Source organism: Lolium perenne, chromosome 2 (assembly GCF_019359855.2).
Source record: "Lolium perenne isolate Kyuss_39 chromosome 2, Kyuss_2.0, whole genome shotgun sequence".
Classification (NCBI taxonomy): Eukaryota; Viridiplantae; Streptophyta; class Magnoliopsida; order Poales; family Poaceae; genus Lolium; species Lolium perenne.
The window spans coordinates 262,989,766-263,061,854 of NC_067245.2; the positions used below are offsets into that span (position 1 = coordinate 262,989,766).

Below are 72,089 nucleotides of genomic sequence, written 5' to 3' on the forward strand. Positions count from 1 at the left end.
GGTCTAAGGAGAAAGCTCGCATTGGATTTCTCGCTATTGATTATTCTCAACTTAGACATCCATACCGGGACAACATAGACAACAGGTAATGGACTCCTCTTTTATGCATAAGCATGTAGCAACAATTAATTTTCTCATTTGAGATTGAGGATATATGTCTAAAACTGAAACTTCCACCATGGATCATGGCTTTAGTTAGCGGCCCAATGTTCTTCACTAACAATATGCACGCTCTAACCATAAGGTGGTAGATCGCCCTTACTTCAGACAAGACGAACATGCATAGCAACTCACATGATATTCAACAAAGAGTAGTTGATGGCGTCCCCAGGAACATGGTTATCGCACAACGAGCAACTTAATAAGAGATAAAGTGCATAAGTACATATTCAATACCACAATAGTTTTTAAGCTATTTGTCCCATGAGCTATATATTGTAAAGGTGAAGAATGGAAATTTAAAGGTAGCACTCAAGCAATTTACTTTGGAATGGCGGAGAAATACCATGTAGTAGGTAGGTATGGTGGACACAAATGGCATAGTGGTTGGCTCAAGTATTTTGGATGCATGAGAAGTAATCCCTCTTGATACAAGGTTTAGGCTAGCAAGGTTATTTGAAACAAACACAAGGATGAAGCGGTGCAGCAAAACTCACATAAAAGACATATTGAAAACATTATAAGACTCTACACCGTCTTCCTTGTTGTTCAAACTCAATACTAGAAATAATCTAGACCTTAGAGAGACCAAATATGCAAACCAAATTTTAGCATGCTCTATGTATTTCTTCATTAATAGGTGCAAAGCATATGATGCAAGAGCTTAAACATGAGCACAACAATTGCCAAGTATCACATTATCCAAGACATTATAGCAATTACTACATGTATCATTTTCCAATTCCAACCATATAACAATTTAACGAAGAAGAAACTTCGCCATGAATATTATGAGTAGAGCCTAAGGACATACTTGTCCATATGCAACAGCGGAGCGTGTCTCTCTCCCACACAAAGAATGCTAGGATCCATTTTATTCAAACAAAACAAAAACAAAAACAAACCGACGCTCCAAGCAAAGCACATAAGATGTGATGGAATAAAAATATAGTTTCAGGGGAGGAACCTGATAATGTTGTCGATGAAGAAGGGGATGCCTTGGGCATCCCCAAGCTTAGACGCTTGAGTCTTCTTGATATATGCAGGGGTGAACCTCCGGGGCATCCCCAAGCTTAGAGCTTTCACTCTCCTTGATCATGTTGTATCATCTCCCTCTCTTGATCCTTGAAAACTTCCTCCACACCAAACTTAGAACAACTCATTAGAGGGTTAGTGCACAATCAAAATATACATGTTCAGAGGTGACATAATCATTATTAACACTTCTGGATATTGCACAAAGCTACTGAAAGTCAATGGAATCAAAATATCCATCGAACATATCAAAACAGGCAATGCGAAATAAAAGGCAGAATCTGTCAAAAACAGAACAGTTCGTAATGACGAATTTTATTGAGGCACCAGACTTGCTCAAATGAAAATGCTCAAATTGAATAAAATTTGCGTACATATCTGAGGATCACTCACGTAAATTGGCATAATTTCCTGAGTTACCTACAGATAATTTTGCTCAGATTCGTGACAGCAAAGAAATCTGTTTCTGCGCAGTAATCCAAATCTAGTATGAACCTTACTATCAACGACTTTACTTGGCACAACAAAACACTAAACTAAGATAAGGAGAGGTTGCTACAGTAGTAAACAACTTCCAAGACACAAAATAAAAACAAAGTACTGTAGTAAAAACATGGGTTGTCTCCCATAAGCGCTTTTCTTTAACGCCTTTCAGCTAGGCGCAGAAAGTGTGTATCAAGTATTATCAAGAGACGAAGTATCAACATCACAAGCTCCCCCATCCGTAGTGGTACTAAGGGCTTTGTCAATTTTAGGTCTATAATAATATTTCTTTGGTTTAGGCACTTTAGAGACATACATAAACTTTTGCTCCTTACCCACATAAGCTTTCTCCTTATATTTAAGAGAAGAAAATGTTGAACCCAAGGTTCCCATAGCTTTTTCAAGTTCGCCAATCCTATTGGTTTGATCATCATAGACAACACAAGTTCCTAGGACACTAATTCTTTCATCAATTCCTCCTAAGGATTTATCAAGTTCATCAGTTTTATCAAGTAACATTTCCAATTTAGTTTCAACACTTGGAAAAATTTTCTCTATGGTTTCCAATTTTTTTATAACATCTTCAAGAGAGATTTCAGTTTTAACTTCATCAACAGGGGGTATTCCAAATAGACTCTCAATAATACAGCTAGCTTCTAATGCAGGAGTACTTAGGAAATTACCTTTCGCGAGACAATCAAGAACATACCTATTCCAGCTAGAGACACCAACATAAAAATTCCTGAGTAGGATAGTGGTGGAGTGTTTCTTAGTGCACCTATTATGGGCATCACTAATTCTATACCAAGCATCTCTTAAACATTCTTCCCCTCGTTGCTTAAACGTACGAACTTCAACTTCAGGATTACTCATTTTAGCAGTAGTAAATAAAACAAACTAGATAAAGTAAATGCAAGTAACTAATTTTTTTGTGTTTTTGATATAGAAAACAAGATAGCAAATAAAGTAAAACTAGCAACTAATTTTTTTATATTTTGATTTAGTGTATCAAACAAAGTAGTAAATAAAACTAAGCAAGACAAAAACAAAGTAAAGAGATTGGGATGTGGAGACTCCCCTTGCAGCGTGTCTTGATCTCCCCGGCAATAGTGCCAGAAAACAGTCTTGATACGCGTACATCACGCGAACGTTGGGAACCCCAAGAGGAAGGTGTGATGCGTACAGCGGCAAGTTTTCCCTCAGTATGAAACCAAGGTTTAATCGAACCAGTAGGAGCCAAGAAGCACGTTGAAGGTTGATGGCGGCGAGATGTAGTGCGGCGCAACACCAGGGATTCCGGCGCCAACGTGGAACCTGCACAACACAAACCAAGTACTTTGCCCCAATGAAACACCGAGGTTGTCAATCTCACCGGCTTGCTGTAACAAAGGATTAGATGTATAGTGTGGAAGATGATTGTTTGCAGAGAACAGTAGAACAGTATTGCAGAAGATTGTATTTCAGTATAGAGAATTGGACCGGGGTCCACAGTTCACTAGAGGTGTCTCTCCCATAAGATAAACAGCATGTTGGGTGAACAAATTACAGTTGGGCAATTGACAAATAAAGAGGGCATGACCATGCACATACATATTATGATGAGTATAGTGAGATTTAATTGGGCATTACGACAAAGTACATAGACTGCTATCCAGCATGCATCTATGCCTAAAAAGTCCACCTTCAGGTTATCATCCGAACCCCCTCCAGTATTAAGTTGCTAACAACAGACAATTGCATTAAGTATTGCGCGTAATATAATCAGTAACTACATCCTCGAACATAGCACCAATGTTTTATCCCTAGTGGCAACAGCACATCCATAATCTTAGAGATTTCTGTCACTTCCCCAGATTCACGGAGACATGAACCTACTATCGAGCATAAATACTCCCTCTTGGAGTTAAGAGTAAAAACTTGGCCAGAGCCTCTACTAATAACGGAGAGCATGCAAGATCATAAACAACACATAGATATAAATTGATAATCAACATAACATGGTATTCTCTATTCATCGGATCCCAACAAACACAACATATAGAATTACAGATAGATGATCTTGATCATGTTCGGAAGCTTACAAGACCCGACAATTAAGCACAATGAGGAGAAGACAACCATCTAGCTACTGCTATGGACCCATAGTCCAGGGGTAGACTACTCACACATCACTCCGGAGGCGACCATGGCGGCGTAGAGTCCTCCGGGAGATGATTCCCCTCTCCGGCAGGGTGCCGGAGGTGATCTCCTGAATCCCCCGAGATGGGATTGGCGGCGGCGGCGTCTCTGGAAGGTTTTCCGTATCGTGGCTCCCGGTACTGGGGGTTTCGCGACGAAGGCTTTAAGTAGGCGGAAGGGTAGGTCAGGGGGCGACGCGAGGGGCCCAGGAGACAGGGCGGCGCGGCCAAGGGTGGGGCCGCGCCGCCTGCCCTCCTGGCCACCTCGTGGCCCCACTTCGTTGACTCTTCGGTCTTCTGGAAGCTTCGTGGCAAAATAGGACCCTGGGCGTTGATTTCGTCCAATTCCGAGAATATTTCCTTACTAGGATTTCTGAAACCAAAAACAGCAGAAAACAGCAACTGGCACTTCGGCATCTTGTTAATAGGTTAGTTCCGGAAAATGCACAAATATGACATAAAGTGTGCATAAAACATGTAGATATCATCAATAATGTGGCATGGAACATAAGAAATTATCGATACGTCGGAGACGTATCACTGGTGTTGATGGGCTGCTGGTGGGCTGCTCGGCCAGGTGAGGTCTAGGTGAGGTTTTTCTCCTCTTTTCTTTTTCTGTTTTTATTTCTGGTTGATTCAAATTCTGTTTGAATTTAATCATGTTTTGCAAAACTTTATTGTTTGAATTCTTAGGTAATTCACCCAAGATACTTTAAAGATTATTGTTTTGTATTATAAAATTTAATAAGATTACTAAAGCATTGATTTATTAAGTACTATTGGGATTTGAATTAAATATCCATATGGGCATGGATTTGAATATCATCTTGGAAAGATTCAAATTATTTGCCAAATGATAGTTTTCCTACTTAATGATATGTAAAGTTTTATTTGGTTTTATCTTGCAAGAAACAATTTCAAGGTAATACTTATTTATGGATTTCTATTAAAGAAGTGATTTAATGGCATGATTCCATGTGTTTAAATATATCTAAAGACTTGATCTCTTATTTTGAGAATTTGATTTCTTGCATATGATTTTATGTGAGCATCAATGTATTAGGGTTTTATAATTTCTATTACAACCCCTTTCAAGGTTAACACTATTATTATATTTTAATAACACCTTGAAATACCTAGAGTAGATATTACTCTCATCATGGTTTGGTCTTGGTTATAAGGAAAAGTTCTTGATCACCACACATGGGTTTAATTATATGATTTAGAACTAAGTGTTTCTTGTGTTCAATAATGGAAGCATAAGATTTAACTAGTAAGCAATTTTAGGGTTCTAATTATATTCACCTAATGGCACATGGTTTGAAACTCAAATGTGGACTAGGTTTATAGTTGTGATCATCCAATTGATGCGCAACTAATATTGAGATATAAGCCTCGGTTATGGATATGAATGGATACCATAATGAACTAGCTAGGGTTTAGTTCTCCCTCACTATTGTTAGAGTGCTTGTATCCAAATACTACTAGGTTTGTCATAAGTACTTGGCTAGGCAAGGATTTAGTACAATGACATTACTTCTCTACTCATGGTATGAGAAATGGTCTTGGGGTTGATAGGATTCTCCCTATGATTTTATGTGTTGGGTTATATCTGCTTATCATATAAAGTTGCATCTAATACTTATATATCTGCAAAGCATGATCATGCATTAGACATGATCAACTTATTGTTTATAGCTCCTCACTTAAGGTTCTTAGGGTTTATGGTCATTACCCAATGGTGATGATCATGCATGGTATGGACTTTCCAAAGTATCACTAGAAGTATTTGGCTAGGGTTATACAATTACCTCTCTCACTCCACAAGGGCTTGGTCTATAATCTAGGGTTCTATTTAAGGAATGATGATGTGATTATCTAAATATGTGGTCTGCCTAAGAATTCTACCTTGCTATCTTCGGTAGCTTGTTCTTCAGGAATTCTGATAAACCTGCATCTTGTGGCATGCCTCCACCTCCTAGCTTCTTCATCTTCATCCTAACTATTTTATGGAGTGGCTCAATGTCTTGGTTTCCTTTCATCATGGTACTAGATGATGAAATGGATGAAGTGTGAGGCTCCCTTTTATAGGCTTGAGCAAGCTCTAGTATCATGACACATATGTGGGTGACTCTTGTTTTGATTTGATGAGTAAGGTGCTTTGTTGTCATGATCTCATCCATAGCAATCCTCTAAGCATGAGGTGTCATAGCTTAGGATGCAAGCTATGTAGATATTTTCATCCTATGTGGCATTGGTATTATCCTCTCATGTGATTTATTTTTGGATAGCCAAGTGGCTTTTGTTACTAAATATCTTGTGAATGATTTTATGCTTGTGGGTGAGTCACTATATCATATGTGATTGTATTATATTGTAATTGGGATCAAAATGTCAAAGAGAAGGATTATACCCCAATTTTGAATGGTGATTGTTGATTTCACCGAGGCATGATCTTATGAGTTTCAAAGTACTCATATTTTATTTTATTCAAATAGTTTGAACTATAATTCGTAATGTAAACGAATTTAGTTTTGTGATATTAGTATATTACACATATTTAATAAGTTATGATTAAAATCAGAATGTGTGGCTTTTATGCACTTAGGTCCATGTGTTTCACCATATTTGGTAATAAGTTTTAAAGTGAATTCAATTATACCTCAAGGTAGTTGCTCAAATTTTAAGTTTAATAATTTAGAGTTTGTTTCTTATCTCTTGGATGGGTATAGACCTCTCCCATCTCTAGGGTTTAATGATAAGCTTGTGTTGGTGTTAAATTCAAAAGTTTTAGTTCAAGAAATACCATGAGGTTCATGGTAGGAATATTTATTTGTTAAAGACATGGAAAAGATAAGTCAAGGATGGTTTCTCATTTGTTTCTTGTTCTTTGATTTGTAGATGCATATGAATCAAGGTGTTGGTGCAAGAAATAGCCTATTATGATCTTTGATAAGATCAAGTAGTTGATCCTTGATTAATATGTTATTGTGTTGGTTTTAGTTCCATTTGATCTAATCGCTTAGATCAAGTCATCTCTACCAAAAACAAAGTTTTAGAAAAAATCACATTGAGGTTTATAGCACTGGACTTGATGATCTACTTCAATTCCATCAAGGTCAAGTGAAACTTCAGTTAGTGTGACTGTTTTACTTTAAAGCGCGAAAATTTCCCAGATTTTCTATGCATGAATGCAATGTACACATCTGTTTCCTCTCTTTTTGTAACCTCAAATACTGAGATATTACAGTTAAGAAGTTCTGTTCAATAATAAATAGCGGATATGTGCATCCATATTGATTCCTACGCGTGCGTACACGAACAGTACTAAGTAAATATTCTTTCTACGCATACAATTTTCTGTGATACATAACAAAGCGAGAAATTTCGTTATCCTTGTAAAGAAAACACCTTGATCACAATAGCAAGTTATTCTAGGAGTAAAATCCATTGTTTGTACTTGAACTTGTTGACCAAAATCACTTTAGTCATCATACACACAAAATACAAGTTTACGGTCACTCAATACGAGTTGGTGTGTCCTCCAAGCGTCGTATTTGCTCACGTGGCACTGCAATGACCCATCTCTCAGCCTCAAACTGAAAATAGGCTCTATGTTTCGAATAAAAGAAATTCAGGGGTTAAATTGAAAACAAGTGAAGGGATAAGGTCGAGAGTTCCCCGTCCTGGTGCATTCGACGGACATCGTCAGCACCGCATAGTTGCTCGCCGTCGATGAACTCATGCGGGAGCCTCCCCCTTGGTTCGCCGGCGAAACTTCCCCTTATTGGGCCCAGCTCCTTCACCCAACCTAGCTGTCTCGCCTTCCCTCTCAGCGTGCTGCCCCTGCTTTTCCGGCGGCGTCAGCCTAGTCCTCATGGGGCGGCGGCGCAGAACAAGAGCTGCGGCGGAGGTTGGCCGGAGGTCTAGAGCCTTCGGGGTCACCCAGTGCTCCAGAGTCCTCCCCGACCAGCCGCGACCTCAACCCCTCCGACGAAGGATACCCCCGACGAAGACGAGGCGGGCGGTGGGGGCGACCTCCTTCGGCAGAAGCGGCTCTAGAACATCCTCTCTGGCGCCGGCGAGGCATGGAATCGTCCAGCGGCCTCGTGGCAGAGCCGCTGCAGTGCCTGGGCATGGACACGCACGCGGTACATGCTGGCGCGGCTGCGCCAGGCGAGGAGGATGGCACGGTTCCACCGGGAGCGCCTGCGCGCGGCGACTCGGACGTGAGTCGGGCACGGACCGCGGGATGCCGCTTCTCAGCTGCTCGACAAGCTCGACCACGCTGCTCCTCGTGCAACCCGTCGGCCGTGTTCGCGACGCCCATAGCCACGTCTGCGTGTGAAGACGGTGGAGAAGGAGGGTCTGGCGGCGAGGTGCTGGCCGATAAACGGCTCCAGCCCATGCCGCCGCGTCCCCGCTCCGCTGCTACAGGCCTACATCCCGCCACCTCCCAACGGTTGGCAGCACGGACAAGATGGCAAAAGCGTCCATGCTCTTCTCGTTGTTGTGGCCGGAGAGGGCGTGGTGCACACCGGCGATGAGGCCGAGGGCAACATCGGCCAACCATCCATACTCCTTGTCGTTTGCGGCTTCGGCGGGGACGCCGGCGCGGCACCTGACCTCCCACGTCCACGCATCCTCGTGCCGCACCTGGCTCCGTCGTGACCTTCTCAACAGCCTGTCCGTACATGCCACGTGCTCGCGAAGAGAGGACGCAACAGTTTAGAGGCAGTTCGTCGTGCCGCTACCGCGAATCCCTAGGCGTCGGGACTACCTCGTTCAAGCGTGGCACGCCAGGAGGCGGCGGAGCCTTGTGGTGGCCGCCTTGTGCAGGCGGCGTGCCCCGGCCAAGCCAACGTGACGACGGTGGCTTTCTGATGGGATGGGGTGGGGAGGGAGACAACTCCTATTTTATTTTTAACAGTTAGTGCTTTGACCGGTGGCTCCACTTGTCATCGACAATGGCTAGCTGATCTTGTGTGTACAATAAAGTTGCTAGTAAGTTTGGGGTCAATTTGTTCAAACAAAATTTGATACTAGGACCTTCAGTCGCCACGTAGGCTAATACGATGCACGTGTGCCACCAGTGACCGTCTATGAGCTCCCAGATCGTATTCAGTGACCGTAAATTTGTATTTCCTGTGTACGATGACCAAAGTGATTTTGGTCAACAAATTTAAGTACTAATGATGGATTTTACTCTTATTCTAGTGACCCATTTGTTCTCCTTCTCCATTTCCGTATTCCGGTATCCGGTGATCGTATCACGACAATGAAAACTTTAATATAGAAAGGCCTTAGCGTATCACTCCCTCGTCAGGTGAGCAAATCCAAATCTTGAACTATCGAGTTCCTAGACATAGATTTTTGAAGTAACTATAGATCAGCGTTATGAGCCACCACCACGTTGTCAATGCAGGGGTGCGCTTTCGTGCTGCTGCCACGCAAGAGCGGCGCCACGGGTATTCTTGCGTATGCAGCTGAATACCCAAATTTTTAATAAAATCTTAAATTTTTCTCATAAATCAGGGAAATTTTGGCAAATACATGAGGATTTTGGCAAAATGAATACACAGGTTGAAAATAAATACCCATCACTTCATCTCTGACGCCGCCACTGCTGCCACGGGACCACGTCGTTGTGCTCCTCGCCAAGTTATGCGTCCCGGTTGGCAAATCCGACCCCTGCCGCCATCCACCATGGGAGGGCCACCACCATCTCCCAGGGCTGCCAACCCGGCTCCCATCCTTCACCGCCATGACCACGTCGTCCGGGGAAATGCATCCATGTGATCAAACGGATCCACGTAGTGAAGCCACTGCGCGAGAAGACCTCCCCGCCGCCATCGTCGACTGAAAGGCTTTGACCGCCAGCATCCTCCAGCGGCAGGGGGGAGACGAGAGAGGAGGATCTGGGTGCTGCAGCGGCTAGGGTTTTCGCACGAGCCGCCCGCTGGAGAGCGAAGTGGGCGCTAAAGGGGGGATGGGTTGATGCTTGATAGTGACATACGTTTCCATTATATCCGATTGCAAAAAAGAAGATACTCCAGATTGAAATATGTCCAAAACATCTTATAATTCGGAATGTATGTAGTATATTGGTCGGATCAACCATTACAATTCAAGTGCACAAAATTTATGACAAATATTATGAACGACTAATTAACAAGTCGTGGTGATCTTGGGACAAGAAGTAGCTTTTGCTTTCTACGAACTGTCATCCCGAACACATCAGTCATATCGATGTCCTCATGCCTCATTCCAAAAGGGGGCTCCCAGTTGAAGCAGTAGACAAGGTTGGCGAGCATGATCTCCACCGTGGACATCCCGAAGTTTATCCCGGGACACATCCGTCGCCCACCTCCGAACGGCAGGAGCTGAAAATCCCTCCCCTTGAAGTCCGGGGCCGCGGCATCCTCGAACCGCTCAGGCATGAACCTGTCCGCCTCCTTCCACGATCCGGCATCTCTACCGATGGCCCAGACGTTGATGATGACGCGGGTTTCGGCGGGGATCGTGAGGCCGTCGAGGACGCACTTCTCCACGGTGAGGTGCGGGAGCAAGAGGGGCAACGGCGGATGCAGCCGGACAGTCTCCTTTAAGACAGCTTTTAGGTAGGGCATGCGGCCCAAATCGTCCTCCGTGACCATCTGCTGGTCCTTGGGCGTGTTGTTCCTAACCTCGGCTTGGAGCTTGGCCATGAGGTGTGGCTTCCGCATGAGCTCGGCCATGGCGAACTCCAGGACGACGTATGACGTGTCTGTGCCAGCTACGAACATGTCCTGCCCGGATTCGATTTAAAAGCGTCAGTACTCTTCGATATAGGGAGCAAAATTATGAGATGGGTAATGGGTTGGAGCCGTTGTGGTTTATTAAGAAAAAAAAACGCGAAAGCCTGTTTCGAGTAAGTACAGTACTTACTATCAAAATGGCCTTGATATGCTGCCTAGTGAGGCTGTACTCGTGCTGACGGCTGAGGAGCACATCGACGAAGTCTGCGTCCGGATCTTCGTGTTGCTGCTGTAGCGACGCTTTGCTGGCATGGTCGTCTATGATCTTGTCGAGCAGCCCGTCCCATCTCTTCCTCAGCTGATGCATCCTGGAAAACAGCAGTCGCGAGAGCATATCCACCTTGGCCAGGCTCGGGAAGTAGTCCTGCGGGTTGAACCCCCCGAAGGCGGCCACGTTGCCGTCGATCACCTCCCGGAACAGCTCGTTCCGGCCTTCCTCCCGGAAGAACTTGCCCGACACGGCGCGGCACGCGATGTCGTTGGTGTAGGTGCTGAGCAGCTTCGTCATGTCCACGGCGGCGCCGGCGGCCGCCGCGTCCTGGATCTTTGCTATGACCAGGCGCACCTCCTCCTCGCGGCCGTGGCGGAGCGAGAGCACCTTCTTGGCGCTGAGGAGGTGCGTGGTGAGGAGCCTCCTCATCTGCCGCCAGAACTCGCCGTAGGGTGCGAAGGCGATGTCGGCGCCGTCCAGGAGGGTGTCGGCGAACGCGTTGTGCGGACGGTTCGCGAAGACATGGTCGTGCGTGCGCAGGACCGCCTCGGCGGCGTGTGGGGTGGACACGACGAGGTTGAGCACCTGGCCCAGGCGGAGGAGCATGAGGCCGCTCTCGCCGTGCTTGGCGGCGAGGGCGGCGAGGGAGACGTGAGGGTCGGAGCCGATGAGGTGCATGTGGCCGATGAGAGGGAGCTTGCTGGGAGGCGAAGGAGGGGGGCGCTCGCCATGGACGGATGCTGCTTGCTCCCCGCGTGCGAAGTAGTGTCGTCGTTGCAGTAAGAGGAGGAGAGGGAGGAGCAAGAGATAGAGCAATAAAGCTTGTGGAGATAGGAGTAGTGGTACTAGGTGAGCCGCCATGACGATCTGCTTGGTAACAAAGAAAGCTTTGCAGTATTCTGCATTTATAGCTGATCGAAAATTAGCGAGTGGGACCAATCAGTCAGTCAGAAAATAAAGATGCTTATACGAAAGAACTCTGGTGGATCTGACCTTATAGCAGCCAGACAATTGTGAATTGTATAGATGGAGACGTCTACCACGCAACAATATGTAAGTGATGACGAAGGTTCCCGTCTGAACTACTACTACGTAGTACTACTAGTATTAGTCAGCGTGCGGCGGTACTGGGTTAAAGTAGTATATCCCCTCCACCAGCCGTGTGCGACAGGGAGTGTGCAAAGAATAAACTACTGATAGCTTTGGACATATTTTTAGCAGCCATCTTTTTTACGAGATATTCAGAAGAACCGGATGAGGTACAACTACTCCTTGTCAGGTTTATCAAGAAAATCCGCTACAGATAGGTGCCATGGGAAGAATATAAGAAACAATCTGATGCCATGACAACCGTATCATATTGTAGGAAAATTATCTAACGCCATACGTTGGCTATGACGGAGAACGACGTCTACGTCCTCGGCCTCCTCAGCTTCTCACATCCAATTAGAGGGCGCCTTTCCGAGGTTTGAGTCGGCCAAGATCTAGCGTGCATACCCCGAGCCCAAGGCTAAGAGCAACTCCAGCCATTGGTGCTCCTCACGGCTAAATTTAGCGCTAAATAGTGGTGGATTGGATGAAAATTTGGCGTGGAAAGCGTCGAAGTTTCAGCCGTCTCCTCAAGTAGAAGCCCGGTAATCGGCGTTTTTACAAATAAACGTTTTACAGTTCAGCGAATTTGACAAATTTTGCCAACATTTGGCTTATTTTTACAAATAAACGTTACAGTTCCAAGCAAATAATTTGACAAATTTTCACGATCGACACCAAATGCACGATCGAGGTCCTTTCGGCAACTTTCTTGTTCCTTGACAAACTTCACCTCCTTCGGGAGGACGGGGCTTGAGATAGTCTTAACAAATGTTGCCCACTTTGGATAGATACCGTCTGCAAGATAGTATCCCTTATTGTACTACCGGTCATTAATCACAAAGTTAACCGGGGGAGCATGACCCTCAACAAGCTTGGAGAAGATCGGCGAGCACTGCAAGACGTTGATGTCGTTGTTGGATCCCGGCATACCAAAGAAGGAGTGCAAAATCTAGAGATCATGGGTAGCCACTGTCTCAAGTATCACAGTGCAGCCTTTTTTGTGACCCTTGTACATTCTCTGCCAGGAAAACAGACAGTTCTTCCATTTCCAATGCATGCAGTCAATGCTTCCAAGCATCCCTAGAAATTCTCGAGCTTCATTGAAAGCGAGGATCTTAACAGTGTCTTCCACAGTGGGTGATCTCAAGTAGATGTCTCCGAACACTGCTATCACCGCCCTGCAGAACCGGTAGAAACAATCAAGGACGGTGGACTTCGCCATCGGAAGATAGTCATCGGCATAATCACCAGGCCGGAGTTCCATATGCCAGCATCCGCATAGCCACAGTGCACTTTTGGAGGGCGAAAATCCTACCATGCCGGGGCAATCCAACTTGCATTTGAAATAGGAGTCGTACTCTCAAAGGGTATACACAATTCTCAGGAAGAGCTTCCGGCTTATCCTGAAACGACGCCTAAAAACAGTCTCACCGTGCAATGGATTGTCGGCGAAGTAGTCGACGTAGAGCATGCAGTAGCCCTCCATTCGCTGCCTCGGCTTGCACTTCCGGCGACCTGGTACCGACCCACCACGGCGACCAATGGCCTTCTCGGTGTACAAGCCGGACAGGCAAGCTAGGATCAATATGTGCTCCTCGTCTTGGGCGGCGGCTGCCATCTCTTCTTCGAAAAGCTCGGCGAACATCTGATCCTCCTCGTCGTCGGAGTCCATGTCCGGCCAGGCAATTGGACGAACACCATCCGGGCATGTCGACGAGGCGCGACACGAGGGAGTTGCCCGACGGTGGAATATAGGCAGACGGCACGATGGACGGCGGAATATAAGCTGTTGGGTGGATGACGGTGGAGTTCAATCAACCGGTCGGCGGATTGGCGAAGGATGGTGCCGGCGGCGACAGAGCAACGAGAGAGGAGGGGGATTTGCAACAAGAAAGTGGTGGGGTTCGTGTGTTCTCTTGCCGATAGAGCGGGCCCGTCCCAGCTTTTCGCTCATCCGGAGTCCCCGAGCGCACCCCGGGGGGGGCGGGGATGGCCTGGGCTCTCCGGATGGATTAAGGGCCTATTCCGGAGGAAATGAGGAACCGGGGGCGCAACTGGACCGAATAACGCCCTCCGGACGAAAAAAAACGCATACCATAGACCTAGTCGGGGAGACGGCTGGAGATGCTCTAAGCTCTTTGATGGGCTTCTGCTGCACAAAGCTCATCCACACCGCCGACCTACTTGCCATCAAAGGATAGGCGCATGACCCAACTTGTGAGCTTTGCCTCTCAGATCCAAAAATGGCCTTGCATCTTTGCAAAGATTGCCCAATCACCATGGCAGTATGGAACACTACTGACGCTTGGTCTGGTCTGCGGATCACATTGGATCCATCTCCCAGTCTCTCCGTTTAGTGTACTTCTATATATATCTCATGAGGGTTTTATCACAATAAACACGAAATAAAATATTAGGGTTCTTCAACTTTCTATATGGTATCAGAACAGTTTGTCTAACGACGCAGATCCTAGTTTCTCCCACCACTTCCGCTCCACACCGCCATCGGGAAGATTAATCTCGTCAGGGGCGCGGCACCCGATCACAATCAAATATTAGATCGGTTATTAGACCTTCAAAATCTTATTTCCAATTCCTAGTTAGGTTCAAGAGAAAATTGGCTACATGACACTGTTATCTTATTTTACGTTGTTTGCTAAAACACACCATTTATTTGTGTATTTACCAGGTACCATTATAATTTTACAATACATTTGCCAAAACACACCACCTATCCAAAAACGGAAAGTTTTGCATAGTGTTCCAAAAACAGAAAGTCTATCTCATTATATGAGAACTCCATAGTGTTCCATTTCATTTCACATCGATGGACATCCATAGCAAAAATAACATGATATCAAATGGAAGCTTTCTCCAGATTAACATGGTTGAACTAAGAAACAACTTATAAAATTTAACCACATAAATTTCCATAGTGGTATCACTCCACACCTTACTTCCTCATGAGCTTTAAACTACACAAAAGAAATATTTTGAAGTATTTGGAGACATGGCACACATATTATACTTGGAGTAGCAAGTGCCACATAAGTCGGTATGGTGGGTGTTTGGTTTGAGGTATTTGGAAACAAGTCTTATCTTGTTTTGAGAATTTTTTTTGGCTAGCAAAAAGATCTAGAAGAATGCCATAGTGTCCATAGTGCCAATAATTTATTATCAACAAGGCTCCTTAGTATTAAACATTCATGTATATAAGCAAAAGGTAGCCGGAAATTCAATTCGGCTCCCGGGTGCGTATGCTCCCTCTACCAAAAAATCATATTTCTAAATGTCGAAAAATTTGGATAAAAAATTCTACATGTACATCTCCATAATATACTTGTGTTCATCAAGTTTCGCGAAAAACCAATATTTTGTGTGCTCTATATAAAAAAGAGAAAGTTTATCTTGTGAAAAACATTATTTTTAGCACCAAATTTTGTCCTTTTTACACACGTCACATGATAAGTCGATTTTTTATGAAACGACTTTGTGAGCACGTAGCACGTGAATATGTACAGGCAAACTTTTAGTTTCAATTTTTTTTTTAAATGTATGTAAGATGCATTTCAAAATATAGGGAGCATATGCACCCATGTTCCAAAACACCGCTCCCGTGGTAGCACTATATAAGGCACTAGCAAAATATTATTCATCAAATTATTTAAAACTAGCAACACTAAGCATAACTTTGAATTTAAGCTTGTTTGCTTTCATTCCCTTTTCTCTTTATGGCATACAACTTATTTTAATGAAAGCTCTCATTCATGGGATAGTTTGTTTCAGTAGCTCTTTCCTAAGCATGAAAGAATATCTATCATGGTGGTCTTATTTATTTCCAAACAAAACAAGGCATTGCGCAAACAAAGACGCTTCAATTTTATGCGATCATTCTATGCTGCTCAAAAAGAAAGTTTAGAGGTTTGCAAACCGAGTGTTTAAGTTTCTCTTGAAAATTTGCTACAGGACACCATTATTTTATGTTGTTTGCTAAAACACACCGTTTATTTGTGTCTTTGTCAGATACCATTATAATTTTATGGCACATTTGCCAAAACGCACCACCTATCCAAAAACGAAAAGGTTTGCGCTTTTTCTTTAAAACCAGTATGATCATCCCAAACGGAAGTGCACTTTTTCCTTTTTCAACACGTGGTGTGTTCTGGTAAATGTGCCACAAAAATGTAATGTTACCTGGCAAAAACATAATTGGACAATGTGTTTGAGCAAATGACAGAAAATAACGATGTCATGTAGCAAATTTTACCTATCTTCTATTGTGCGTGACTCTCAATGAGAAAATATCAACATCTTTAGTTTTTTAATTTTTTCATAATCCACTTTTATTAATTATCAGCAATATAATCATATGAAACAAGGTTAAAGTGACACCTTTAGCATCGACGACTAAAATATTGTGCATTTTCTACTAAAAATAGTAAATAGGAACATTTTCTGACACGACACGCACACACACCCTCATTGTTGTTTCATCCAACCATTGAAGGGAATATAAAGGACTTTCAGTCGTTAGCTACGACTATATAACCATACCATAAAAGTTTTTGAAGATATGAAGGTATTTCTCAAACACATAAAGTTGGTGCTCTCGTATTTGCGAGTGCATTTTCTTTCTCCTCTCGAAGCCTCGTCTTTGGTCCTCTTCGCGTGGTCTCCGGGCCTGACCGGAGCTCCTCTTGCCGGCGCAGCCGTGTGGAGCGAGCAAAGGAATGGTGCCGGCCCTAGTCTTAGGTCTAGTTTCTGTCTAGAGTCTACCTATATGGAGTATGAGGGTAGGTTGGTGGATCCAGGAGGCCAGATCTGCCACACCATGGAACTCCAAGGCTTCGCCGCGTCTCTCCGGTGGCAGGTTGAGGTGCAAGTGGGGATGAGGAGGTCGTGCATCCCTTGAAATAAGGTCTGCAGGTGGAGTTTGGAGTCGGGTTTGTTGGGCCATACCCTGCTCTGTTCGGTGTTTCTTGGCTTAGTAGCGGCGCTCCCATGGAGGGAGCCGAAGGCGGCGATGGTGAAGGCTCTGCGCAACTCCTTCAATAAGGTCCAGGTTCGTCCGGTCGGTGTCTCAGCTCTCTCTACAAGCAGGGTTCATCCTCTTCCTCTGGGCTACCATGGTGGTGGAGTGAGGTGGCGGCCGGCCATTGCTTGTGGTCAAGCAGAGGAACTACGGGGAATATGTGGTGCTATTTCTTCCAGGAGATCATTCTCGGTGGCCCTGGTTTGGCTGCCGACTGAAGTTGTCGTAGGGCGGCTACTCGAGATGCTAATGTGATGGCGTCAAGCTTTCAACCTCCTTTGGAGGCCCCTTCTTGGATTCACGGCGGCGCTTTTCTTCCAGCGGAGACCTAGTGGTTTCGTCCCGGTCCTAGCTTGGAAGGCCACAGTGCTAGTCCTCAGTTCGTCGGCAGTTGTGGAGGACCTGATTGTGTTTGTTCTTCTTTATTCAAGGTCCATAATGCTTATGTTGAGGTCCAGTTTGTAATAGCCTTAGCTGTTGTGGACCTTTTTGTAATTTTTACTGCACCGCTGTTATCAATGAGAAGCACCTAGGCCCTTCGGGGTTGTTCCTAGTTTTTTTCAAAAAAAAAAGAATTTGTGAGTGCCATTGTGCTAGTTAGCCCATAAGTCTTTTTAGGAATTGTTTACTTTTTAAGGACTTGAATTTCTTCATAGATTTTTACCGGAAATATTAAGGCCATTCTAGCTGTGGACTGTGAAAAGTACCCGGTACCTTTTGTCGTCCGTGTCGATTTCCTGAATGCCATATTCACTGTCAGATTGGAAGACTTGTATTGGGATTGTCCATTAGGTTAGATGCTAAGATCAACTCATAATTATCTTATTTATAAAATACAAAAAAAACTGAAATTTTGATACAACCTAGATATGAGTTTTATTCCAAGAAATTTCAGCTCAAAGTTCGATTAGCATTTACAGTAAAAAATGAATAAATTCTATAATAAATAGTGTCAATTTTTGCTACAAAGTGTAGGTCAAATTTGAGGAATCGGCTTTTTGATGTTACATACAAATTGTATTGTAAACCTTTTTTTTGTGCAGATTTGGTGCACACGAGCACCAGTAGTTCTGGTTTTTGAAATATTTAAAAACTGTATTTCCATCTTTAAAAAAATCACAAAAATTATTCTATGGATACATGCACATGTCCTAAATACTGGTGCGAAATTTGGGTGGAAATTGTGCTGCACTTTGAGCTACAAAGGAAAGAACAAATTTATAACTGTGTAAAGGGATAAATTTTGTCAGATTTGTTTTATATAGTTCATGATACAACATATTTTCTCCGAAATTTGTGCCATACATTCAGAAGATTTCTATGGATGCGCATATTTAAGCTCAGATTTCTAGAATCTTAAAAATATGTTTTTTAAACTCATGTGCCAAAGGCACTTTTGAATTTTTTTTCTGATAACATTTGAACATATGTCTTGTATTTTAAATATCTAATATATTACCTAAACTAGATGTTACCCAACTTACCCCTTGAAGACTTCCTAGCATTGGTCTTTCGACCGAAAAAAATGCGTACAAGTTGCTACAAATAGTATGGAAATTAAATTTGGCAGTTTATAGGTGTTGATGCACCCATTATGTAAAAACATATTTAAACATATTTAAAAAAAATTATAAAAATTATAAAAAATATTTTGATGTAGATCTACATAAAGTTTGGATATTTTGAAATTAGTATAAAATATCATTCATAACAAGTGTATATAGATCTATAAGGTAAAACATGTTGCAAATGTAGCTTTACTTTCAAAAATACTTTTTCTTACAGTGCGTAACTTCTACAAAGCGTAAAAGCATCTTTAACCGATGCCTAAAACGGTTTTAGAGGAGAAAATATGCGCAACTAGCAGCTAACGGTCGGAGCTCACTCTAGCCAAATCCCTAAACCGATTGACGGCCTACGTATGCGCTACCAAGGAGAAAAAATATCCCCCACCCCTCCTATATTTGAGCAGCCGCCGACCGAGGAGAAAACCAATCCCCATCGCCGCACCGTCGCATCGCCCGCTGCACCACCTCCGATCACTGCCAAATCACTCGTCGACACCGCATCCGCACCGAAGAGATGCTTGTATTTTCCGCAATCAGGATGCGCCCCCACCGCAATGCCAGCCGCAACCGGGATGCGCCTCATCATCGCATCGCCCGCTGCACCACCTCCGATCGCTGCCAAATCACTCGTCGGCACCGCATCCGCACCGAAGAGATGCTTGTATTTTCCGCAATCGGGATGCGCCCCCACCGCAGCCGCAATCGGGATGCGCCGCATCGTCGATCTAGCGCCCCCGCCGACCTTCTGCCGCCACCGTGGTAAAGACAACTTCTCCGCCTTCCACAACTAGCTAGACGGCCGCGAGAGGCACGAGGCGGCGACGACGATGACTTCTCCGCCTTCGACAACCAGATGGCCGCCAGAGGCCGGCGGCAACCTCGGTTTTAGTTTACTTTTAGTTCAAGTTTAAGCTTTAGTTTAAGTTTGTAGTATGTTCAGGTTAAATTTTGTTCATGTTTTAGTTAAATCCTATGAACTATGTGTAAATTGTATGAAATGCGTTTAAAATCGTTTAAAATCCTATGAAATTTGTCCAAATGCTGTGCTAGTTTTAGGGGTTTCAATGTGGCGACCACCGGGAGAAAAATTATTCTCCTCTATTTTTATCTGACATTTGCTCCTCTTTAGTTTTTTTTTTTTTTTTTTTTTTTTGCAACGGTTACAGATGCTCCAATGTGTTATCCTGTTTCACTTTCACCTGTGGGCGTGAATGAAAATTGCCACGCGCATAGAATACAAGGCATGCAACTACATATGCAACCATCGATTGCAACCGCAGATACTGCTACTGCTAAAACATAGGTACTGCTGCAAAGACATCTAGTGGAGTACTAGGATTTTCGCCGAACTCTGCAATTTATTCATCCTCATCATAAGACACAGCCACACAACACACACCATCCAACATGCAGATCCTCTCACAACCTCGACCAAGAAACATAGTACTAGTACCTCATAGCTAGAAAACTAAACACACACTGTATCGGAAAGCACAACGACAGGGTGGTAACGAACGTCGCCGACTAGCTAGAGCTACCGCGGCCACGGCGATTAAACGTGCTTACGGAGGAGCGCCTGCACACGAAGGCGATGCGTGGACGCACGGGTCCAAGCTCGCGCCACATCCTCGACCTCTTAACCCTGCTGCACCTGCTCAACGCGGTGCTGGGCGGCTTCCTTGATGTCGCGGGCCTTTGAGGCGAGCCTTGCCTTGGCGTCGTCCAGCTGGTCGGCGCCGGGCGGGTGCTTGCCGGTGAGGTACTTGTACATCCACGAGAACACCGACAGAGCCGCGATGCCGAGCCCGCCGGAGGTCACGAACCCGGCCGCCATCAGCGCCAGAGCGATGATCGCCGGCACGATCACCGGGCTGAAGATGACCAGCACGGGCGTTGCCACGGTGAGCGCGATGACGGTGCCGGCCATGATCAGCGCAGACAGCACCAGCATCGACCCGCCGGCCGTGGCCGCCGTCGCGGCCTTCAGGGCGCACATCATGGCCGGCTGCTTCTGTTGGTAGTGCTGCTGCTGCTGGCCATGGTCTCCACCGTAGCCGCGGTCGCCGAAGCCGCCGCCGCCGAGGACGCCCCTGTTGTCTCTGTGGTGGTCTGCCATTGTGCTTACTACGGCTGAGGAGGCACTACCGAAGAACGCAAGCAGCTGCGAGTGAAGAGAGCGCCGGGGAGGAGAGTGGGGTATTATAGAGCAGACAGAGATAGCGGTGGATGGGATTACGTGGATGCCTAGAGCCGCGTGGGACGCATGCGGGCACCCGTGTCGGGTGCGCGGCGACACCTGCCCTCCTCGGCGATACGTACGAGGTTGTGGCCGTTCGATCCGCCGCTGGTTAGGCGGTTCCAGGGCTGGATCTGCATTCTCTACATTGTCGTGGTACATCGGGCCGTAGTTTGATCGCCAGCCATGATGCAAGCGTCGGTTGATTGAAATGTGCCCAAAGTCCATCGTCAGCTCAGCTTAATGGGCCGGGGCCCTCGTCCAGAGATACAAGGTAACAAGCAAAAAAAAATGGAAAATGCTTTATATCGTTCCGTGCCTCCGGCTTGAGTACGCGCCACGCGTCCATCTCGCGGCTGAGAGAGAACGAATCTGGACGGGCCCACCACCTACACCTTATCGACTCACCTGAATCGCTCCCGTCCACTCGTCTCTCCCTCTTCTTCCTCCTTCCTTCCGCCTCTCTCTCCCAAGCCCCGTGCCCAGCACCTCCTCTCCCTCGACGTTCCCCTGCTCCTGATCTCCCCTAAACGGAGGTGCCCCTCCTCCCCCTCTCATGCACCTCCCAATCCCACGCGTAGGCCACTTTTTTTGTTGCTCAGATCTGTGTGGTGTTGCTGCAGAAGGGGGCCTCGTTGACTACATGGTCGCCGGCGGTGCGGCGAGCTAGAGCCGAAGCTGGAGCACTCAGGCTTCCAACGGAGGGAGGCGATGCTGCAAATGCTCAAGGGAGGTGCTTCCAAGGGAGGGCGGCGGTGCTTCCATGGGAGGGCGGCGGTGCTACGACCGCTGGCTACCGGTGCTTCGTGCGGTAGTCGCCGGTGCTACGCCCGGTGGTCGCCGGTTATTCGAGAGGTGGTCGTCGGTGCTGCTAATGAAGAGTGGTGGTGCTACCAAGGAAGGGCGGTGCAGCTGCAATTGAGCGCTGCCGATGCTACAAAGCCGATGCTACAAAGCGTCGCCGCCAATGCTACAAAGCGCCTCCGGTGAAGCTGCAAACGATGGCCGCCACTGCTCCAATAGTCCAGCGTCGGAGCTGCGAACTACCGCTGCAGGTGCTTCAAGGGGAGCAAAGGTACTGAGATGGGCGACTTCACCGACGACGGCGCGGGTGGCAGTGCTGCTCGTCTTCAACAACGAGCGATGCAATTTTTTCCCCTGTGGAGGTTGCTTAGGGTGCATGCAGGAGGAGGGGGCTGATGCGGCGCCGACGGGAATGGCTGCAAGCCGGACTAGCATGGACCGACGATGGTCGTGCTGCAAGCGAGAGCTGCCGCCATGGCCTCGAGGCGTAGCGCCGAGAGGCACCTGCTGCGACAGAGATGGAGTTTGCGGTTTTCGGAGGTGCGGGGGGGGGGGGGGGGGGGGAAAATTTTCCGTGTTGCTCTGTTCGTGTCCGTGGGTGGTCTTGGGGACACGTGTCAGGCGCTGGAGTCGGAGGTTCGGGAGGAAAATTCCTCCGAAGGATCCTCAGCAGTATCCAAAAAAAATTGTGATCGAGCAGGTAACAAGCAAATTGAAAAGGTATTCTACAAAAACAAATTTAAAAGGTATCGTAAAAAGTACTTCGTCCCTTTCAAAGAAGTGTTAGATATTTGTCTAGATTTATATGTATCTAGAGTTCTACCGTGTAGATATATATGAATCATGTGACACTTATCTTAGAACACACAAAGTAGGATTCATGGCGAATACATCAAAATTGTAGAAACCGAAAATAATATTCCCCCTTCTTTTGATAGGGAGCAAGTTCGTCCAGCGAAAAACTTAGCCACTAACACCATTACGTTCCTTGTCATTCTCCTCAGTTCACACTTCTTTCAGAAACCAATCTATCCTTAGGTTGCGGAAACCTCGAATCGATGTGTAAACTAGACATCTTCCATATTAGATTTATGTGTATTTGGCTACATCATTGCGATAATTGAGGCGCACACGGAATAAAGGTCTTCGAGGTGACATTTCTATATTGGCCATTATGGACGATGTTGGAGAATCAAATGTAAACAAGTCGATCCCTCATCTACTTATTGAACGATAGATCGTCCCTAGCATAACTCTCTAGTATCGGTTTGCACTATGAGAAACCTATTGTTCTGTGAAACTTGCGAACCCCAAACCGTGAATATGATGGGGACAACAAGGAATCATATTTTAATTTGCGGATCATGTGTGTTCATAAAAGTGTTAATGCTTTGATCTGGATGTTTTGAAAAGGCTATCCTAATTACCTAAGTTTCTCCAGTGGCCCCGCTAAAATGGGAGGGTAGGACAAACATTTTGTGCAAATTCTCATGTTACCATGCACAACTATAATAGGAAAACACGCCTACATGAACCTGAGTTAGACTCAAGTAATGTTGTCATTATGTCATTGTTATGTGCATGATTCCATGCATGCGCATCCCTATATCATCTCATGCTTATGCTTTTAATCGTTGGAAGTTTTACTTGTAAAATGTCGGTGAAAACTGGAAATATGTTGATGCTTTCTTTTAGTTTCTTTATTGTTTTGTTACAACTACTACATTTCACATATTTTTTCTTGAGAATATAATACACATGTGTGGTCGATAGTGTCGTCTTGATTCTGAAAGCCTTATTGGTAATTTTATGCTCCCATTGTATCGAACTACTTTTTTGGTTAATACTTCTCAACGAAGATTTCAGGGACCCCTACACTTGTGGTATCAACTACTTTATTTTCCATCACAAAGATAGAAAGAAAGAGTGGTATCAAGTAAATTATGAAAAATTCTCGGTCTTTTGCGGCGTTTGTTGTTTGCTAGGTCATTGGCATCTGGAGTGTGGTGCTAGAGAACATGATGAGGAAAAACTTCACTGGGGTGACTTTGTCTTGGCTCATGCTGGTCATGGACAAGGAAGAGGGCATGGTATGGGTCGATGGGAAGAGGTGGATGCCATGGTTTTCCAGTGGCTTCTTGTTTGACTAACAACAAAGAGATGGGGAGTTTGATGAAGATACAACTCATTATAGAAATCTGAATAGAAAGCAGTTGATGTTTGAGCATACTATTCCTTCAAATGCGGTGGAAGTAGTGAATCCGCCATCTATTGTGGCTTGGATGGTCAACTTGTTTGATCCTCGGAAAAGTGATATGAACCTTGAACATAATGAAGGAACGTCGGGGCAGACACATGCCCCCGAAGCATTCAAGGAAGGCGAGACAAAAAGAAAACCTTTGATATTGGCAACCTCTTGTACAGATGTTGACCAGATGGAATGAAAATCTTAAGTTTAGTCGGGGTCTCTAGAACCAACAGTGCTTCCGAAAGTTCACAAGCGCAATGATCCCGGTGTCCTATTTCTGATGGAGACACACTTAGACGATTGGCCAACTGAATGCCTTTGTAGGAGAGTGACGATGGACCATAAACAATTATTTGCGCTGATGGCCACAAGGGTGGCCTGCTTTTCTTGTGGAAAAAATAGTTGGCGTTGTCACTTAAACATAAAAGGGAAAATTACCGATTCACTGGTTTGTGTTGAACCTAATTGGGCTGATAAACACATCTTTTGGGAACGCCCTTCTTGATCATGAGTGATATGAATGATGAGATCGTGTAAACTTTTGAAAAAGAGGGTGGCAACCCTTGTACAGTTGCTTTGATGCGGGATTTCAGAGGTGTGTGATGTCTACGCACGCTTCTATTCATGTAGACAGTGTTGGGCCTCCAAGAGCAGAGGTTTGTAGAACAGCAGCAAGTTTCCCTTAAGTGAATCACCCAAGGTTTATCGAACTCAGGGAGGAAGAGGTCAAAGATATCCCTCTCAAGCAACCCTGCAATCACGATACAAGAAGTCTCTTGTGTCCCCAACACACCTAATACACTTGTCAGATGTATAGGTGCACTAGTTCGGCGAAGAGATAGTGAAATACAAGTAGTATGGATGTATATGAGTGGTAATAGCAATCTGAATAAAATATGGCAGCAAGTAAACATGCAAGAGAACAGTAAATAAACGGAGATTTGATGTTTGGAAACAAGGCCTAGGGATCATACTTTCACTAGTGGACACTCTCAACATTGATCACATAATAAAACCACTCTACACTCTCTTGTTGGATGACAAACACCATTAATTATGTAGGGCTACAAGAGCACCTCAATGCCGGAGTTAACAAGCTCCACAACATTCGATGTTCATATTTAAATAACCTTAGAGTGCATGATAGACCAACGCAATTATACCGAGTACTAACATAGCATGCACACTGTCAACATCAGCTATGAAAGGGTGACGTGGGCATTACCCTTCGGGTAACCGATGTTGCCCTACCCTGTACGATCTAACTGGAGGCCCATGAAGGCACTTGGAGGAAAGGCGGCCCATCCGGGTGGCGCCCCAGAAGATTCCTTGATGAGCAATACAAAGAAGCGGCTGAACAAGGAAAGATTAGATCTAAAATTACTGTAAACCTAGTCATACTCGGTTAGACCTCTTGAGACCTGGCCACCTATATAAAGGCCAGGAGAGGGGCTGCCGAGGGGGACAATCAATCTTAGCAATCTTAGCCACCAAAAGCTTAGAGCTAGGTTACCTTAGCACTTAGCCATCTCGACGAGATCTCAGCCGAACTATTCGGCACCCCATTGTCACCCATTATCATCATAATCAAGAACAGACAAGCAGGACGTAATGGTTTTACCTCATCGAGGGCCCCGAACCTGGATAAATCGCTCTCCCCGCTTGTCTGTGAACCGATGTCTCGTGTCAGCTTGCAGAATTTCATCAACCCTAAGCCCCTATCGGAGGGCATTGCCGAGGAGCACCCTCGACAATTGGCGCCGTCTGTGGGAAACCTGTCGGCACAAGGCAGGTCATCGGCAATACCAGTCACGTCTGCGGCGTTCGTACTCGAGTCACCAACGCCACCAGATCGAGAAGACCCGATCCGCTGCGGATCCTTTGAGTTCATACCACATCTCGAGCCGCCACATCCGATCTCTGCAGAATCACACGGCGGCATAACCACAACTTTCGGAGGCGTTCACTTCATCATCGACTCCGGAGGCTTTCTTCGCCTCCCTAGGGCAAGTACATCTAGCTCAAGAACCTCAGTCTCGGCAGATGACGTTCCGGCGGCAACCTTGGAAATCCCGCCCAGAAACGCGCAGGGAGGCAGCCGAGGAAGTTTCGACCTCGCAATGGGACGAAGGAAAAGGCGGAGGGATTCGCACCGTGGAGAGGAAGAATGTACAGCGACTTACCCTCACCAATCCGAGCGAGGGCAGCATGGCATGTAACCAATCCACGGCCGCACCCGTTCGCCATGTCTATCAGCTACAGAGCAACTCGAGGCACCATGTTACCTCCACTCCTACATTGACCCGAAGGATGGAAGAGAGAAATCCAGTCACCTACTAAGGAACTGTCGACACTTCTTGGAGATTCGGCAGTTCTATGATGATCTTAGAGCCAAAGCCATATCGAGAGTTCACATGATGGAGAAAAGGGCAAGATCTTACGGCCATCCGCCAGAACCATATGTACCAGAGCCGTACGAACCTATGGAGAGAGAGGAGTATGTACCAGCCGAAGCATTCCCAGAGCCACGCGGACAGGTCAACATGATCCATAAAACTAGCTTTTCAAAAAGGGAGATCAAGAAATTCTCGCGAGAAGTAAAGTACGCAGAAGTGGCTATGGTTGACACACCCGAATTCATCGACTGGTCGGAGCAAAGTATCTCCTTCGACAGGACAGATCACCCGAAAGCCGTCCCCAGACCGGGTCACGCAGCCCTTGTCCTTGAGGCGCAAATTGGAGGGTATAACATGAGCAAAGTATTTATGGATGGAGGAAGTGTATTGAACCTACTATTCGCCAACACAATGAGAGCAATGGGTTTAACAATCGACATGCTAAGAGAATCTGACACAGGGTTCCATGGCATCATACCGACTCGGCCTGCTTATTCTCTCGGTAAAACATCATTGGATGTAGTCTTTGGTACGCCCAACAATTTCAGGAAGGAGAAGATCGAGTTTGAAGTAGTCGACTGGGAGTCTCAGTATCACGCCATCCTCGGCAGACCTGCGTTTGCCAAATTCATGGCCGTACCTCATTATGCGTACCTAAAAATGAAGATGCCAGGCAACAACGGAACCCCAATAACCGTTCATGGGAGCTTTGCTCGATCAGACACTTGCGACAGGGAGTTCCAGAAGATCGCCTCGAAGTTCGGCGCCAAGGAAGAACTCAATGCAATCAACGCTGCCATAGATCATGCGCAACCACCAGCCGACAATCGAAACACGAGATCCGATGAATTCGACGCTACAAAGGAAGCCAAGAAGCTGCAGGTGCATCCTACTGACCCGAAGAAAACGGTCAATACGTCGGCTGACCTTACGGTCGCATAGGAAGGCGCGCTCATCGAGTTTCTCCGTGAGCGATGGGAGATATTTGCATGGGAACCATCCGACATGCCAGGTATCCCCAGGGAACGCGCTGAGCACGCCCTTAATGTTGACCCGACAGCCAAACCAGTGCAGCAGTCAATGCGCCGATTTTCCGAACCTAAAAGGAGAGAAATTGGCGAGGAAGTCAATCGGCTCCGCAAAGCAGGATTCATCCGAGAGCTCAAGGAATCTGAATGGGTGGCTAACCCTGTCATGGTACCCAAGAAAGACACAACCGCTCTGCGTATGTACATCGATTACACCGGCCTCCACAAACACTGTCCGAAGGACCACTTCCCGCTGCCTCGTATCGATCAGATAGTCTACTCCACAGCCGGATGTGATCGCCTCTCCTTCCTCGATGCGTACTCTGGATACAATCAGATCAAGCTGAAGAAAGAAGACCAGGAGCTAACCACGTTCGTCACCCCACACGGCGTCTTTTGTTACAACGTCATGACCTTCGGGTTGAAAAACGCAGGAGCAACTTATCAACGTTGTATGCAGGCTTGCCTCGGAGAGCAGATCGGGAGGAACATCAAGGTCTACATCGACGATATCGTGGTGAAAACAAAGCACACTGCCACTCTTGTCGATGATTTGCGGGAGACTTTTGACAACCTAGACAAGTATAAAATCAAGTTGAATCCCAAAAAATGTTTCTTCGGAGTGCCAGGAGGGAGTACTAGGGTACTTCATCTCGGCCAGGGGGATTGAAGCCAACCCTTTGAAGATCAAAGCTATTCTCGACATGGAGCCGCCAAAGAATCTGCACCAAGTGCAGCAACTGGCAGGACGATTAGCAGCGCTCAGCAGGTTCATCGCCAAGCTAGGAGAAAAAGCTTTGCCCTTCTACCATTTGATGAAAAAATCAGAAAAGTTCGAGTGGACAAAGGAGGCGCAGGAATCCTTCGACAATTTGAAGAAAATCTTGTCGACATCTCCAGTCCTTGTAACCCCACGGGAGAAGGAAACACTGCTAATGTATATAGCTGCGACAGCCCAAGTCTTCAGCAGCGTCTTGGTCGTCGAACGAGAAGAAGCAGGGAGAATACATGGCGTGCAAAGGCCCGTTTACTACCTCAGTGAAGTGCTCACACCCGCAAGACAGAGGTACCCCCATCATCAGAAGCTGGCATACGCAGTGTGGAGGTCAGCTCGCAAGTTACGGCACTACTTCACAGAGCACCCGATTATCGTCGTGAGCGAAGCGCCATTGAAAAACATAATGACCAACCCAGAGGCCACCGGTCGAGTGTCCCAATGGGCTATCGAGATAGCGCCACACGATATAACCTACGTCAATCGGACAGCGATAAAATCCCAAATCCTCCCAGATTTCGTGGCAGACTGGATCCAATCACAGACACCAGCAGCACCCGACATATCGGGATCGTGGATAATGTACTTTGACGGGTCAAAACGAAGCACAGGCGCAGGAGCAGGAGTGGTGCTGATATCACCGCAGGGAGATAAGATGAAGTACATACTACGTATGAATTTCTCACTGCCGACGAACAATGAAGCAGAATACGAAGCGCTGCTGCATGGAATGAAAATGGCAAAAGCATGCGGGGCAACTCGTCTGGAAATCTATGGAGATTCAAACTTGGTGGTGCAACAGTCGATGAACTTGTGTGACGCGGTCAGCGATAACATGATCGCCTATCGCCGACTGTATCAAAATATGGAAGCTAAATTCGAAGGATGTGAGCTCAAGCATATTGGCAGAGCCAGCAACGACGAAGCCGACACTTTGGCAAACATCGGGTCCATGTGCTCCCCTATTCCAGACGGAGTGTTTTACGAAGTGATCACCCAGCGATCAATAAAAGAAAAGGCGGTGGCACCTCCTGAACCGTCGGCTGATGAATTGGAGGCAAGCTCGCAGCAAGCTGCCGAAGAATCTCCAATTCCTCCTGCCGAACAAGTCCTCCTCCTCGAGCCACTATGGATCAAGCCGTTCCTAGCGTACCTAACGAAGCAGGAGTTACCAGAGGATCCAGTAGAAGCAAGACGAATCGTTAGGCGATCGAAAGCCTTCACCATAGTAAACGGCGAACTTTACAAGCGCAGCATTTCTGGTATTTTCCAAAGGTGCATTGCCATCGATGACGGAAGAGAACTGTTGCGCGAGATACATTAAGGAACTTGCGGACATCACGCAGGAAGCAGGGCCCTCGTGGCGAAGGCCTTCGGGGCAGGATTTTACTGGCCAGCAGCAGCGTCGGATGCTCAAGATCTGGTCATGAAGTGCGATCCCTGCCAGCGATTTTCACCAAAACCACACGCCCCTGCCACAGACCTGATGACGATACCTCTGGCGTGGCCGTTCGCTCAATGGGGACTCGACCAAGTTGGACCGCTGCCGAGATCATCGCATGGAGGACACACGTATCTATTGGTCGCGGTCGACAAATTCACAAAGTGGGTTGAGGCAGTACCGGTGCGAAACCAGAAAGCAAAAACAGCAGTCCAATTCTTCAGGGGAATAACATGTCGATTTGGTATGCCTCACAGCATCGTCACAGACAACGGAACCAACTTTGACTCCAAAGAGTTTCAAAATTTTTGCGATGACGGAGGAATCAAACTAAAGTTTGCATCAGTGGCTTACCCACAGACCAACGGCCAGGTGGAAAGGATCAACGGTCTCATAGGGGATGACCTGATGAAACGCCTTACAGGTGCAGCTGGAGCCTGGGTCGAAGAGTTACCATCCGTACTTTGGAGTTTATGTACTACACCTAACAGGTCGACTCAGTACACCCCGTTCTTCTTGGTGCACGGAGCCGAGGCAGTTCTACCAGCCGACGTTCGGTTTGAAGCACCTCGGGTGACAGCATACACGGAATCTTCTTCCAATATCGCGCTACAGGACGTTGTGGATCTCCTCGACGAAGCACGAGATATTGCCTTGGCAAGAACAACGGTATACCAGCAGGCGCTGAGAAATTATCACAGTCGACGAATACGCAGTCGAAGCTTCAGTGTCGGGGATATGGTACTTCGGCTGAAGCAGGAGAGACCCTTGAAACTCGAATCCCCATGGGAAGGACCGTATATCGTCACCGAAGTGATACCAGGAGGAGCCTACCGGCTCAAAAACCCAGCTTCAGGAAAAGACGTTGAGAATTCATGGAACATCGCACATTTGCGACGGTTCTACACATAGGATACGATTGTTTTTTACTCGACAGCCCTTAAGATTGCTTTTGCATTATGAATAAAAGTTCTAATCAGGTTTTCTACCTTTTTTCTTGCTCCAGGCCTTATCATCCGAACATACCGTATGAGGCCCTACCATTGGCTCTTACTCCCATCGGGAGCGCAGGCCTAAAAAATATGCTTACACAGCGTCATTAATTAAATACTCTCAACGGGAGCTAAGATTAATGATGCACAAAAACAACCAATCCAAGCCTCGAGAAAATACACGAGTGCTGCAATCGATGGTTACATTATCACAAAATAAGGCTCAAACCGGTGCACCGCGTGACGAAGCCAAGCGTCTAATTCCCTCGACTAAGTCGATGGGTCTCGCCCTTACAAAACTTACGTAAAGGCTTCGCAATAACATTGCATAATTCAACGAAGTCGTCGAGAGAGCAGGTTGAACTGATCACTCAGCCGCCCTCGACAATAAAACATCAGTCAAAATAACATAGCGTGCAACGTACGCGGTAAATTTATACAAAACTAACTTATGCAGGTGTAAGGCTATTACATTCATGATCGGGCTACCCGGTCCCAGTGGGCCTTCAGATCCTTCTCAAAGCATGACTCCATTGGAGAAACAATGGTGTAAGCAGGACCTCTAGCAATGTCATAATATTGGCCTAAATTCCTCTCAGTATTTTCTACGGCCCCCAAGTCTAAAGATGGATGGCACGCCAATATCGAAGCAAAAGCGAGCTCAGCACCAGCCAGGAGTTCTTTTCGCACCAACTGTCGAATCCTTTCGGGAGACTTGAATCGGGTGAATAGGGCAGATAGAGTTTTGGGTGCTTGGTCCAGAGGGAACAAGGTGTTCCAAACCATCGTGAGATGAGCGTGGAACTTATCAAAGTAATGATGCGCCTTCCCCACACGATACTTAAACTTCGCCATGATAACAGCCTTCGGACGATGCAGCCATAAATCGTGCTTCGGGTGCGCGACGTCAGTCATCGCTTCGACCTCTTCATGGATCTTCTTGTTCTCCTCAACTGCATCTGAAGCTACGACTGGAAAAGGAACGAATGCCAGTTAAAAGAACATTCAAGTTATGTCAAAAAACAGAGGATGGGTTAACACTTACAGCCCAAACTTTCGGTAGCAACATGAAGACCATCGAGAGCGTACTGTTCGATAGCAGTCGCTATCTCTCCCTTTTTCTTCACCAAGGCTGCCATCGCGCGAAGAGAAGTAATGTCTTTATTTAGACAAGACACTTGGTCACGTAAGCGGCGAACAAGGTCTGATTCGTCATTATTCGAAGAATTCGGAAAAAGCTCGGCACGGGAAGAAGATGACGGAATCTGCAGTATAATCCCCAGTTCGGGCCAGCATTAACATAAAAAAAAACTCCCATCGGGAGCGTTGGGCATATATATTACATTCAAAAGAGCGTTTCGAATTGGCAACAGAGCCGAAGTCAAACGGGTCTAAATTAATGTGCAAGTAATCCCGATTACAAGTCTTTAAAAGCAGAAGTTCAGGGAGGCACTGATGACGACTCAGGAGCAGCTTCGGAAGTTCTGTTAGCCTGTGCTTCATCTACCAACTTCAGGAGTCGGTTGGCGCAAGTCACTGTCGACCTTTTAAAGGGTTCAAGGTCGATCACATGGTTGTTGTCATCCACAGGCAAGGCCATAGACAAATCCTCCAGACTAGATCCAATCCCGTGGCCCATTAGAAGCTGAAAAGTAAGAACCGCCCCAAACAAGCGAGAACGGCGTTTCAATACCTCCACGAGATCGGGAGAATCGACAAGAAAAGCATCCGCCATCTCGCCAAGGGTCTTGTCCTGCTTCAGCTTCGGGAAGATCATTGAGTACAGCCTCGACAGTGCTCCTCTAGTCTTTTGCAGAAGCCCGAGGACTTGGACATTTGACTCAGCAGCAAGCGACAAGGCATCGGATGTAGAGTCTACCCGAAGCTGATGACATCGAGTAACGGTTATATCGGCAGCCTCTGAAAGAAAGAAAGATCAGCAGCTAAAAAAGATGTATCAGAAACGGAAATTATGTGTCATGAACCTTACCCAATAAATCTTTGACGGATTCACGGAGAACACCTTCCTTCTTGTCGACTGCAGCCGCCGTCGCACGCCTGGCATCCTGCTCATCCTTCATCTGCTTCTTCAGCTTTGTCAGTTCCTCCTTCAGCAAGACGTTTTCCTTCTTGGCATCGGTGGCGAGCCTGTTGGCCTCCAGCACCTGATCAGCCGAAGATTTGACAGTCTTCCGAAGCTGGACGTTTTCAGCCTCCAGTCGAGTAAACTGTTAGGCGAAATCAATCACAGCATCGACTGTAGCATAAACCAGCTGCCGCAAGGAAAATCAGGAAGATTCAGTCGACATGAGGAAAATTTGGTAAAAACAAGGCAAAATAAATACTTACATGATCACGACCAGCCGACGGAGTGGGATTATCGCCAGGAGGAGTAACTTTCGACACTGGAATCTTCTCTACACCCGTTCGCGATGGAGGCGTCAACTTGACGGGAGAGGGGTTCGATTCCTTAGCCGATGTCGCTCTCCCAGAGGATAATTTGGCCCTCTTCGCAAGAGGAACTTCATCATCATCGTCAGAGCTGCTTAAGTGCAGTGCACTGTTAGCATACAAAATGATAGAAAATAAATTAGGAAAAGAGTATAAATGCTCACAGGTCCAGATCATCTTCGCCTGCGAAGAAACTTGTTGAACTCTTCTTAGTAGGAGGAGGCGAAGCAGTTTCATCGGCATCATTATCTCCTCCGCTAGGACTTGATTCAGCCGTTGTAATGAGATCGTCGTGTATCTGCTTGCGACGCCTGCTCCTGATGAAGGCATCATCCTCGGCAGCTTCTTCTTCTTGGACATCGCTGTCCTCAAGGGCATGCTGGGCGTCCTCCGTCTCCTCCGACTCGTCATCATCATCCTCCGGTTCCACGCCACTTTTGGGTGGAGGAGGGTAGCATTGAGTAACGGAGGGGGCCTGTCGAAAGAAGAAGGGTCTATAAAGCACAGTAAAAGATAGAAGCGACAACAAAAAGAAAACAACGGTGAAAAATTACCTCAGTTGGAAGGTGGTGAAGATCATAAGGAGGACGAGCCGATGTCAAGATAATGTTATCTTTCATGCTAAGGCATGTCAGACGACGGACTTCGTCTCGGAGCTCTTCAGCCGAAAGGTCGGCAGAGATAACCCTGGACTTGTCACTCTTGCCAGTGTAAATCCATAATTGGTGGGGACGAGACATTAGTGGCTGTACTCGACGTTGCAGGAACACTGAGACTACTTCAGTGCCGCACATCGTCAAGCCCCCTGTATTCTTCAAAACGACGACTTGGTCGAAAAGCCTGTCGGCTACCACCTTCTCTTCGGGAGAAAGGATGTTTCGCCAGGACTTCTTCGGCTTAGCTATCAAGACATCCACAAAAGGGGGAAGGTTTGAACGTCGCCCAGGCACTATGGGATCACGCAGGTAAAACCACTTGTTGCGCCAGCCCTGGACGGACTCCTTCATTGGATAGTCAAAGTAATCGACCTCCTTCCTAACAACAAAGCCAACGCCACCGACGATGGGGGGGGCCATTGCTGTCATTGTGGCGCTTCACGTAGAAGATCTTCCTCCAAAGACCCCAGTGAGGATCAATGCCGAGGAAGGCCTCGCAGACAGTGATGAAGATAGAAAGATGGAGGATGGAGTTTGGGGTCAGCTGCCAGAGTTGGATCCCGTAAAAGAAAAGAAGAGAGCGAAGGAACTCGTGGGCCGGAAGAGAAAGACCACGGAACAAAAAGGCGATGAACATGACAGTGAAACCCTTCGGGGGCTTTGGGCGAGAAACCGCACCTGGAAGACGAATGTCATCCTCAGATACGGAGATGAAGCCGAGGGCGCGCAGTTTGTTGATGTCGCGGTTGGAAATGGCAGAGGCGCTCCAGTCGCGGCTAACTTTGGCCGCGTCTGAGCTGCTGGCACCCTTCTTCTTACCCATGGCGTCTGAAACTTTTGAGGGAAGAGCAAAGGAAGCAGGAAAGGACGGACGAAGAAGATGAGAAGTGGGAGGCGTAAAAAAGTAAAAACGAGGAAGTCCTCTATTTATGCCATGAAGAATTAACGTGGGATCGTGGCCATAACTCCACAGACGTCGTGGGAGGTGGAGCGAATCTGGCTGTACACGTGGCGCTTGAAACGGGAAAGGAACCGGCAGCCCATTATTCCCACGTCGCGCGAAAATCGAGGAGACGCCTCGGTCACTGCGCGTGCACTGGTCAAATCCTAAAACCTGCCCGCGCAGAACTAGGGTGGGCCCGTTATGTCAAGTCTTGTCAACCGAGCCACGACAGTGGCACGTCATCAATGACATCATGAGCGTTGTTAACAACAGTCGAAGGAATGAAAAAATATCGGATGGCGAGTTTGAGCCTATGCACAGATCGCAAAGCATCTGCACTTAGGCTCGGGGGCTACTCCCATCGGGAGCGCTGACGCGCACCCGATATAATGAGGACTCGAAGGAATTGAAAGGAAGGCTTTGCAAGAAGAGATAATTGTTCGATTCGAGTCTGCGCCCGATTACAAGCACCCGTGCCCAGACTCGGGGGCTACTCCCATCGGGAGCGCTGGACGCGCACCCGACAGAACTTTTTTCGCACTCCAGGATCATGCCCGGGGACTTGATTCTGTGTAGGGTAATGTTGTTTTGCCATCGGCAGTTAACCAGCAAAAGTTGGGCACGTTATTCATTATCCCTTGCATAAGGAAAATATATCGGATGACCTACGAGGACTTGCAGAAAAACTTCGACAGATGGCCTACGAAGACTTGCAGAAAAAACTTCGACAGAGCAAAATGTTCGAGTAGTACGACTTGAGTCTACGCACGGATTGCAAGCATCCGTACCTAGACTCGGGGGCTACTCCCATCGGGAGCGCTGGACGCGCACCCGATAAAATGAAGATGATGCAGAGTCAAGAAGAACAAGAACAATCAAGGAGAAGAACATTGGGTGAAGGCATGCTTTAGTCTCTACCCGAACTACCTTCAGCTAGACACTCGGGGGCTACTGACATGGGCATTACCCTTCGGGTAACCGATGTTGCCCTACCCTGTACGATCTAACTGGAGGCCCATGAAGGCACTTGGAGGCAAGGCGGCCCATCCGGGTGGCGCACCAGAAGATTCCTTGACGAGCAATACAAAGAAGCGGCTGAACAAGGAAAGATTAGATCTAAAATTACTGTAAACCTAGTCGTACTCGGTTAGACCTCTTGAGACCTGGCCACCTATATAAAGGCCAGGAGAGGGGCTGCCGAGGGGGACAATCAATCTTAGCAATCTTAGCCACCAAAAGCTTAGAGCTAGGTCACCTTAGCACTTAGCCATCTCGACGAGATCTCAGCCGAACTATTCGGCACCCCATTGTAACCCATTATCATCATAATCAAGAATGGACAAGCAGGACGTAAGGGTTTTACCTCATCGAGGGCCCCGAACCTGGGTAAATCGCTCTCCCTGCTTGTCTGTGAACCGATGTCTCGTGTCAGCTTGCAGGATTCCATCAACCCTAAGCCCCTATCGGAGGGCATTGCCGAGGAGCACCCTCGACAAAGGGGGAATAGATCACATCAATACTATCATAGTAATAGTTAACTTCATAATCTACAAGAGATCACAATTATAACCTATACCAAGTACTTCATGATGCACACACTGTCAACATTACATCATGGAGGAGGAATAGACTACTTTAATAACATCACCAGAGTAACACATAGATGATATTCAACTAGATCACAAAGAGAGAGATGAACCACATAGCTATGGTAGAGCCCTCAGCCTCGGGGGAGAATTACTCCCTCCTCATCATAGAGACAGCGATGGCGGTGAAGATGGCGGTGGAGATGCCTTCCGGGGGCACTTCCCCGTCCCGACAGGGTGCCGGAACAGAGACTTCTGTCCCCCGAATTGGAGTTTCACGATGGCGGCGGCTCTGGAAGGTTTTCTGGTGTTTCGTCAATCTGTGTCGAAGATTTAGGTTAGGACGGCTTAAATAGGCGAAGAGGCGGAGTCGGAGGGGCCACAGGGGTCCCACGCACTAGGGAGGCGCACCCCCCTGGGCCGCGCCGCCACCACGTGTGGGGCCCCCAGGGCTCCCCTCTGGTCCGTCTCTGGCTCTCTGGAAGCTTCCGGGAAAAATAAGGTTCTGGGCGTTGATTTCTGTAGGATAACGTTGCATAGAAAACAAAAAAATTCCTACCGCGAACACGCAATCCAAGACAAGATGCAATCTAGAAGACGGTAGCAACGAGGGGTTTATCGAGTCTCACCCTTGAAGAGATTCCAAAGCCTACAAGATGAGGCTCTTGTTGCTGTGGTAGACGTTCACTTGCCGCTTGCAAAAGCGCGTAGAAGATCTTGATCACCGGCGCCACGAACGGGCAGCACCTCCGTACTCGGTCACACGTTCGGTTGTTGATGAAGACGACGTCCACCTCCCGTTCCAGCGGGCAGCGGAAGTAGTAGCTCCTCTTGAATTCGACAGCACGACGGCGTGGTGTCGGTGGCGGTGGAGAACTCCGGCGGAGCTTCGCTAAAGCACGCGGGAGCTATGGAGGAGAGGGGGCGGCTAGGGTTTGGGAGGGGGTGGCCGGCCACTTGGGGGGTGCGGCCAGGTGGTGGTCTTGAGGTGGCCGGCCCCCTCCCCTTGTCCCTCATTATATAGGTGGAAGCCCCAAGGGTTGGACTGCAAGTCTCCGAATAAGACCCGAACCCAAAACCTTCCATATGATAGGAAAACCTACCCAAGCTAGGACTCCCACTAGAGGTGGGAGTTCCACCTTCCATGGAGGGGGTGGCCGGCCCCCTTTGGGGGAGTGCACTTGGGACTCCTCCCCCTCTAGGGTTGGCCGGCCATGGAGGTCCTTCCTTGGTGGTTTCTTCCGGACTTTTCTAGAACCTTCTAGAACCTTCCGCATCATTTTAAATCACATAAAATGACATCCTATATATGAATCTTATTCTCCGGACCATTCCGGAACTCCTCGTGATGTCCGGGATCTCATCCGGGACTCCGAACAAATATTCGAACTCCATTCCATATTCAAGTTCTACCATTTCAACATCCAACTTTAAGTGTATCACCCTACGGTTCGCGAACTATGCGGACATGGTTGAGTACTTACTCCGACCAATAACTAATAGCGGGATCTGGAGATCCATAATAGCTCCCACATATTCAACGATGACTTTAGTGATCGAATGAACCATTCACATACGATACCAATTCCCTTTGTCACGCGATATTTTACTTGTCCGAGGTTTGATCATCGGTATCACTCTATACCTTGTTCAACCTCGTCTCCTGACAAGTACTCTTTACTCGTACCGTGGTATGTGGTCCCTTATGAACTTATTCATATGCTTGCAAGACATTAGACGACATTCCACCGAGAGGGCCCAGAGTATATCTATCCGTCATCGGGATGGAAAAATCCCACTGTTGATCCATATGCCTCAACTCATACTTTCCGGATACTTAATCCCACCTTTATAACCACCCATTTACGCAGTGGAGTTTGATGTAATCAAAGTACCTTTCCGGCATAAGTGATTTATATGATCTCATGGTCATAAGGACTAGGTAACTATGTATTGAAAGCTTATAGCAAATAACTTAATGACGTGATCTTATGCTACGCTTAATTGGGTGTGTCCATTACATCATTCATATAATGATATAACCTTGTTTATTAATAACATCCAATGTTCATGATTATGAAACTAATCATCTATTAATCAACAAGCTAGTTAAGAGGCTTACTAGGGACTCTTTGTTGTTTACATATCACACATGTATCAATGTTTCGGTTAAGACAATTATAGCATGGTATATAAACATTTATCATAAACATAAAGATATATAATAACCACTTTTTATTATTGCCTCTTGGGCATATCTCCAACAGTCTCCCACTTGCACTAGAGTCAGTAATCTAGATTACATTGTAAGGTACCTAACACCCATGGCATTCTGGTGTTGGTCATGCTTTGCCTTAGGGAGAGCTTTAGTCAACGGATCTGCTACATTAAGATCAGTGTGTACTTTGCAAATCTTTACTTCTCCATCTTCGATGTACTCGCGAATCGAATGATAACGCAGCTTGATATGCTTCAGCCTCTTGTGTGACCTTGGTTCTTGTGCATTGGCGATGGCACCCATGTTGTCACAGTAGAAGACTAGTGGGTCCAATGCACTAGGAACCACACCGAGCTCTATAATGAACCTCTTCATCCATACCACTTCTGATGAAGCCTCTGAAGCCGCTATGTACTCCGATTCTGTTGAGGATTTCGCCACCGTGCACTGCTTTGAGCTTGCCCAGCTTACTGCAGCACCATTCAATATAAACACGTACCCAGACTGTGACTTAGAGTCATCAGGATCAGTGTTCCAACTTGCATCGGTGTAACTTGTTACAACGAGCTTTTGGTCACCTCCATAACAAAGAAACATATCCTTAGTTCTTTTCAAGTACTTCAGGATATTCTTGACCGCTATCCAGTGTTCCATTCCTGGATCACTTTGATATCTGCTAGTCAAACTAACAGCATGTGCTATATCCGGTCTTGTACATAGCATGGCATACATGATAGAGCCTACTGCCGAGGCATAGGGGATCTGACTCATCCTTTCTCTTTCTTCTGCCGTAGCCGGACCTTGAGTCTTACTCAAGACCTTGCCTGGTAACATAGGTAAGAATCCTTTCTTACTTTCGTCCATTCTAAACTTCTTTAGAATCTTGTCCAGATATGTACTCTGTGATAGCCCTATTAGACGTCTTGATCTATCTCTATAAATCTTGATGCCTAATATATGTGATGCTTCACCAAGGTCTTTCATTGAAAAACTATTATTCAAATAACCCTTTACACTGCTTAATAGTTCTATATCATTCCCAATCAATAATATGTCATCTACATATAATATCAGGAATGCTACAGAGCTCCCACTCACTTTCTTGTAAATACAGGCCTCTCCATGACACTGTATAAACCCGAAGTCTTTGATCACCTTATCAAAACGTCGGTTCCAACTTCTCGATGCTTGCTTCAGTCCATAGATTGAACGCTGAAGTTTGCATACTTTGTCAGCATTTTTAGGATCGACAAAACCTTTGGGTTGTACCATATACAACTCTTCCTCAATGTCTCCATTAAGGAACGCCGTTTTGACATCCATCTGCCAAATCTCATAATCGAAAAATGCAGCTATTGCTAACAAAATCCTCACAGATTTTAGCTTCGCTACAGGTGAGAAAGTCTCATCGTAGCCAACACCTTGAATTTGTCGGAAAACCTTTGCGATAAGTCGAGCTTTATAGACAGTAATATTACCATCAGCATCTGTTTTTCTCTTGAAGATCCATTTATTCTCGACAGCCTTTCGGCTATGAGGTAAGTCTACCAAAGTCCATACTTTGTTATCATACATGGATCCCATTTCGGATTTCATGGCTTCTTGCCATTTGTTGGAATCTGGGCTCATCATCGCTTCTTCATACGTCGCAGGGTCATCATCATTGTTATCCACAATCATGACATTTAGACAAGGATCATACCATTCAGGAGTGGCACGTTCCCTTGTCGATCTGCGAGGTTCAGTAGTTGTCTCATTTGAAGTTTCATGATCATTATCATTAGCTTCCTCTGTTGTCTGTGTAGGCGGCACAGGAACATCTTCCGGTACTGCGCTATTCTGATCAACGAGCAGAGATTCTTCAATCTCATCGAGTTCTACTTTTCTTCCAGTCACTTCTTTAGTGAGAAATTCTTTCTCAAGAAAGGTTCCGTTCTTAGCAACAAAGATCTTGCCTTCGGATATGTGATAGAAAGTGTACCCTATAGTTTCCTTAGGGTATCCTATGAAGACGCATTTCTCCGCTTTGGGTTCTAGCTTGTCCGGTTGTAACTTTTTTTACATAGGCTTCGCAACCCCAAACTTTCAGGAACGACAGCTTAGGTTTCTTATTAAACCATAATTCATACGGTGTCGTTTCAACGGATTTTGATGGTGCTCTATTTAAAGTGAATGCGTCTGTCTCTAATGCATAACTCCAAAATGATAATGGCAAATCAGTAAGAGACATCACAGAACGAACCATATCTAAGAGAGTTCGATTACGACGTTCAGACACACCGTTTCGTTGTGGTGTTCCCGGCGGTGTCAATTGTGAAAGTATTCCGCATTTCTTTAAATGCATGCCAAACTCATAACTCAGATATTCACCTCCGCGATCAGATCGTAGAAATTTAATCTTCTTGTTACGTTGATTTTCTACTTCACTTTGGAATTCCTTAAACTTCTCAAAAGTTTCGGATTTATGTTTCATGAAATAGATATACCCATATCTACTCAGATCATCTGTGAAGGTTAGAACATAACGATAACCACCGCGCGATGCTACACTCATTGGTCCGCACACATCGGTATGTATGATTTCCAATAAGTCAGTAGCTCGCTCCATAATACCAGAGAATGGAGTCTTAGTCATTTTTCCCATTAGACATGCTTCACATCTATCAAGTGACTCAAAGTCAAGTGATTCAAGTAATCCATCGGAATGGAGTTTCTTCATGCGTTTCACTCCAATATGACCAAGACGACAGTGCCACATATAAGTAGAATTATCATTCAATTTAATTCGTTTAGCATCAATGCTATGTATATGTGTATCACTACTATCGAGATCAAACAGAAATAAGCCATTCTTTTCAGGTGCTTGACCATAAAAGATATTATTCATAAAAATAGAACAACCATTATTCTCAGACTTGAATGAATAACCGTCTTGCATTAAACAAGATCCAGATATAATGTTCATGCTCAACGCGGGTACAAAATAACAATTATTGAGGCTTAAAACTAATCCCGAAGGTAGATGTAGAGGAAGTGTGCCGACAGCGATCACATCGACTTTGGATCCATTTCCAACGCGCATGGTCACTTCATCCTTTAGTAGTCTTCGTTTATTCTTTAGTTCCTGTTTCGAGTTACAAATATGAGCAACCGAACCAGTATCAAATACCCAGGTACTAGTACGAGAACCAATAAGATAAACATCTATAACATGTACATCAGATATACCTTCTTTCTTCTTCTTGACAAGGCCGCTCTTCAGATCAGCCAAATACTTGGAGCAATTACGCTTCCAGTGTCCCTTCTCCTTGCAGTAATAACACTCAGCATCAGGCTTAGGGCCAGTCTTAGGTTTCACAGGAGGCGTGGCAGCTTTCTTGCCACCCTTCTTGAATTTTCCCTTAGACTTGCCCTGTTTCTTGAAACTGGTGGTCTTGTTGACCATCAACACTTGGTGCTCTTTCTTGATCTCAATCTCAGCAGATTTCAGCATGGAGAAGAGTTCAGGTAACTCTTTGTTCATGTTCTGCATATTGTAGTTCATCACAAAGTTCTTGTAACTAGGTGGCAGTGATTGAAGGACACGATTAATCCCCAGTCGGTTAGGAATCACTATTCCCAAATCACTGAGTTTCTTCGCATGCCCGGTCATGGCGAGCATGTGCTCACTAACGGAGCTGCCTTCTTCCATCATGCAACTGAAGAAGTGTTTCGATGCTTCATAGCATTCCACGGCCGCATGAGTTTCAAAGATAGTCTTCAACTCATTGATTAACTCATGTGGATCGTGGTGCTCAAAACGTTTTTGAAGATCGGCTTCCAGACTGCATAGGATGGCACACTGAACTTGAGAGTACCGAGTTTTCCGAGTCGCGTAAACATTCTTTACTTCATCGGTTTCAGTTTCTGCAGGAGGGTCACCTAGCGGTGCATCAAGCACATATTGCAGATTTCCGCCATTGAGGAAGATCCTCACATGACGGAACCAGTCGGTGAAGTTGCTACCGTTGCTCTTAAGCTTTTCTTTCTCTAGGAACTGGTTAAAATTGATTGAGGACGCCATATCTACAACATATTTGCAATAGTTTAGACTAATGTTTATGACAAATTGAGTTCAAATTTTAATTCATCATAATTAAAAACTAGGTGAACTCCCACTCAAAACAATATCCCTCGCATTGTCTTAGTGATCACACGAACCAAATCCACCACACCAAGTCTGATCATCACGAGACAAGATGTAACTTCAATGGCGAACACTCAAAGTGTTCATCATATCAATCATATGATTCATGCTCTACCTTTCGGTATCACGTGTTCCGAGACCATGTCTGTACATGCTAGGCTCGTCAAGGCCACCTTAGTATCCGCATGTGCAAAACTATCTTGCACCCGTTGTATGCACTTGTTGAATCTATCACACCCGATCATCACGAGATGCTTCAAAACGACAAGTCTTGGCAACGGTGCTACTAAGGATGAACACTTTATTATCTTGATATTTTAGTGAGAGGGGTCATCATATAATGCTACCGTCGCGATCTAAGCAAAATAAGATGCATAAAAGGATTAACATCACATGCAGTTCATATGTGATATGATATGGCCCTTTTGTCTTTGCGCCTTTGATCTTCATCTTCAAAGCACAGACATGATCTCCATCATCAACGGGCATGATCTCCATCATCATCGGCGAAGCACCAAGGTCAATGGCGCCGTCTTCATGATTGTCCTCCATGTAGCAACTATTACAACTACTTTGAAATACTACTCAACATGAAATTTAAAGACAACCATAAGGCTCCTGCCGGTTGCCACAATACAATAATGATCATCTCATACATAGTAATCATCACATTATGGCCATATCACATCACCAAACCCTGCAAAAACAAGTTAGACGTTCTCTAATTTGGTTTGCATATTTTACGTGGTTTAGGGTTTTCGAGTAAGATCCAATCTACCTACGAACATGAACCACAACGGTGATACTAGTGTTGTCAATAGAAGAGTAAATTGAATCTTCACTATAGTAGGAGAGACAGACACCCGCAAAGCCACTTATGCAATACAAGTTGCATGTCGAGCGTGGAGCAAATCTCATGAACGCGGTCATGTAAAGTTAGCCCGAGCCGCTTCATCCCACTATGCCACAAAGATGCAAAGTACTCAAACTAAAGATAACAAAAGCATCAACGCCCACAAAACCATTGTGTTCTACTCGTGCAACCATCTATGCATAGACACGGCTCTGATACCACTGTAGGATAACGTTGCATAGAAAACAAAAAATTCCTACCGCGAACACGCAATCCAAGCCAAGATGCAATCTAAAAGACGGTAGCAACGAGGGGTTTATCGAGTCTCACCCTTGAAGAGATTCCAAAGCCTACAAGATGAGGCTCTTGTTGCTGCGGTAGATGTTCACTTGCCGCTTGCAAAAGCGCGTAGAAGATCTTGATCACCGGTGCCACGAACGGGCAGCACCTCCGTACTCGGTCACACGTTCGGTTGTTGATAAAGACGACGTCCACCTCCCGTTCCAGCGGGCAGCGGAAGTAGTAGCTCCTCTTGAATCCGACAGCACGATGGCGTGGTGTCGGTGGCGGTGGAGAACTCCGGCGGAGCTTCGCTAAAGCACGCGGGAGCTATGGAGGAGAGGGGGGCGGCTAGGGTTTGGGAGGGGGTGGCCGGCCACTTGGGGGGTGCGGCCAGGTGGTGGTCTTGAGGTGGCCGGCCCCCTCCCCTTGTCCCTCATTATATAGGTGGAAGCCCCAAGGGTTGGACTACAAGTCTCCGAATAAGACCCGAACCCAAAACCTTCCATATGATAGGAAAACCTACCCAAGCTAGGACTCCCACTAGAGGTGGGAGTTCCACCTTCCATGGAGGGGGTGGCCGGCCCCCTTTGGGGGAGTCCACTTGGGACTCCTCCCCGTCTAGGGTTGGCCGGCCATGGAGGTGGAGTCCCTCCGGGACTCCACCTTCCTTGGTGGTTTCTTCCGGACTTTTCTAGAACCTTCCATAGAACCTTCCGCATCATTTTAAATCACATAAAATGACATCCTATATATGAATCTTATTCTCCGGACCATTCCGGAACTCCTCGTGATGTCCGGGATCTCATCCGGGACTCCGAACAAATATTCGAACTCCATTCCATATTCAAGTTCTACCATTTCAACATCCAACTTTAAGTGTGTCACCCTACGGTTCGCGAACTATGCGGACATGGTTGAGTACTTACTCCGACCAATAACTAATAGCGGGATCTGGAGATCCATAATAGCTCCCACATATTCAACGATGACTTTAGTGATCGAATGAACCATTCACATACGATACCAATTCCCTTTGTCACGCGATATTTTACTTGTCCGAGGTTTGATCATCGGTATCACTCTATACCTTGTTCAACCTCGTCTCCTGACAAGTACTCTTTACTCGTACCGTGGTATGTGGTCCCTTATGAACTTATTCATATGCTTGCAAGACATTAGACGACATTCCACCGAGAGGGCCCAGAGTATATCTATCCGTCATCGGGATGGACAAATCCCACTGTTGATCCATATGCCCCAACTCATACTTTCCGGATACTTAATCCCACCTTTATAACCACCCATTTACGCAGTGGCGTTTGATGTAATCAAAGTACCTTTCCGGCATAAGTGATTTATATGATCTCATGGTCATAAGGACTAGGTAACTATGTATTGAAAGCTTATAGCAAATAACTTAATGACGTGATCTTATGCTACGCTTAATTGGGTGTGTCCATTACATCATTCATATAATGATATAACCTTGTTTATTAATAACATCCAATGTTCATGATTATGAAACTAATCATCTATTAATCAACAAGCTAGTTAAGAGGCTTACTAGGGACTCTTTGTTATTTACATATCACACATGTATCAATGTTTCGGTTAATACAATTATAGCATGGTATATAAACATTTATCATAAACATAAAGATATATAATAACCACTTTTTATTATTGCCTCTTGGGCATATCTCCAACAATTTCGTCTAATTCCGAGAATATTTCCTTTGTAGGATTTCTGAAACCAAAAACAGCAGAAAACAGCAACTGGCTCTTCGGCATCTCGTCAATAGGTTAGTGCCGGAAAATGCATAATAATGACATATAATGTGTATAAAACATGTGAGTATCATCATAAAAGTAGCATGGAACATCAGAAATTATAGATACGTTTCAGACGTATCAAGCATCCCCAAGCTTAGTTCCTACTCGCCCTCGAGTAGGTAAACGATAACAAAGATAATTTCTGAAGTGACATGCTATCATAATCTTGATCAATACTATTGTAAAGCATATGAGATGAATGCAGCGATTCGAAGCAATGGTGAAGACAATGAGTAAACAAATGAATCATATAGCAAATACTTTTCATGAATAATACTTTCAAGACAAGCATCAATAAGACTTGCATAAGAGTTACTCATAAAGCAATAAATTCTTAGTACAAAGCTTTGAAACAACACAAAGGAAGATATAAGTTTCAGCAGTTGCTTTCATCTTCAACATATATATCTCATGGATAATTGTCAACACAAAGTAATATAACAAGTGCAATAGGTAAACATGTAAGAATCAATGCACACAGTTGACACAAGTGTTTGCTTCTAAGATAGAAAGAAGTAGGTAAACTGACTCAACAATAAAGTAGAAGAATGGTCCTTCGCAGAGGGAAGCATGGATTACTATTTTTGTGCTAGAGCTTTTCATTTTGAAAACATAGAAACAATTTTGTCAACGGTAGTAATAAATCATATGTGTTATGTATAAGATATCCTATAAGTTGCAAGCCTCATGCATAGTATACCAATAGTGCTCGCACCTTGTCCTAATTAGCTTGGATGAACATGGATTATCATTGCATAGCATATGTTTCAACTAAGTGTCACAAAGGGGTACCTCTATGCCGCCTGTACAAAGGTCTAAGGAGAAAGTTCGCATTGGATTTCTCGCTTTTGATTGAGGATTAATTGTCCAAACTGAAACTTCCACCATGGATCATGGCTTTAGTTAGCGGCCCAATGTTCTTCTCTAACAATATGCATACTCAAACCATTTGATCATGAAAATCGCCCTTACTTCAGACAAGACGAACATGCATAGCAACTCACATGATATTCAACAAAGGTAAAAGTTGATGGTGTCCCCAGAAACATGGTTACCGCTCAACAAGCAACTTATTAAGAAATAAGATACATAAGTACATATTCTTCACCACAATAGTTTTTAAGGCTATTTTCCCATGAGCTATATATTGCAAAGACAAAGGATAGAATTTTAAAGGTAGCACTCAAGTAATATACTTTGGAATGGCAGAGAAATACCATGTAGTAGGTAGGTATGGTGGACACAAATGGCATAGTTTTTGGCTCAAGGATTTGGATGCACGAGAAGAATTCCTCTCAATACAAGGCTAGGCTAGCAAGGTTGTTTGAAGCAAACTCAAGTATAAAACGGTGCAGCAAGACTCACATATGAACATATTGTAAGCATTATAAGACTTTACATCGTCTCCTTGTTGTTCAAACACCTTAACCAGAAAATATCTAGACTCTAGAGACCAATCATGCAAACCAAATTTTAACAAGCTCTATGTAGTTCTTCATTAATAGGTGCAAAGTACATGATGCAAGAGCTTAAACATGATCTATATGAGCACAACAATTGCCAAGTATCAATTTATTCAAGACATTATACCAATTACCACATGCAGCATTTTCTGTTTCCAACCATATATCAATGAACGAAGTAGTTCAACCTTCGCAATGAACATTAAGAGTAGCACTAAGAACACATGTGTTCATATGCAACAGCGGAGAGTGTCTCTGTCCCATACAAAGAATGCTAGGATCCGATTTTATTCAAACAAAAACAAAAATAAAAGCAAACAGACGCTCCAAGCAAAGCACATAAGATGTGACGGAATAAAAATATAGTTTCACTAGAGGTGACCTGATAAGTTGTCGATGAAGAAGGGGATGCCTTGGCATCCCCAAGCTTAGATGCTTGAGTCTTCTTGAAATATGCAGGGATGAACCACGGGGGCATCCCCAAGCTTAGACTTTTCACTCTTCTTGATCATATTGTATCATCCTCCTCTCTTGACCCTTGAAAACTTCCTCCACACCAAACTCGAAACAAACTCATTAGAGGGTTAGTGCATAATCAAAAATTCACATGTTCAGAGATAACACAATCATTCTTAACACTTCTGGACATTGCCCAAAGCTACTGGAAGTTAATGGAACAAAGAAATCCACTCAACACAGTAAAAGAGGCAATGCGAAATAAAAGGCAGAATCTGTCAAAACAGAATAGTCCGTAAAGACGAATTTTTCAGGGGCACTTAACTTGCTCAGATGAAAAAGCTCAAATTGAATGAAAGTTGCGTACATATCTGAGGATCACGCACGTAAATTGGCAGGTTTTTCTGAGTTACCTACAGAGAATTCTACTCAGATTCGTGACAGCAAGAAATCTGTTTCTGCGCAGCAATCCAAATCTAGTATCAACATTACTATCAAAGACTTTACTTGGCACAACAATGCAATAAAATAAAGATAAGGAGAGGTTGCTACAGTAGTAACAACTTTCAAGACACAACAAAACAGTAGCAAAATAAAAACATGGGTTATCTCCCAAGAAGTGCTTTCTTTATAGCCATTAAGATGGGCTCAGTAATTTTAATGATGCTCACATAAGGATGAGAGTTGAAGCAAAAAGAGAGCATCAAAAAGCAAGTATGAAACAAATTTAAGCCTAACCCACTTCCTATGAAAAGGAATTTTGTAAATAAACAAGTCAATGAAGAACAAAGTGAATAGCATAGGAAGACAAAACAAGTGTAACTTCAAGATTCTCAACATAAAGAGGGGAAACTAAATATTATTAAGATGCATATAACCATGTTTCCCCCTCTCATAATAACTTTCAGTAGCATCATTGATAAAATCCACAATATAACCATCACTTAAAACATTCTTATCATGGTTCATATGCATAAAAGTAAGAATTCTTCTCATTAATAGTAATTGGAGGAGGATCATTATCAAGAATTTGAACATGGTAAACAAGTTGCATACTAAGGGAATTGTTTTTGGCAATCTAATCATAACTATGACAACTTTCATAAGGATAGTTATAACCTATATCATAGCATTCTTTATAATAATCATCAAAGATTGGAGGCACAGTGTCATCATAAGAAATAGAATAGTTATCTTTCACAGTATGTTCATCTGTGACCATACCATCATTGTTACTAGAAGGAGATGTATCAAACATATAATGATCAGTAGCAAAAGGATTTTCAAACACCTCATCCCCAAGCTTAGAGCTTTCTATATCATTATGGGAGGAAGCATGGATAGTACTGATACTATGGCAATTATTAACATTATCATTTTCAGAATTAGTTTCCCAGAGATTTGCAATATCAAAAGTAGTGTGCTCTTTCAAATCATGATCACTAATGTAGGTAAAGGGCATAGGAAGATCATTGTACTCAGATTCATTATCATAATAATCATCAGGAGCAACATACTTACGGTTACCTATCGTTATCTCATACACGTGGGGATATGTTGTTACCTCTTTCTTTTTATTCCCCTTCTTCTTCTTCTTCTTCTTCTTCTTCTTCTTCTTCTTCGTTCCCTTCTTCTTCTTCTCATTCTCCTCGTTCCTTTCTTTAGGAGGGAGAGGCTTGATGAGAGGTTTCTCCACATAACCTGTTTTATTTCCAGAAACAATAGAAGAAACTTGGGAGGATTCCTCCTTTTCATTAATGAGTTCAAAACACACAGAGGTCCTATCATATTTTGGCAAAGTGTCGTCTTCTAAAATATTTTGTATGTAAGTATTTGTATGGAAATTATCAATGCAATAAGAAAAACACCCATGCAGGACATCATCAATATCAAGATCACTCATATGTAACAAAGAGATTTTTCTTGATAACTCTTCACACCACAAAAATAAAGTAAGTTCATCATGCTGATTAGGAGTAATTTCATCATCACAATACAAATTTGCAGCACTCATGGGGTTCGAATTATCATTGGAGGAGCATTGAAAATTAAAATGTCCCGCTCTATGGCAAAGTTCACAAATAAAAGGATAGAGGGCACAAACTTTTTTACCAAGATCATCTAGAGCCCTAGACCACTTTCTAGTTTTTTCATTTCTGTGATGGATACAATATTCATCTTCGATTTGATTAATTCCACAAGGTCTATGTATTCCACAAAAATTAACATGCTTATAGGAAATAGCATTCTCAGAAGTTTGGGCATGTTTATTGCAATCATTAACAACAATTTCATTTTCCATGCAAGTGTCTTTGAAAGGTTCATGATACTTATCAAAATTCTTCCTAGGCAATTAAAAATGAGAGGCAAAAGCTTTATAAAGATTTGCAACAACTTGAGAGTCAAGACCATAAGTAGCACTCATATTTCGAATTTTATCAATATCCATAAAAGTTTCAATGCATTCATAATCATAATTTATACCTGACTCTTTACCTTTGTTGTTCTCCCATCCTTCAGTATTCTCCTGAATTCGATCAAGAAGGTCCCTTTTAAACTCTTCTTCATTGCGTGTAAATGATCCAGAACAAGTAGTATCCAGCAAGGTTTTATCTTGAAAAGAAAGTCTTGCATAGAAATTATCAATGATGATATTACCAGGAAGCTCATGAATGGGGCATTTGAGCATTAAAGACTTCAATCTTCCCCATGCTTGGGCAATACTCTCTCCATCATGAGGCCAGAAATTATATATGCGGTTCCGGTCTTTGTGAATTTCACTTGGAGGATAAAATTTAGAGTAAAATAGAGGCACAATATCCTTCCAATCAAGAGAATTCCCATTCTTCAGCAATTTATACCAATGCGCCGCTTTACCAGACAGCGATATAGAGAATAGTTTCTTCCTAACTTCATCCATAGAGATACCTGCACACTTGAATAACCCGCATAATTCATGCAAAAACAGTAAATGATCTCCAGGATGGACAGTTCCATCCCCTTCATAGCGGTTATCCATAACACGTTCAATAATTTTCATAGGTATTTTATATGGAATACTTTCAGTAGGTGGATTTAAAATATCACAAGCATCATTAGAGTTATCGCATATGGGAGATAAAGTATTATCAAAGCAAATTTTCTCCCCTAAAGATGGGAAGCTAAAAAGATCACAAAAACTAGCTTCCCCAAGCTTAGACTTTTCCATAGCATTAGCAGTAATTGCGTTCATACTAATAACATTGCTACTAGCATGCAAATAAGGTTCCATAGGTTTTTTAATTTTCGCATCAAACAATTCTAACTCAGGAAAAAGATTAAAAAGCTCACCAAATTTTTTGTTGTTTTCCATTATGCCTAACTAGTGAAAATAAAAACAAGAAACAAAAAGATATAATTGCAGAATCTAAAGGAGATAGCTTCGAGCACTCACACACCGGCAATAGTGCTAGGAAATAGCTTAGTAGTCGGAGGATGTGAATACCTTTTACCTTACCTCCCCGGCAACGGCGCCAGAAAATAGCTTGATGTCTATGCACGCTTCTATTCCTGTAGATAGTGTTGGGCCTCCAAGAGCAGAGGTTTGTAGAACAGCAGCAAGTTTCCCTTAAGTGAATCACCCAAGGTTTATCGAACTCAGGGAGGAAGAGGTCAAAGATATCCCTCTCAAGCAACCCTGCAATCACGATACAAGAAGTCTCTTGTGTCCCCAACACACCTAATACACTTGTCAGATGTATAGGTGCACTAGTTCGGCGAAGAGATAGTGAAATACAAGTAGTATGGATGTATATGAGTGGTAATAGCAATCTGAATAAAATATGGCAGCAAGTAAACATGCAACAGAACAGTAAATAAACGGAGATTTGATGTTTGGAAACAAGGCCTAGGGATCATACTTTCACTAGTGGACACTCTCAACATTGATCACATAATAAAACCACTCTACACTCTCTTGTTGGATGACAAACACCATTAATTGTGTAGGGCTACAAGAGCACCTCAATGCCGGAGTTAACAAGCTCCACAACATTCGATGTTCATATTTAAATAACCTTAGAGTGCATGATAGACCAACGCAATTATACCAAGTACTAACATAGCATGCACACTGTCAACATCAGCTATGAAAGGGGGAATAGATCACATTGTTGGAGATATGCCCAAGAGGCAATAATAAAATGGTTATTATAATATATCTTTGTGTTTATGATAATGTTTACATACCATGCTATAATTGTATTAACCGAAACATTGATACATGTGTGTTATGTAAACAACAAGGAGTCCCTAGTAAGCCTCTTTTATAACTAGCTTGTTGATTAATAGATGATCATAGTTTCATGATCATAAACATTGGATGTTATTAATAACAAGGTTATGTCATTATGTGAATGATGTAATGGACACACCCAATTAAGCGTAGCATAAGATCACGTCATTAAGTTATTTGCTATAAGCTTTCGATACATAGTTACCTAGTCCTTCGACCATGAGATCATGTAAATCACTTATACCGGAAAGGTACTTTGATTACATCAAACGCCATTGCGTAAATGGGTGGTTATAAAGGTGGGATTAAGTATCCGGAAAGTATGAGTTGAGGCATATGGATCAACAGTGGGATTTGTCCATCCCGATGACGGATAGATATACTCTGGGCCCTCTCGGTGGAATGTCGTCTAATGTCTTGCAAGCATATGAATAAGTTCATAAGGGACCACATACCACGGTACGAGTAAAGAGTACTTGTCAGGAGACGAGGTTGAACAAGGTATAGAGAGATACCGATGATCAAACCTCGGACAAGTAAAATATCGCGTGACAAAGGGAATTGGTATCGTATGTGAATGGTTCATTCGATCACTAAGTCATCGCTGAATATGTGGGAGCCATTATGGATCTCCAGATCCCACTATTGGTTATTGGTTGGAGAGAGATCTCAACCATGTCTACATAGTTTGCGAACCGTAGGGTGACACACTTAAGGTTTGATGTTGTAATAGTAAAACTTGAATATGGAATGGAGTTCGAAGTATTGTTCGAAGTCGCGGATGGGATCCCGGACATCACGAGGAGTTCCGGAATGGTCCGGAGAATAAGATTCATATATAGGAAGTCATATTCCAAGTTTGGAAATGATCCGGTGCATTTATGGAAGGTTCTAGAAGGTTCTAGAAAAGTCCGGAAGAAATCACTAAGGAAGGAGGAGTCCCGGAGGGACTCCACCTCCCCATGGCCGGCCAACCCTAGAAGGGGGAGTCCAAGGTGGACTCCACCAAGGGGGCCGGCCACCCCCCTTCATGGAAGGGTGGGAATCCCACTTGGGTGGGAGTCCCACCTTGGGTAGGTTTCCCTACTACATGGAAGGTTTTGGGTTCGGGTCTTATTCGAAGACTTGTAGTCCAACACTTGGGCTTCCACCTATATAATGAGGGGCATAGGGGAGGGGGCCGGCCACCACAAGCCACCAAGCTGGCCGCACCCCTTGAGGCCGGCCACCCCCTCTGCCAAACCCTAGCCGCCCCCTCTCTCCTCCACCTCTCCCGCACGCTTAGCGAAGCTCCGCCGGAGTTCTCCATCGCCACCGCCACCACGCCGTCGTGCTGCCGGAGTCAAGGAGGAGCTACTACTTCCGCTGCCCGCTGGAACGGGGAGAAGGACGTCGTCTTCATCAACACCGAACGTGTGACCGAGTACGGAGGTGCTGCCCGATCGTGGCACCGTGATCAAGATCTTCTACGCGCTTTTGCAAGCGGCAAGTGATCGTCTACCGCAGCAACAAGAGCCTCATCTTGTAGGCTTTGGAAATCTTCAATGGTGAGTCTCGATGATCTCCTCGTTGCTCCCGTCTTCTAGATTGCCTCTTGGCTTGGATTGCGTTCTCGCGGTAGGAATTTTTTTTGTTTTCTATGCTACAAATCCCTACAGTGGTATGAGAGCCGTGTCTATGCATAGATGGTTGCACGAGCAGAACACAATTGTTTGTGGGCGTTGATGCTTTGTTGTCTTTAGTTCGAGTACTTTGCATCTTTGTGGCATGGTGGGATGAAGCGGCTCGAGCTAACTTTACATGACCGCGTTCATGAGACTTGCTCCACGTTCGACATGCAACTTGTATTGCATAAGTGGCTTTGCGGGTGTCTGTCTCTCCCACCATAGTGAAGATTCAATTTACTCTTTCTATTGACAACACTAGTATCACCGTTGTGGTTCATGTTCGTAGGTAGATTGGATCTTACTCGAAAACCCTAAACCACGTAAAATATGCAAACCATTTAGAGGCGTCTAACTTGTTTTTGCAGGGTTTGGTGATGTGATATGGCCATGATGTGATGATGAATATGTATGAGATGATCATTATTGTATTGTGGCAACCGGCAGGAGCCTTATGGTTGTCTTTATATTTCATGATGAGTATTATTTCAAAGTAGTTGTAATAGTTGCTACATGCGGTGAACAACCATGAAGACGGCGCCATGTACCTTGACGCTACGCCGACGATGATGGAGATCATGCACATTGATGATGGAGATCATGTCCGTGCTTTGAAGATGAAGATCGAAGGCGAAAGACTAAAGGACCATATCATATCACATATGAATTGCATGTGATGTTAATCCTTTATGCATCTTATTTTAATTAGAACGCGACGGTAGCATTATAAGATGATCCCTCACATTAATATCAAGATAATAAAGTGTTCTCCCCTCGTATGCACCGTTGCACAGTTCGTCGTTTTGAAGCATCTCGTGATGATCGGATGTGATAGACTCAACGTTCACATACAACGGGTGTAAGCCATGTTGCACACGCGGAATACTTGGGTTTGCTTGACGAGCCTAGCATGTACAGACATGGCCTCGGGACAACGGAAACCGAAAGGTTGAACACGAGTCATATGGATGATATGATCAACATGTTGATGTTCACTATTGAAGCTACATCATCTCACGTGATGATCGGTTTTGGTGAAGTGGATTTGGATCGTGTACCACTTAACAACTATGAGGGATGTTGTATTAAGTGGAAGTTCATTAGTAATTAGATTAAAACATGAACTAATTATCATGAACATAGTCTGAGTAGTATTTTGAATTAATTTTGTAGTATTGGCATCCGTTTTCTACCATGCGCTAGTCTTGTTATTGAGATAGAAATACTGTTAAAATCTGACAAGAAAATTTACGGATTGGTACCGTATTGTTAAAGAATCAAGAAATGATTAAGTCCTATTGCAAACTTTTAGTAAACCTCACATTTTTGATTCAGAGAGTTATGGTTTCAATTAGTACCTAAAGTTATCTTGTCTCCATGAAACTTGAAGTTCAAATCTGTTTGAAAAATAAGTAGCTGAAAATTTAGTTTTCATAAATAATCAAGGTATGAGATATATATGATATCTAAGACCTTATTACAAGATGATAGAATATAATTTGGTGAGACTACATAAACTCATAAGTTTTATGGGAATGTACGAAGGTTGAAGACGCAAGGTGTCCCAATCCTCCAACTATTGGGGCACTAACGATATTCGCATATCCAAGAAGTGATCATCCTTAGTATGCACCGTTGTTAAGACTCGTCGTTTCGAATACTGAGGTATAGATTCTACTTGTACATACAACGGGTGCAAGCCCGATTTGCACATGCGAATACTGAGGTTAAACTTTACGAGCCTAGCATGTACAGACATGGTCTCGGAAAAGTCGTCATGATATGATGGATAAAATTATGAGTGAAATTGTTCATCATATTACAAAGTTACTAATAGTGAAATCCTGAACACTTTTCATATGATGATCAACTTCAAAGTAAGAACCTCAAGGTTATTGGTATTTGACCAACAAACCTAGAAGTTATTGAAGGTGAAGTGTTTTCTGAGAATGAGGAAAGCTAAAAGAGAAACAACAAAAGAATTTTTGGCAGAAAGAAAGAAAATACTAGAAAGTCTAGCTCAGGTGTATATAAATGATATACATGTTATGGATGTATTCCTCGTTTGGCCACACAATGAAATTATTGGGTATTTGTACCATATTGGTTGGTATGAAGTGTCATACAAAACAACGCAATATAAGAATACAATGGCCTAAGTTACTGACAAGGAATATGATAGGAATGCACGTCTGGAACAAAAATAAAGTGTTATTATGTTCGTCGTTGGCATTCTATCTAGCCCTTAGAATTTATAATAAAGAACTTAATAATTGTTATTTTGCTCTGGTCAAATAAAAACAACGAGTTGTTCAAATTATGACATTACTTCATGTACGATGGATAAGTTATTATAAATCTTAATGGTGAAACAAACATACATAACACTGACGCTAAAATGCCATAAGGCAAATGATTTGAATTCCAATTATTTGTGGAACCGCCATTTAGGTCATGTTAGAAAGGAACGCATGAAGGAAATCCATGCAAATGGAATTTTGGAGTCATTCGATTTTTGAATCATTTGGCGCTTGCAAATCTTTTCTAAAGAGAATGACTGAAATACCGTTCATAGGCCAAGAGTTGAACGGGCAACTAACTTAGTGGAAACATACATGATGATATATGTGGTTCACTGGGCATAGTTGTGTGCGGGACATTCTTCTACTTCATGAAAACTTCCAACAATGAATTGAGTATATATATGTGGATATATTCGATAAGGAAGAAGTTTGAAACATTTGAATAGATTCAAATAAATTTCAGCATGAAGTGGAAATCATCGTAATAGAAAAGTCAAATATCTATGATTAGATCATAGTGGAAATATTTGAATTACGAGTTTTAGCAAACATCTAAGAGAGTTATGAAGTTGTTCTACAACTCACGTTTCTTGGAGTATCATAGTGATGATGAAGTATCCGAGAGACGTATCCAAACCTTGTTGGATTAATGATGAGATAAAATAAAATGAAGCCATTATATTTTTGTGGATTATGCTTTAGAGACTACCGCTTTTACACTGAATAGAGCATCATCATGATCCGTTGAAATGACACCATACGAGTTATGGCATGGGTATGAACCCTAATAGTCCTTTCTTAAAATTTTGGAATGCATAGCATAAAGTAAATAAGTTTACAACCAAAATCGGATAAATGTCTTTGTTGGTTATCCCACAGAATTGATTGGGAATTCTTTCCACTATGGAGACAAAGACAAAAGTGTTTGTCAATGTTTCTTACTTATTTCGAAGAAATTGTTTTTAGCGAAGTATTTGAGTGGGAGGACAATAGAACTTGATAAGGTTTATGAACCTGAGCATAATGATCAGAGTAGCGCATCATCGGAATTGGTTCCGGAAGCGGCCACGATGATCATGGCTCCCATGTCTACAAAATGTTATAGTCATGGAGATCGAAGTACTTATTGAACTTTGTAGGTATGGTTTACTTTGTGATCAAATAAATGATTTGTGAACAAAGGATTGTTTTTGAACAATGATAAACAAACTACATACAAAGAAGTTATGATGGGCCCTGATTCCGTTAAAATGGCTATACGCCATGAAATCCAAGATAGATGAATACTTTTTGAAAGTAAATGAATCTATAAAATTGATGGACTTGGATGGAATATCCTTGAATAAGCTCGACTTGTCGAAAAGTTGTTTACGACAAAGTTCAAAGAGTTGACTACGATAAGATTAGATCTTCCGTAGCAATACTTATAGTCTATTTGGATTATTCTAGTAATCACTACATATTTCTTTTATGAGATATGTTAGTAGGATGGCAAAATATATTACTTAACAGAAGTGTGTATTAAAGGTGTATACAAGATACAACCAAGAGTTTTGCTAGTCCGTAGAATACTAGATAGGAATACAAACTTCAATTGGATGAAGTGAGTATTGCGGAGTTGGAATCTTCACCGGATGAAATGATCAAAGAGTTATGATTTCATCAGAGACGATGAAGAGGCTTGCATTTGCAAGAAATTAAGTGGGAGCGCTGAGACATATTTGTAATACTTTATGTAGGTGACATATCGTTGATTATAATAATGTAATTATATAATTGATTAAAAAGGTTTCATTGAGAATTAAACTTCAATGAAAGGATATGAACTGAAACATATTTAGTGTCAAGATCTATGAAGATGGATTGAAACACATAAAAGTTTAAGTTAAAAAGTACATAGAATGAATATTGAAGTAGTTCAATATAAAGAAGGTGTTCTTTTCATGTGAAGGTTTTACAAGACTTGAGTGTATTTGACACTCAATGAGTAAAAACACATGAGTGATTTTAGATCACGAATAATATGTACAATATCAGATGTCCTATGCTCTAAATGGTTAGGAGCATATACCAGAATGATTCATGTGATGATCATTGGATAAACAGTGAAGAATATCCCTGAGTACTTTAGAAGAACCAAGGATATATAGTTTTGTATGAGTAATGACAAACAAATCGCTGTAAGGTGTTGCACCGATATTAGTTTGGTCACATATAAAAATAAAATTTCAATCTCAAATTAGGCTAAGTGTTGTTTAAAAGGTAGCACAATGAGCTAGAATTTGTCTATGCTAGATTTAGATGAGTTCTAAATGTTGTGACGGATTCTACAAACGAAGGCAGAATATGTCATTGTTTTGACAATGACTGAGGATGTTAAGTCAAGAGATTCTTTGAGAACTTGGTGTAGTTCCGATAGTGTCAGAACTTTGAAACTATATTGTGTATGACAATATTAGTGACATATTTCAGACCGCGGAATTAAGGTTCCACCAGAAGACCAAACATATTTAATGCCGACTCATTTAGAAAATGAGTGATGCGTTGAGACGCAAATGAATTGCAAAATACATACGTTTCTGAGCATGTCAGATCCGTTGACTAAAACTTCTCCCGTGAGCAAAACATGAAAAAGACCGGAAGGTCAAGGTGTTATATCTTTACATATGTAAACTAGATTATTGACTCTAGTGCAAGTGGGAGACTGTTGGAGATATGCCCAAGAGGCAATAATAAAATGGTTATTATAATATATCTTTGTGTTTATGATAATGTTTACATACCATGCTATAACTGTATTAACCGAAACATTGATACATGTGTGTTATGTAAACAACAAGGAGTCCCTAGTAAGCCTCTTTTATAACTAGCTTGTTGATTAATAGATGATCATAGTTTCATGATCATAAACATTGGATGTTATTAATAACAAGGTTATGTCATTATGTGAATGATGTAATGGACACACCCAATTAAGCGTAGCATACGATCACGTCATTAAGTTATTTGCTATAAGCTTTCGATACATAGTTACCTAGTCCTTCGACCATGAGATCATGTAAATCACTTATACCGGAAAGGTACTTTGATTACATCAAACGCCACTGCGTAAATGGGTGGTTATAAAGGTGGGATTAAGTATCCGGAAAGTATGAGTTGAGGCATATGGATCAACAGTGGGATTTGTCCATCCCGATGACGGATAGATATACTCTGGGCCCTCTCGGTGGAATGTCGTCTAATGTCTTGCAAGCATATGAATAAGTTCATAAGAGACCACATACCACGGTACGAGTAAAGAGTACTTGTCAGGAGACGAGGTTGAACAAGGTATAGAGAGATACCGATGATCAAACCTCGAACAAGTAAAATATCGCGTGACAAAGGGAATTGGTATCGTATGTGAATGGTTCATTCGATCACTAAGTCATCGTTGAATATGTGGGAGCCATTATGGATCTCCAGATCCCGCTATTGGTTATTGGTCGGAGAGAGATCTCAACCATGTCTACATAGTTCGCGAACCGTAGGGTGACACACTTAAGGTTTGATGTTGTAATAGTAAAACTTGAATATGGAATGGAGTTCGAAGTATTGTTCGAAGTCGCGGATGGGATCCCGGACATCACGAGGAGTTCCAGAATGGTCCGGAGAATAAGATTCATATATAGGAAGTCATATTCCAAGTTTGGAAATGATCCAGTGCATTTATGGAAGGTTCTAGAAGGTTCTAGAAAAGTCCGGAAGAAATCACTAAGGAAGGAGGAGTCCCGGAGGGACTCCACCTCCCCATGGCCGACCAACCCTAGAAGGGGGAGTCCAAGGTGGACTCCACCAAGGGGGCCGGCCACCCCCCTTCATGGAAGGGTGGGAATCCCACTTGGGTGGGAGTCCCACCTTGGGTAGGTTTCCCTACTACATGGAAGGTTTTGGGTTCGGGTCTTATTCGAAGACTAATAGTCCAACACTTGGGGTTCCACCTATATAATGATGGGCATAGGGGAGGGGGCCGGCCACCACAAGCCACCAAGCTGGCCGCACCCCTTGAGGCCGGCCACCCCCTCTCCCAAACCCTAGCCGCCCCCTCTCTCCTCCACCTCTCCCGCACGCTTAGCGAAGCTCCGTCGGAGTTCTCCATCGCCACCGCCACCACGCCGTCGTGCTGCCGGAGTCAAGGAGGAGCTACTACTTCCGCTGCCCGCTGAAACGGGGAGAAGGACGTCGTCTTCATCAACACCGAACGTGTGACCGAGTACGGAGGTGCTGCCCGATCGTGGCACCGTGATCAAGATCTTCTACGCGCTTTTGCAAACGGCAAGTGATCGTCTACCGCAGCAACAAGAGCCTCATCTTGTAGGCTTTGGAAATCTTCAAGGGTGAGTCTCGATGATCTCCTCGTTGCTCTCGTCTTCTAGATTGCATCTTGGCTTGGATTGCGTTCTCGCGGTAGGAAATTTTTTGTTTTCTATGCTACGAATCCCTACACACATCAATACTATCATAGTAATAGTTAACTTCATAATCTACAAGAGATCACAATCATAACCTATACCAAGTACTTCATGATGCACACACTGTCAACATTACATCATGGAGGAGGAATAGACTACTTTAATAACATCACCAGAGTAACACATAGATGATATTCAACTAGATCACAAAGAGAGAGATGAACCACATAGCTACGGTAGAGCCCTCAGCCTCGGGGGAGAATTACTCCCTCCTCATCATAGAGACAGCGATGGCGGTGAAGATGGCGGTGGAGATGCCTTCCGGGGGCACTTCCCCGTCCCGGCAGGGTGCCGGAACAGAGACTTCTGTCCCCCGAATTGGAGTTTCGCGATGGCGGCGGCTCTGGAAGGTTTTCTGGTGTTTCGTCAATCCGTGTCGAAGATTTAGGTCGGGACGGCTTAAATAGGCGAAGAGGCGGAGTCGGAGGGGCCACGGGGGTCCCACACACTAGGGGGGCGCCCCCCTGGGCCGTGCCGCCACCACGTGTGGGGCCCCCAGGGCTCCCCTCTGGTCCATCTCTGGCTCTCTGGAAGCTTCCGGGAAAAATAAGGTTCTGGGCGTTGATTTCGTCCGATTCCGAGAATATTTCCTTTGTAGGATTTCTGAAACCAAAAACAGCAGAAAACAGCAACTGGCTCTTCGGCATCTCGTCAATAGGTTAGTGCCGGAAAATGCATAATAATGACATATAATGTGTATAAAACATGTGAGTATCATCATAAAAGTAGCATGGAACATAAGAAATTATAGATATGTTTGAGACGTATCAGTGTGTTAGGGGAATGTGGACTTTCGTATCTTGGATATTTGTGTAACAAATTCACCTAGCATCGAGGGGGAATTCGTAAACGCCTTGATTGTGCTCTAGTTACTCTGAGGTGGAAGAATTTTGTATTGGCGTCACCTTCCTTCAAATTAGCAATTCAGGTACATTGCTTTTTCCAGGACCTCTCCGAAACGGCCAAATTAACCACCTTCCTTTTGAGCCGATCTCGAAGATCATGCTCCTCGAGAGGGAGCGTCCTATTTTATTGAGCAATGTCACGGCTCCTTTGATTCATAAGATAGAAAAAACATAAGCATATGAAACCATAGAATGCTTGAATCCTATAGGGAAAAAAGTGTGTATGATTGTAGCAAAGAAATTTTCATGAGGTATATGACCTAATGATTTTTCTATAGGATTTACACTACAAAATTCTTATAGAATTAGTTCATATTGATTATGTTCCTATGAATCAAATAATTTATGTAAAAAAAAGAATTCATAGAATCCAAATCCTACATAATATATATACAAATTCTATAAATTAAAGGAGCCGTGAAGTTGTAAGATGACAAGAACGGTGGCATGTAAGATGGCTTTGGATTTGGACAAGACTCACAGCTCCACGTGGACAAGTGCTTGCCGGTCCGTTGCAACTTGTGCAAAAGAATGTGGCAAGGCCCCACATGATTGATGGGGGCATTCCACACATTTTTGTGTCGACAATAAAAACAATATCGCATTGCAATTTTTTTTTTTGAAACAAGGCAAAAGACTTGCCATTTTCATTGATAAAGAAGAAGTTTTAGAGTTTTACATTCCCATACTTGGCCAAAATGCCAAGCCAAAAACCTAACACCTACTCTCGCGGTATTACATTACTCAATGCTTTTGCTCCCGCCATACTCCACATAGCAACCTCGTCTTTGATCTTCGTTATTACCATGTCCGTGGTGGAAGCTTTGTTTCGGAAAACACGTGCATTTCGCTCCTTCCATATTTCCCATGATATCAACATAGCAAGAGAAGCCATGGCCTTTCTACCTTGCCTTTGCTTATGGATCTCCTCGGTCCACCATTCTTTGACATTTCCTCTAGAATGCCAAGCACTTGGGTCAACATCATGTAGCCCTAGCCAACTTCTCACACTTGACCAAACTCTAATGGTGAAACGACACTTGAAGAGCAAGTGGGAGGCGGATTCATGAACTTGGTTGCAAAGCTTGCACGTTCGACAATTTGGCCATCCCCTCCTTTGGAGCCTATCCGCCGTCCAAACTCTATTTTGGATAATCAACCACGCGAACGTTTTGCATTTAGGTGGAGCCCAAGGTTTCCAAACAATGGAAGGAAAAGATGATTTTGTGTGACCCAAGAATTGCATATTGTATGCCGATTTGGAGGAGTAGCATCCACTATTGGTGAGCTTCCAAGAGATGGAATCCGAGGTGTTGGAGTTCAATTGCACCGGTTGAATCATTTCCCAAAGGGTTGCAAATTGCGTGATGTGCTCAAGTGTTAGACCATCATTGGTGTTGATCTTAGAGATCCAAAAATTGGCATCCAAAGCCTTGCTAACGGAACACCTTTTTCCTTGTGATATTTTGTAGACGAGGGGTGCGATGTCTTTCGGTCTTTTCCCATCAAGCCAAGGGTCCTCCCAAAAAATTGCCTTCTTTCCATTTCCAATGGAGATCTTTGTCGCCGCGGCGAATAGCTCTTTATCTTGGTTGTTGCATGGGTTTCCAAGGCCAACCCACGGTCTTGCCTCATCACTCCATTCATGCCAAAGCCATCTCATATGAAGAGCCGAAGCGAATTTAGCAAGGTTTAGAATCCCAAGACCTCCGTATTCCTTGGGCTTACACACCATATCCCAACAAACTTTGCATTTTCCTCCGCTGACTTTATCACTTGCCGCCCAAAGAAAGGCTCTTCGAATGCTATCAATTTTCATGAGCACCTCAACCGGCACATTGAGGACGGTAATGTAGTAGATGGCGATGCTAGTGAGGACGGACTTAACAAGGGTGGACCGGCCAGCCATGGTAACATGTTTCCCAATCCATGGCAAGAGCTTGGCGGCCACTTTATCTTCTAACGGTTGGAAGTGTATCCTTTTTAACCTAGTGACCGAAAGAGGAAGTCCGAGGTACTTCATTGGGAAGCTTGTACGGGAAGCCGGAAAGGCTTGAAGGATGTCATTGAGATCAAGCTCCGTACATCTAATCGCCGCCACTTGACTTTTTGTGCAATTAGTGACAAGACCGGTTACATCTCCAAAGTGTTGCAAGGTGGTAGAAAGGTAGTTGATGTCATCCTTGTTGGGAACCATGAAAATAGCGGCGTCATCGGCATAAAGAGAGGTGCGGACCGTGGGAGCCCTCCCCCTCAACTTATGGAGATGCCCTTGTTCGGTGGCCTTCCGAAGAATGTGATGAAGTGGATCAATGGCCAACACAAAGAGGAGAGGAGACAACGGGTCCCCTTGTCGGAGCCCCCTTCCATGCTTGATGGGGTCTCCGGCGATGCCATTGAGAAGCACTCTTGAAGATGAGGTTGATAGGAGGGCAGCGATCCAATCCCGAAATTTGCTTGGGAAGCCCAAGTGTTGGAGCAAATCCATCAAGTAGTCCCATCTAACCGAGTCGAAAGCTTTTTTGATGTCAAGCTTGAATAGAAGCGTTGGCGTTTTGGACCTATGTAGTTTCCTTGCCAAGTTCCGAACATACAAGAAGTTATCATGGATACTCCTTTTCTTAATGAAGGCACTTTGGGCATTTGAGACAAGCATATTCATGTAGGGTGCAAGACGAGTGGCCAACATCTTGGATATTAATTTTGCGATGGCATGAATGAGGCTTATTGGGTATTAATTTTGCGATGGCATTGCAATTTTGCATGCTTGTAGAATACTGACAAGCTTCATAATTGTTTTCAAATTTTCTAAAACTTGTAAAAAGAAATTTTGATATAGAGAGATCACTGGAGGCTGGAGCTCACGTGCGAGAAGAATTTTAGCCAAGTACTGTACTAGTACCAACTAGTGATGAAATATTCATGGAAGCGTTTGTCGTGTTTTCTTCTTTTGAACTGGCTGCACAGCACATCATCCCTTATCTAGTGACGAGATACTCATAAGTGCACGATAATGGTGCGTACTTTTCCTGCCTGAGCTGGATACATCAATCAGGCGCTACGCAGATTGGTTACAAGCAGGAAAGTATACGTATATTAGTCCCCTTTGCCCTTTCCACCCAAACATTCATCAGTCATCGACCATACCGAACTGTCCAGTGTGTAGTCCCTTCCACAAATCCAGCTGTTAACCAATTCCTCAACTTGATATTAGTGGTTCAATCAGCACAGGGAGCAACCGGACTCTCCAGATATCTCGTGCTGACGCCGGCGTCGCAGCATGATCACAGCAGAGCCATCTTTAGCGTCTGTCATCAGCACACACTCTAAGACTGCTCATAGTGGGAGTAACTTAGGTAGTAACATCACACATTTTAAGGTATTTTGGTGACATGGCATAGCAATAAATGAAGAAAGAGAGAGAGGTGGTAACTAGTAGCTATGTTACCATAACATCACACATCCCAAGATAAAATGAGTCTACTAACAAATAAATGAGACTTTGCATGATACCATCTCTAAGTTACTTTCCACTATGAAGATAGTAACATAGACTAGTAACTTATGCATGACACCACCTTATGTTACTCCCCACTATGAGCAGCCTAACACTGCCCTTCGATATTTTCCTGGAAGCAGGGCAGTTCTGCGGTGTGCCCGTTATCGTCGCTGTTTAATTACGTCTCGGATAAGCACGAGCTTGCGAGATTTTTCTAATGCCGTGGATAGTTAAAGATCGACGAGGATTGCTTCGTGCTCTGCACCTTCTTGCTTGATGGTTGCAATTTGCAAAAGCAGACGGCGACCACCTCGCGCCACGCCCTGCCCACTTGCTCCAATCTTGGAACACCATCACGACTTTTCCCCTCGAATTATGGGAGATTGATTGGTTGATCTTGCCGCTCCGCCTGGGAAGCCTCGTGTTTGTTTAATGCTAGGGTTTTTGGCGGTCCCGATGATCATTTCATTCGGCATTGTTTGTTTGATTCATGTTTGGGATAGTAGCTGAAATCAAATTTGGCTGGTGGTGCTCCTTTTATTAAAAAAAAGGTTTCGCTTAACTAACCGCTTGAATGTACTTTCTTTGCAAACTTAGATCATAAAAACACTATTTATGTGTTCATGTGTTGGCTTAGTAGGTGTGTCCCTGTTGTTTGGGTCTTCTATTAGGCTTGGATGTTGGTGAGTGTGCTGGTTGGTGTTTGGATGGGCATGGCCCTATTGTTTTCGGTTTTCGCCCAATTTTCTCCTAAAAATTGAAGATTTTTTTCTTAATTAATGGATGAGGCAAAGCTTTTACCTCCGTTAAAAAAACACTATTTAAGCATGAATATGATGGTGTCATTTGCAACTCTAGGGGTTTCGCGTGGAAGGCCAGGACTGACATAAGTAGCGTCCACTGCATGGTGGCATGGGACAAGGTGATCTCTCCTAAAATTTGGGATGACTTGCGATGCCGCTAGGCCTAGCTGCAATGGGTGGACACGACCAAGGATTGAGCGTAATTTGACTTGCAGATTCCGCACCTGACTTGGGCTCTTTTCGAGTCCGCCGCAATGATGGTTGTGGGTAAAAAAAAAACGGTGAAAAGGCTTTGTTCTGGAAGGACCATTGGTTACAGAGGGCTAGGGTGTTGGACTACGCGCCAAACTTGGTGGCCATGGTCTCGGCGCGGAAGGTAGGTCCATACGGTCAAGGACGGTCTTTCGGGCGAGTGGTTGCGTGACTGTGGGCTAGACCTAGGTCGCTCATCGATGTTGGAGTTCTTTCACCTCTTGGGCATCCTTGCCGACTGCACGCTGGTACCAAAGCATGAGAAGTCCTTTGTGTGGCGTTGGTTAGCGGACTGCGTGTTCTCGGCGAAGTCGGTTACGTCGCATTCTTTGTTGGGACTGGTTGGCGTCGGTCGCTTCGGAGATTTGATGCTCAAGGGCACCCTATAGCTGCAAGTTCTTTGCTTTCCTTGTGTCCACTAAATGGTGCTAGACGGCAGACAAACTTTAGCGTCGTCAACTCCCGTGTTCGGCTGCTTGCCCTCTTTGCGATCAGGAGCAGGAGACTATCCAGCACCTACTGCTAGGTTGTGTTGTCGCTCGTGAGGTGTGGATGCGGGCGTTGACACGGTGGGGAAGCTAGAGCAGATGCCCGATGTTGACATGGACATCATCCATTGGTGGACCTCTCTCACCAACCCAAAGGCAGTGCGGAGGGACCTGTGAGCAACGGTCATCTTAGTGTTTTGCTGCATCGAGAGGGACCGAAATGACGTTGTCTTCAACGTGCGACCCCGGAGGCGGGGGGCCATTAGACATAGGATCAATGGGTAATTCCAAGGTGGCGAGTAGCTAGGCTTTTCCGCTCGGATTCTCTGAGCATTTCCCTTTCTTGTAGCGTGAAGAGATTAGAGTTGTCACCCCTTGTTGACAAGGGAACCTTGTGGTTCAGGTTTCCTTGCCCTTTCTTTTATGCGATTAGTACACATTCCATGATGTATTCTTAAAAAAAATTGGTACCGTTAACAAGAACAACAAAATGCTGCTAAGAAAATGCCCCCGCAAAAGAACAACAAAATGCAGCGACTGATTCATTCATTTGTTGGTTGCTTGAACTGAATTCGAACTCTCGGATCGATGACACAGCAAACGAGAGAAAATGTGGTGATCTATTCATACATTTGTTGGTTGCTAGAAGTGAATTCAAACTCTCGGGTCGATGACATAAGAAAGGGGCATGAATTTGTTGGTTGCTTCTTCGAAGTGAGTTCAAACACTTGGGTAGATGACATACTGGCAAAGAGGAAAATGCAGTAATCCTTCAACGCATTTGCTGGTTGCTTGAACTGGATATCAACAGTCGAGCAAACGGGATTCTTCTCGACCTCTCCTTCGCCCAACAGACGTTTGTACAGTTTAGTTACCGTTACGCTAATGCAATCAACCTGACAGTGACGCAAGTAACCACACGACTCACAACGAACCACGACGACTGGATACTACAGTGTCCCTTCGGCCCACTTGGGCGAGTTGCACCGGGCAGATCGAGGAAGTATCTCGGCTCCGCCACGCCCAATTGCTCCGATCTTATCGATCCGTCGGAATATCCAATGGCGCCGTCGCTGTGGTGCTTTGCCTTGGCTGGCCGTCCCATTCCGTTGCCATCGATCTCGCACTTGCGAAACTGTGCAAGGCAGCGGCCGCTGTCACGGCCATGCACTTGCCGCTGAATCCGTTCCACATTGTCTGTCCTAGCTGACGAGCTGCTGCACGCGCACCTGCTCGACGGGCGCGGCGGGGAACCAGGTCTGCGCCGGGCGTGTGAGCTGGGAGGGCGGCGGCACCAGGGCCATGGCCATGGACGCGGCCGCCGCCTCGCCTCGTTTTCTTCTCTTCGGGGAGGGCCCGGACGAGGAGGTAGAGTGTGAGGAGGACGAGTCGGAGGTGGTTGGTTCGGGCGACGGGCGCTTGTCGCCGGCGGCAGAGGCACCGGCGGCGGCTGCGGCGTGGGCGGCGGCGATCTCGGAGCCGATGCGGAGCGGGAAGTTGAGGAGCGCGCGGGAGCCGCGCATGCGGTAGGCGGCGCGGTCGTAGGCGACGGCGGCGTCCTCGGCGGTGTCGTAGGTGCCGAGCCAGACGCGCGCGCCGTTCCTGGCCGGGTCCCGGATCTCCGCGGCGAACTTGCCCCAGGGCCGCTGGCGCACCCCGCGGTAGTGCTTGCCCCTGGCCACCGCCGCGGCCTGCTCCTCGCGCCTGGGCGTGTGCTCCTCGGTGGGCGTGGTGGGGTAGCAGTCGAGCAGCTCCGGCTCGAGGGAGGAGGCGCAGGCGTCGTCGACGTAGGAGCAGGAGGAGGAGGAGTCCGGGGAGGACGGCAGCGGCTCGGGCTTGACGGCGGCGAAGGAGCCGTCGGGCAGCCAGCCGCAGGAGAAGGCGTCGCGGAGCGCGCCGTAGACGACCATGTCGTCGGCGTCGTCGGCGCGGAACGGGAGCGACTCGCTCCACTGGTCCGCCACCAGGCTCCCGAAGCTGGCGCTGCGGCAGTAGGCCGGCCTCGGCCTCCCCGCCGCCTCGGGCGAGGGCGATGCGGCCGCCGTGTCGTCCATGAGGTGGTGCCTGATGGTGTCCAGCACCGTCGTCGCCGGGTTCAGCAGCATGGTGGTGCTCCTCTGCTTTGTCGCTCGCTCTGTCTCGTGCTGATCACTGTGTGTGTGTGAACGAACTGGAAGTGGCGTGGCGAATGGTCCGAATCGGGTCGGGGTGGCGGGTTATATAGTCGGCGTGGGCTGCCCCTCGGGGTCGCGGTTCGTTGAACTTTCGTTCGTGCCTTGGGTTGGAATCCATGGATCCACGTAACGGAATGGGTAAAATAAGCCCGGAAAAGGCAGAGGCCCAGGTGAATAAATGTGAGGTGAGCCCGATTTGGTTTAGTGGACATGTATTTTTATTGTGCAGGAACAAAGTGGGAGGAGTATTTTACGGAGAGGCTCTCTCGCCTTTTGCGCTACCCGATTTTTTTGTTGGGATGTGGGGGTGACATCAGCGATGAGGTCGTCAGCTCCGACCTTGCGTGGCCCGCCCGTCTACTCCCGCCGCTGTGGCCTGTGGGGCGATCGTGTGTGGCAGCCTGACAGGGACATGTTTTATTTTTCGCGGGAAGCTCGTATCGATCGATATTTGAGGATGCCTTCTAGATGATCGTCCCAACCTCGGCCTGTTTTCGGCATATTCTCGGATTACTGTTCGGATCAACTGATGAGAAACCCAGATTCATCTGGAAACCGTTCAAAGTCACTTGCTTACGCTGGGCATGCACTTTGTTCTCGATCGCTTTGCCCTTTCTTACAAGGAAACATGGAGGCTCTCACTTTTCCACTCTCTCGTCTCGTTCAACACCGTCTTTAAATATCTTCTTCAACCTAAGTGAAGCAGCACAAAGTTGTGTGGAGGAAGAACTTAATCGTGTTGCTACAACGTGGACATCACAAATGTTAAAGAAACCGCATCAACTTACTACGCTAGATATCGCTCTAGGGGTGTAACCTAGATATCACTCTAGGAACGGGGCTGTCAAGAGTTCAGGCAAACTCTCAACGCACAAGATCTAATTCATGATATAAAACAAGAACGCAAAGTTCTCTTTATTGATAGGTAGTGGGTACATAGTCCGATTTCATAGGTAGAGGCTGGACCTCTATTTATAGGCTGCATAAGCCTTCACTACTTAGCTCTACTCACAACTAGAGTGTTCTAGAGAACAGTATATAAGCTAGGAAAAGAAACAGACACAACCTAGTTACAACTCATAGCTAGAACACTCTAGAAACCACTACAACACATATGACTACAGGACCAAACTACCTAGAATATAATAGAAGTGTGTAGAAGCTAGTACTAGATTTTACTTTGTTCTATTTTATTGTATTTTCTCTTCTGTCCCTCATCACTAAGCTTCCCCCTCCCCCTCTTCGATGGCTTCAATATGCGCTCGCCAGAGAGGGTGGAGGGATGGGGGCCGCCCTTGTGTAGACATTAGTTCTAGTTGGTGTTTTCATGCCAACACAGGATGAATTTCAACCTTTGTGATGTTATGCCACTTCTGAGGGGCTTGTGATCAAGCTACAATGCTGCTGGCTCCCGCCTCTCCGAACCAAGTGGTTTAATCGCTTGCAGTGTTGACATTGGATCGCCCGCCAACAATCAAGGCTCCTACCATCCAGGACTGCTACCCTGAAACCAAACCGAGCGCACCTTTGAACCGAAGAAACGATGGGACACGCCGTCTTACGGTCATCGGAAACTGACAAGACGACGAGGGATGATTCCCCGTCCGGATCAACGGCTTACAACCACCACAACCACTAATGTCATTGGATATAGAGAGGAGGTTGTTGGGCTCGAAAAGTGGCCTAGGCTCGAGGCAACCAGTAGCAGCCACACTGCCCTCCCGCCGAGCTATACGAATATAACATTCTAAAAAGCATTTAAAATAAAAAAATATATGTTCATGATGCAAAAAAACGCCAGTCTGACAAAAAAAATCGAAAATTATTATCTCGGCCTGATAAGGCCGAAAAACGTCGTCCTGCAGCGAAGAAGAAACATGGAAAAATGAATGACGGACGACGAGCCGTGATGACAAAAACAATGGGTCGGTATTGAATGCAAGTGGCCCTCCGGTCTGCCATCGGAGGAAGAAATAGCGTACAAGTCATGCGGTGCATTGCTTCTGGACCGCCCGCTGCTTGCGCTTTCGCGCACATGGAGATAGAGACGGTTTATTTTCTACGTAGGGCCCGAACCCGCGAGAAACCATTGTTAAAATCTAAATACGCTAGTGCAAAGAGTAGGATTTGCCACCACAACCGAGAGCTCATCATCGCCTTTAGGTTCAGTGTTAGTTTGGCGCAGATTAAGCTGAGCGCTGACAGGATTGCATATTCGTCCGGTTTAACTTTTACACCGGCGCTAGGCCGAGATAATTCTTGCTTACACCAGGGGCATGTCACGAGATAAAATAAGAGCCGTCGGTAGAGCACGTGATTTTCTTTCGGATCTGGACTACGGAGGATGAATGACCCTGATTTGGCGTGGAAGTCATAAAGGTCAAATGGAGAAACGGTTTGGTGGCATCGACGGCGACACGCATGTCTTTGTCGTTTCCATCCAGATAAGATCAGCATCAGCAATGGAGTATTCAGAGCAGCTAGCGTTTTCACTTAGCAGGATATGAACAGGAAGATGCCATGACGAGAGGTCAATTGTACAGGTAACTGATCCTGCATCTTATATCCTGCTTAGCATTGAGTTTGGTTTCACACCCTGACTAGTCCAACTCTCCTACGTCAACTATATATGAGAGGAGAGGTTGAAATAATTGCGGTCTTTGCGTGCTTTGCAAGCAAATATAAGAATCGGTGGCTCACCTATTTATCCATTACCGGTATACCATAATATTTTGGGGGTATGACCTAGAATTTGCTTGGCCTATCTACCATTACCATCCATGGGTGGTCTAACGAGTGGTCAATCGACAAAATGGTGGTGGCCCACCATGTCCATCAAAGCGACTTCGAATCGAAAAACAATGGCCTCCTTCACCATGTTGATTAGAGAAAGTACAATAAGTCCTAATCAGTTGGTTATAAGGATTAAAATAGTATATTATTGCTTAGTTGGAAGAGAGATGAGGAGAGAGAAGGAAAGTGGGGTGTTATGCAAGAGCCAGCTGTAGCACATGCTTCTAGGCACTTTATAAGAGTGAAAGATGGGTCATACAAATATAAAGTACTACACTTGTATAGCTCACTATTGTATATGTTGGCTCTAAGTTAGCTATAGATAACATAACACTTGGCTTATAGCCAGCAGCTGGCTACATTATTGAAATTGCTCTTAATTGGACGAGTTGGAACAAGAGAAATGCAAGGGTTTTCAAAAATAGATCCGCCCTAACCACCATCTTACCTGAAAGTATCAACAATGAGATGAAGCTTTGGGTCGCGGCAGGGATCCAAAAAATGTGGGCTATGTAATGTTGGGAGAGTAATTCGTTTTTTAACCTTGAACACCTCATGACTTCAAAAAAAAAAAAAAAAAAAAAACTATACGCAGCAAGATGTAGAGGCCACCGCTGGGTTCAACACCGAGTTTTCCCCACGATCAAACCTATTTCCGCGAGCACTGAACTGCTGGCCTATCTGTTTCCAACACAGCCTCCACAAGCCACATCTTCTACCGATTATAATAACGGGAGTTGGACTAGTCAATGGTCAAGCCGGACATTGACCGTGGACTGTCTAGGGAGAAGATGAGATCACAGGTCCCACATGGTGGCTCGATCGGCCACAACGACACTATCAATCAGACGGGTCACGGTCTCGCCTCGCACGGACGCAACGGAGCCGGGAGAAAAGTCTGTGCCTTGTGTTGCGTGCAAGCTAGACACTTTCAAAGTCCACGTCTTCCAGCCGAGCTCACCTTCTCGGTCGCTTCCTTCCACCCTTCTAGAAGTTCTTCCAAGCTCCGAGTCTCGGCGACAT

At 44.9% G+C, this 72,089-nt stretch overlaps 3 protein-coding genes across 3 annotated transcripts; all 3 read right to left on the reverse strand.

Moving 5' to 3' along the window:
* Positions 1-9,909: 9,909 nt before the first annotated feature.
* On the reverse strand, positions 9,910-11,751 carry LOC127335819 (indole-2-monooxygenase). The gene is made up of 2 exons (XM_051362553.2): positions 10,782-11,751; positions 9,910-10,642 (listed from the first exon to the last, which is right to left on the reverse strand). Exons 1-2 carry the CDS (start codon positions 11,721-11,723, stop codon positions 10,019-10,021), a joined length of 1,566 nt encoding a protein of 521 aa, XP_051218513.1. The 5' UTR covers positions 11,724-11,751; the 3' UTR covers positions 9,910-10,018.
* An 8,141-nt stretch (positions 11,752-19,892) lies between these two features.
* LOC127335820 (oleosin 16 kDa) lies at positions 19,893-20,747 on the reverse strand. Its single transcript, XM_051362554.2, has one exon. It carries the CDS (start codon positions 20,668-20,670, stop codon positions 20,191-20,193), a length of 480 nt encoding a protein of 159 aa, XP_051218514.1. The 5' UTR covers positions 20,671-20,747; the 3' UTR covers positions 19,893-20,190.
* Positions 20,748-66,851: 46,104 nt separating this feature from the next.
* On the reverse strand, positions 66,852-68,298 carry LOC127335821 (ethylene-responsive transcription factor 2). Its single transcript, XM_051362555.2, has one exon. The coding sequence runs from the start codon at positions 68,202-68,204 to the stop codon at positions 67,302-67,304; it is 903 nt and encodes a 300-aa protein (XP_051218515.1). The 5' UTR covers positions 68,205-68,298; the 3' UTR covers positions 66,852-67,301.
* Between the last annotated feature and the right edge of the window lie 3,791 nt (positions 68,299-72,089).

Coding starts and splice junctions, on each gene's coding strand:
- LOC127335821 (XM_051362555.2), bottom strand. CDS start 68,204: ATGCTGCTGAACCCGGCGACGACGGTGCTGGACACCATCAGGCACCAC.
- LOC127335820 (XM_051362554.2), bottom strand. CDS start 20,670: ATGGCAGACCACCACAGAGACAACAGGGGCGTCCTCGGCGGCGGCGGC.
- LOC127335819 (XM_051362553.2), bottom strand. CDS start 11,723: ATGGCGGCTCACCTAGTACCACTACTCCTATCTCCACAAGCTTTATTG. Junction 10,643..10,781: donor ATATCAAGGCCATTTTGATA/GTAAGTACTGTA, acceptor GAATCCGGGCAG/GACATGTTCGTAGCTGGCAC.